Source organism: Rhinopithecus roxellana, chromosome 14 (genome assembly GCF_007565055.1).
Source record: "Rhinopithecus roxellana isolate Shanxi Qingling chromosome 14, ASM756505v1, whole genome shotgun sequence".
In the NCBI taxonomy this organism is placed as follows: Eukaryota; Metazoa; Chordata; class Mammalia; order Primates; family Cercopithecidae; genus Rhinopithecus; species Rhinopithecus roxellana.
In genome coordinates this window covers 111476746-111538604 of record NC_044562.1, presented here as the reverse complement: position 1 = coordinate 111538604, position 61859 = coordinate 111476746, and the positions used below count along the sequence as shown (strand labels likewise).

At 37.2% G+C, this 61859-nt stretch overlaps 1 protein-coding gene, 1 non-coding gene and 1 pseudogene across 2 annotated transcripts; all 3 read right to left on the bottom strand.

The window, feature by feature from the left end:
• Nucleotides 1-1262: 1262 nt before the first annotated feature.
• LOC104659925 lies at nucleotides 1263-50680 on the bottom strand (annotated as a pseudogene).
• Nucleotides 19283-19353, bottom strand: LOC115893361. Its single transcript, XR_004053373.1, has one exon. It is a non-coding gene; the product is annotated as a small nucleolar RNA SNORD56 (small nucleolar RNA).
• Nucleotides 49952-51421, bottom strand: RPRM (reprimo, TP53 dependent G2 arrest mediator homolog). The gene has a single exon (XM_010360096.2). It carries the CDS (start codon nucleotides 51182-51184, stop codon nucleotides 50855-50857), a length of 330 nt encoding a protein of 109 aa, XP_010358398.1. The 5' UTR covers nucleotides 51185-51421; the 3' UTR covers nucleotides 49952-50854.
• Nucleotides 51422-61859: the final 10438 nt, after the last annotated feature.

The following is a 61859-nucleotide window of genomic DNA, read 5'->3' as shown; positions in this document are numbered from 1 at the left end:
CATTTTTCAGAGAAGCCACACTAAGAATGTCAAATTTGAACAAAGACCCAGAGGAGGGACAGAAGCACACAAAGAGGATATCTGGGAAAGAACATGGTAGAAGAAGAAAAGAGACAGTGCTAAATCTCCACAGGGAGGGAATGCCTGTAATGTTCCAGGAAAGGAAAGGAGGTGGGTAGGGCTGAAACAAAGAAAGCCAGAGAAAAATAATAGAAGATGAGTCATAGAGGTACCAAATGAAATTATGGGAGACAGGGAGCAGATGGTGTAGGGCCTTGCAGGCCCAGTCAACTTTCTTGATTTTCTCTCTCCGAGAGTGAGAGGAAGTCACTAGAGGTGAAATGATTTAACTTATGCTTTCACTTTGATTGATAGCTTAAGAATAAATCATAGGGAGAAAGAATGCAAATACGGAGATGGATAAGGAGGCTATTGCCATAATCCAGGCAAGAGATCATGGTGGCTTGAATGAGTCTGCCTGGGGGATGTGAGAAAATATGATTTGTTTTTTAATATGTCTTGAAGATGGAACCATTAGGATTTTCTGGTAAAATGGATATAGGTTGTAAAAAAGGAGAGTCTACGGGTTTTCTTCTAAGTAAATATGAAACTTTAAGTTTATTGAAATGAGAAATTCTTTTAGAGAATAAGCTTTTGGATACAAGACAAATGAGAAGTTCCACTTGGAGTACATTGAATTTGAGATGTCCATTGGATATATGAAGTAAGATTGTCACACATGCAGTTGGAGCTCAGTAGAAAAGTCCAGGATGAATATATACCAGGAGGGACCTTGTACAGATTTCTAACGTATCAACCTTATAATTGCTCTTTTCATTGTGGTAAAAATACATATAACATAAAATTACCATCTTAACCATTTTTAAGCATAAGATCCAGTGGTATTAAAAACACTCATAGTGTCCTGTGTACCTGCTCTTTACAGTCCTTATATGTACTAAATGTTTATGTGGACTGGTGAATGGCTTCTTTTATTATTTTTCTGTAACCTTCTTTTTTCCTACTAATGCTTTGGCTTTAAAATAAAAAATAAAATTAATTAAAATTAAAATATATTTCTTAACATTATGAATGTTAGAATGTACGTTAGAAATCTGTACTCAAGAATTAAAGCATTTTCATTTTTTAAACAAGTATGAAACTATTAAGAAATAACATATTTTGGCATAAAATGAGTCATACAGATCATGCTTCTGCTGGTAGTTTAAATTGAAAAACCATAGCAAATATTATCTCCATATATATGGAATTTTTATTTTATTTAATTCAAGCCTTTAATTTGAGACATGATGGAAAAATCTTGTAGGCACACAGGGAAAGGCATGATTACTGCTGAGTGAAAACGATCTAACTGGAAAGTTTTAATGCCTGTCAGCTAATGTCAAAGCTGAAATTCTGGAAGTATGACATGCTGCAAGGCTGAAAGGAATGGAAAATTAGTGTTCCTCTTCTTTTTCTTCAACAGAATCCACACCAACCTCCTCACAATCCTTTTCAATGGCAGCCATGTCCTCACAGCCCTCAGCAAATGCTTCTTCTCCCATCCCCTCACCCACTTCCCAGTGAACAAAGGAACAGTTGGCATAACTCAAGTCAAACTTGCGGCCTAGGCAAACCCAGGCCTCAGCAATGGCTATGATGTTGCTCAGCATGCACGCAGCTCTCTTTATGTTGGCCAGATTTCCAGCAGGTACCACAGTGGGAAGCTGGCAATTAATGCCAACTTTGAGGCCAGTGAAACACCAATCCTCAAACTGGATGTTGCATTTGGTCTTGTTAGTGGAACGGCAGTAAGTATTGACGTATTTGGGAACCACATTACCACAGTGTAATAGGCAGTAAGCCATGTATTTACCATAGTGATTCACAATCTGGTTGCCTGGCTCATTCCACAATCTGGTTGCCTGGCTCAAAATAAGCACTGGTGACCTCTGCTATGCATGGTAGTCTTACCCAGCAGAGATGACAGGACATATGTGACCAAAGAGAAGAGGATGCAGGAAGAGGGTACCAGGTCAGTCTGGAATTCTGTCAGACTCCATGAAATCTGAGAGAAGCAGTGATGGAGGATAATCTGGCTAAGAAAGCAGTTAAGATTAGGGTAGTTTGGGTGCTCAATATTGGGGTTTCTACAACAGATGCCATAGATGGCCTCATTGTCTACCATGAAGGCACAATCAAAGTGCTGCAGGGTGGTGCTGGTGGTGGAATGGAGTGGTAGAGCTCAACCGCAGCTGTGGAAACCTGCAGGGCTGGGTAAATGGAGAATTTCAGTTTAGACTTTGTGGCATAATCAACAGAGCGAAGTGAACCCAGAACCAGTTTCTCCACCAAAGCTGTGGAAAACCAGGAAGCCCTGAAGACCTGTGCACTGGTGAACCAGCTTGCGACTTTGGTCCAAGACAAGACCAATGTCTTGCCAATGTCGTGATCTCCACAGGCATAGTTATTGGCAGCATCTTCCTTGTCTGTGATGAGCTGCTCAGGGTGGAAGAGCTGGTGGTAGGTGCCAGTGCAAAATTCATCGATGACTGTGGGCTCCAGGTTTATAAACACTGCTCTGGACACAAACTTGCCTGCCCACTGAAGAGGCGTAGAATCAATCATCTCCTTACCCAGTGGTCTTGTCATTTGGCATTGCGTTATTGAGCTGGATGCTGTGTTCCAGGTAGTAGAGCTCCCAGCAGGCATTGCCACTCTGGACACCAGCCTCACCAAGGTGGATGAAGATGCACTCACACTTAGTGGCTACAGGTTAGAAAAGCAAAAGTCAGAAGACACCGGGTCTCTGTTACCATCCCTGACATGTTAAGAGTCAAGTAGGTAACACATTGTATTTGGAAATTGTTTTAAAAAAAGGGCATAAATAACTCATGAAACACTTTAAGAAGAAATGATAATGGAAATTAGAAAATAGTTCTATATGAATGATAATGCAAATACTATAAATGAAAATGTGTAGGATTTGGCTAAAACCACAATTATAAGGCAAAAGCCTTAATTGTGTCTATTAGGAAAGAAGAAAAACCAAAAATCAGCACAACTTCCAGTTTACACAGGTAGAAAAAGAGTAATGAAGTCATCCAAAGAAAGTAGAAAGAAGGAAAAAAATAAAAATGAGAATAGAAGATTTTTAAATGGAAAGTAACCAATAGCTAACCCCATCAGGGGCTGGAGGGAAGCAAAAATGGAGACATTTTGTTCAAGGGGTACATCGTTTATTTACAAAAGATGAATAACTTCTAGAGAGCTGCTGTACAGTTGTACTTAAAAATACTGCATTGTACACTTAAAAATTTGTCATGAGAGTAAATCGTAGGCTAAGTGTTCTTATCACAATAAAAAAATATAGAAACAGAGTAAAAAGTGCTCAAAGTTAATTCTTTACAATAAACTAACACAATAGACAAATCACTAGCAGATTAATAAGAGAGAGAAACTTTAATGAAAACTGGACCACAAAATCACAAAATAACACTTTGCCAATTATTTTGAAAATATATTTTTTAGAAAATAATACACTTTATGGAATAGATTCAAGAATAAATAAAAGTCTGAGTAATCCTATTAAAATAAATGCAATTAAATTAGTAGTCAACAATTTAAGCGTTGGTGGAAAACACAACAAAAATGACAATAACAAAGCCAAACCAACAATGACTGAAACAGGCAAAAACATGTAATCTAAATATATTTACAAGATAATTTCAGTAAACAAGGGTTTGATAGTATCTATTTTATTCACACTGTTCTAAAGAAAAAGAAAAAGTAAGACAGTTCCTCAACAATTTTATATTTTGGTAAACTATACTTTGATAAAATCTGTCAGGGATGTTAATGAAAGAAAATTTCAGACCATTGTCTTTTATAAAAATGGATATAAAAATAATAGCTTAAACATTACCAAATATAACAAAGAAAAACATGCACATTGAAATCATGACAAAGAATGATGAATGTTTTCTTAAGAATGCAAGCATAACAATGTTAAAACATGTATTAGTGTAATTTATCACAATAACAAATTAACAGTTTTTAAAATACATGATTATTTCAATACATGCAGTAAAATCATTCAATAACTCAGGACTCCTTTATAATATAAACTCTTAATAAATAGGAGTAAGAGACCTTATTTAATGTGATAAAAAGTTAGCTACCAAATATTACCCATATTAACCGAGATACCTTATAGTAAAATATTAAAAGCATGCCTTTCAATCGAGAACAAGGCTCCAATGCCTTCTTCTATTCATCATTGTATTGGAGTGCCTGCTAAATGAAAAAGGTATGCAAAATAAATTTGCAAGGGTTAGAAAAATATAAAACTGTCATCATTTGTAAAGATTATGATTACATATATGAAAGTCCAAGAGAAGTTACAGAGAATGATTATTTAAAAATTAAAGAGATTCATATATACAAACAGCAAACAATTAAAAATATAATTTCAAAACATAGCAATCACAGAAGCAATGAGAGTACTAGAAATAGATGTAACTTCACAGAGGCAAGACTTTAATGAGAAAGTCGTAAACCTTTATTGAAAGTTATAAAAGACCTAATTAAATGTACAGATATATTACTTATAAATAAGACTTACTATAACAAATATATGAGTTCTTCCTCCTATTTATCTATAATTTCAAAAAACCCCAATATTTCATCATTTTTATGGAGCATGATAAACTCATCTTAAAATTTGTATTAGACTATAAAATGCCTAAAATTGTTGAGACTTTTCGAGAAACAAAAATGATAATGGTCTACTCATTCAAAATATATTATGAAACTATACTAAACAAAAGTTTAACTGAAAAAGTAATAGATAGAAAAATCCATTTACTGAACAGATCAAGGTTCTACCCACACACACATGGGTAGGACCACATATACATGGTTCGATCTGTTCAGTAAATGATTCTGGGGTAATTGGTTATACATACAGAAATAACTAAGATCAAATATATCCCTACTTTATATAAAACACACATTTTTCTAATTGCATTAGAGGTATGAAATGAAAAGCAAAACTAGAAGATGTTTAGGAGAAGAAAAGTATTTTAAAAATGTTGCTGTTCCTATATTTCTTAAGCAAATTACCCTGAAAAGGATGAAAAATCAATCTGGATATAGAGAAGATATTTTCAGTTCAGAAAACCAAAATTTATTAGTGTATGGAATATGCAAATAATTTCTTCCAATCAAGAAAAAGAGAAGCTAGTTATTGAAAATGTTTAGCAAGAGATAATTGATAGAAGAGACCATAAACTGCAAATTAACATTGAAAGAATGTTATATTCCATTAAGGATATGCAAACTAAAACTGCAATAAAATAACATTTTATATCCATCAGATTGGCAAAAATAATGTCTGATAAATTCAAGTGTTGGGAAACCAGGTCTCCTGTTGTCTGTGGTAGCATAAATTGGTAGAGATATTTGAATTGAATAGAAATTTGGTAGAGTGGTTTGGAAGAATTTGTCATGCATATTAAAACTTGTAGCTGCATTTCCAGAAGTCTTTCATAAACTCCTGCATATGTGCACAAGAAAACATAGAAAGGTGTGCTAATTTCAGCACTGTTTGTAAAAACAAACACACGGAAATAGCCTAATAATTGAAACAACGTAAGTAAGGGGATGGATAACAAACCATTGTTTATTCACTGGAAAAGATATCAGACAAAAGTGAAAAATATAAAAATGAATGAATTATATCTACCTACGTCAACAGGTATAATTCTCAAAAAAATACAATGCTGACTAAAGCAAAATGACACTAAAATACTTAACATTTGATACCATTTATGTAAAATTTTATACATGAAAATAATATTGTATATTGCAGTAGATACATTTACATATACTAAAAGTACAAAAACAACATAGGTGAATAGAAACAAAAACTAAAGAATTGTATTTATGAGGTGTGAGTGGGAAAGAAGAAGTGGGAGCAGGAAGGGCTTTTGTCTTAGTTGTAGATTTTTTTAAAAATAGAGGAAATTGAGCCAAATGTAGAAAAATATTAATATCTCCTAGGCATCAATAGGACCTATAGTTTTCAGTTATTCCTTGCAATATTTTGTTATTAAAAATTATAACAAGAATGCATGAAGTATTGTGACTGCTTTAACATTCAGGTTCTATAGGATCACTGAAAACTACATAAGAAAACCAAATTATTTGGTTTCAGTGAATGTGTGAAATGCATTTGGATTTGGTGTCACTGATATACTGCATTTAGGAAGAAATAAATTCAATACACAGGAAACTGATAAATGTATGATTTTTATAGAAATAAATATTAAAATTTTTACTTATGAAATCTTGTTGTCCCATTTCCTTCCCTCCTACTCAGATAGAGAAATATGTATCTGAAATCATATATTACGTCTATGAGAAAATGGTATGAAGCACAGATATCATCTCTGTGTAAGTTTTCAGTAATGCTCCACATGTAAAAAGTAAATAGTTGTTCTTGAAAATAAAGTCTATTATGCCTGATAAATACTGCCCTATGCCATGGTCTAAAATTTTTCATTATTTAAAATGTTACAAAGGCATAATTAACAATTATAATCAATATTTCTCATATTACATTCTATTTGAGTTTAATAATATGAAATTAACTTTTTCTTCTGGAGTCATTCTGCTTTACTATCTCATTTTCCTTCAGCAGTAATTATTCCAATTTGTCATGGTGTTACAGCAAAAATCCAAAAAACACACAAAAAAAACCCTCTAAGCTCTTCTTGATGCCCTAAATTTTCTTGGATTTCACCAGTTTTGTTTATTAGGTCATACAAGATCTAATTCTATATTAGCTGAGTTTATGATTTAATATTGATAGTGAGAGTGAAAATAATTTGGCCATTACATTACTCTCTTAAAATGGAAAGCTCTGTAAACACAGACACCTCTTATTAGCTCCATCTAGTCTTTGTTGCCATTAATCAGCATTGGAGATTGAGAGTTTTAGATCATTGTTTTTAAAATTGGTACTTGCTCAATTTCATAGCCTCCTTTACGTGTCTTGAAAACACATAAAACTGAGATATCTAAAGATCAAGACCATAGGGCACAGGATTTTCATCAAGCAGAGGGCACTAATTTGCACATATCTTTATTTTGCTAAATGATTACTACCAAGTGCAGATTAAGGCTTTGTACTAAGGTAATGTGGAGAGCTTTCAGGAAAGGCTATCCTGGGTCCAGAAGCTTAATGTGTAGGAAATCCAGTACTACAGATTAAACTAGTCTTGTAAGTCTTTCTTCTTCTTTACAGTCTCAAGAAGAGAGCTATCATCAAAAGAAACTGCAGTGGTAGTCATTTTATTTACATCACGTTCATGTGCATATACTCTGTGCTACAATCTTCAAAATTATGTTTATTGCTAAACTTTTTCCAGAAAACCCAAATCTAGTGTACGTTTTGTTTCCTTCTTAGATATTTTACCTGTTTTGTTGGCATGCACAACTTGAGGTAAGCCTGTTTCATCTTATGAGATTGAAACAAAACTCTTTTTGATCATAAGTATAGAATTGGACAATTCAGAGCAATTAGTGCTCTTATTGTCTCAGTGCGTGCCTTTGAAATGTTTATAGTAGGCTACGTTGTGAAGATATTGTGAAAGTATTTTTATGTTTCAAGATAGCAAACGCTTTGAATAAATCAGTAAAAATAAATTTTATTGGAAATTCTTGTTTTCATACAGATTTTTGACTTTTCTGTTGATAACCAAACATTGGAGTATTGCTCATTTTTGCAGAATTTAAAGGTGTCTCAAGCAGCAGACTACTAGGATAAATAAAAATTAAAATGTATTTTCCTAGAACACCAGGAAAACATTTTAAATTTGAATTCATTTGGAAATGTATTTGTCTTTTTGTTGAGTACCTATCCAATGAATGACTAATTAGGTCCCATTTATTAAATAATAAAGGACTCTTGCGTTGCTATCATGGAAGCTACAGTGTAATCAGGATGACCAGGAACATATATAGGAAAAGTTGAAAAATAAGGCTAAATTACAGCAAGAGTAATGAAGATTACCCTTCACTAAGAATACTAATTCCAGAAGATAAGAGGCCACATAATGGGTTGGAGTGTTGAGAAAATCTATCGGAGTTTGAGCTGTAGAAGTTTAGGATGTAAGAAAAATTTTAAGATGAAACTTTTAGAAAAGCACATTAAATAGGCTAGGGAAACTGAGAATAGAAAGAAGGGGAAAAATTAATAAAGATTTAGCTAAGAAGACAAGATCAAAGAAAGATGGGGGAGAAAAGAAAGATGGGGGAGGTTGAGTTAGACATTAGCCTTGGGAAAAAAGATAGGCGTGTATTCACTGATAAATATAGAAAGGAAAAGACAGGTAAAAGTTCGAGATGTTTGGAACTTAAAAATTGTTTTAAAGACTCTATTTGACATATTGTTTGCATCATATGAAGTTAAAGGTATTAGACTATTTTTTTAATTTATACACCAGCACATTCATATGGTTTAACATACTCAATCAGCTACTTCCTACTTTTAGTCTTCATATCTTGCTTTCTTTTTCTCTAATATGTGAGGTTTTTATCATAGTCTCACATATCAAATAGTTTTTTGTTTCCTTTCCCAGTTAGAAAATTATTTTAGGAAGACAGGAATTTTTCTGATGTTATTGTTATTGAAAAGCCATTGCAACGAGAACTTGTAGGAATGGTGTTTGATACTGTTAAGTGAATAAATAAGCTTGTTTATACTTTTTGTTTTTGCTCTTCATTATTTTTCCTTGCTTTCTAATTAAAGATGATTTTTGGAATTATCAAAAAGTAAGACATACATTCAATACAGAATCAAGGATGATCAAAAGCAATGCTGCTTCCAAAGAGGGCCCAACTGAAACCAGGTAGCATGAATGTGCAGTGGGCAAGATCGCTGTATTTCTAGGATGAATGCTATGTTAGTCCATTTGCATTTCTTTCTATAAAGGAATGGCTGAGGTTTATTTGGCTCACAGTTCTGCAGGCTGTACTAGCAAGGCACCAGCATCTGCTTGGCTTCTGGTGAGGCCTAGGAAGTTTTTACTCATCACAGAAGTCAAAGTGGGAGCAAGTGTGTCACATGGCAAGAGAGAGAAAGCAAGGAGTTGGTGGGGGGAGTGCCACATGCTTTCAACAACCAGGTATCTTGGGAACTGATTCTACTCATTACTGCAGGGAGGGCACCAAGCCATTCACGAGGGATCTGCTACCATGTCACAAATGCTTTCTTCCCATCAGGCCCCACCTTCAACACTGGGGATCACATTTTAACATGAGATTTGGAGGGAACCAACATCCAAACTATATTATATGCTGTTTTTAAAATACTGTATTATAAAGTGCTCCTTATAAAATTCCAGTGGTGGACAAAAAATTGAATTGGAGATAATTACTAGAGAAAGGAATTGATTCATGTAAGAAACAAGCAGGGTCCAGGTGAGGTTTTCCAGCATAGCCATGAGGCTAATAAAGATAGTAGCCATCAGTTGACAATTGATCCTAGCAAGGAAAAACACCTTAGCGGGTCTGGGGAAGTGGGAAATTATGTTTGTAAAGGGGAAATACGAAGTTTAATATAGAGGGGATGGTGATCAAACGGAATTTCTGGGTTGAATCTTCTTCATAAGTAGAGAAATAGTATGCATCTCCTTTACTCTGAAAGAACACTGCCTGGGTTTTAAGAAACTAGGCCCTATCGAAGTAGCCAACATTCTTGTCCAGTCACCAAATACCCTCTTCTTCCTATCCTGGTTTATGTGCATTTCTTTTTAAATTCTAGTAAGCCCTTTCTTACTCCATTAAGTGTCCATATATATTATGTCTTTCTTTTTTTTTCTCTCTCTCTCTTTCATGCAATACCTCCTGGCATCCATGTATCACCAATTAAAAGGGTAAAAGGGTAAAAAATACCTGCAAATGATAGGTATTAATAGATAGGTAGGTAAGTAGGTAGCAGGGGGAGGAGAGAGAGAGAGAGAGAGAGAGAGAGAGAGAGAGAGAGAGAGAGAGAGACTAAGTCTAGCTTATAATTTCAGGGGAATCTCAGATCTCTTGAGTCTTTAAGGATTTTTTTAATTATTATAAGGATTTCAATCTGACAAAAGGTTTAAATCATTACTATATAGTTTCCTTGTTGAAACATATTGAAGAAGACTCAGTCAAAATATTTGTTGGCATAACGTTCATTTTAGGAAATCAGAGCATATCTACTTCCTTTAAATGTCCTGAAGTTCCCACTTTATTTGTTGGTATGTCATACAAACAGTTTCTGTGATTTACTATGAACTTAGTGAATTGAATAGCTTTTAATATGATTTTTGTCTATTATTAAACATATGTGTAATTAACTTTAAAGAATTTTTATGTTTATGAGTTGGGAGTTCATTTGACAAAAAAATGACTGCCATGTGTGAAATTGTGCTAAATAATCAGAAAAGTAACTTTTAATAGAGCATGGTTAATTTTACCTTAACTTGGTAGAGATAGTTATATCATCTTGGCAGTGTTATTCTACAATCTCAAACATCTTCCAGAGATAAAGCAGCAGCATCAATTAAAAATTCCAGAGCAAAATTAATGTCAGACTTCAAAATGAAAATATTTAATTTTCAAAATTTACCCTCTGCTGGTATTTTGAAGTATAAAATGTATTTACCTTATATTGCTAAAATAATGAGATCTAGCATTTATAAAATATTATACATTTGCCTTCTTCATCCAAATGTTTTTACATATACTCCTTAATTTTGCCCTCACCATCATCTATTTTTGACAAAATGTTTGACCAGGATTTTAAATATAAAAAGGGCAGTAAGCACTTAATATTTATATCATTTTTAATTCATCAAAAATGTAAATTTTATCTTCACCAGGAGAGTGAGTCACTAATAGACATAAGAATATGTTGTATTTATAATACATTTTACAGGGATTGCTTTGTATGCATTTAGACTGCAAGTGGGAACTACAATCACAGGAACTGTGTGAATCATTATGTTTCACAGTATGAGATGCCTGGCCTCAACTGTAAGTGATGAGAGTTTTAGGTTGGACTTACTAAATGTGTAATTATATACAGAGATAGCAACATGGACTATCAAGGTTTGAGAAGATTTGTACATACTTTGAACCCTAGAGCACATGACTTCCAAGAAACAACTGGAGGCATAATTTTCAAAATAAATAGCCAATTTTAATTTGTGTTTTTCTGTGGGGGAAACACAAATTAGTGAAAGTTTGCTAAAATGTTATAGGTTGTGAGTTTTTATGATACCATCTGCTGTTGTAGCATAATTAGATATTTTTAAAATAACTTTTAATTTTGTGACAAGTGACCCTTTACATATGTGATTTATAAAGTGATTGTATTTACATGTGGTGTATTCTTTTGAGATTCTCATTAATACTAATGGCTTCCTGTCCCCTAAAATGCAAATGATAGGTATTAATAGGTAGGTAGATAGGTAGGTGGGGGCGGGGGGGAGAGAAAGAGACTAGGTCTAGCTTATAATTTCAGGGAGATCTCAGATCTCTTGAGTCTTTAAGTATCCATTGATCTCAGATGCTCTCCTATGACAGTTACTTCATATATTTGAATATGTCAATAAACTGCTTAGATTCTGGATATAGAGAACTCACCTGAGGATAGTTATGTTATTTTGATATAAGACCCCTGCTTGAGCTACTCATTTAAAATTTTACAAACGAAATAACCTACTTAAATTGAAATCCTCACCAGCTCTTACATTTCTATATAGGGTTTAAACTATTTAGGATTATAAGGAGGGATGAGATTTAAAAGTTGACATAGCCAGTCGTGGTGGCTCATGCCTGTAATCTCAGCACCTTGGGAGGCTGAAGTGGGCAGATCACAAGGTTAGGAGTTCAAGATCAGCCTGGCCAACATGGTGAAACCCCTTCTCTACTAATAATACAAAAATTAGCCAGACATGGTGGCACATGCCTGTAATTCCAGCTACTCTAGAGGCTGAGGCAGAAGAATCACTTGAACCTGGGAGGCAGAGGTTTCAGTGAGCTGAGATTTTGCCACTGTACTCCAGCCTGGGCAACAGAGTGAGACTCTGTCCAAAAAAAAAAAAAAAAAAAAAAAAAAAAGTTGACATATTTGGGTATACTCTATTTTACTAGGACAAGTTTTATGGTTGCCTAGTTTAAGTTAATAACCTAATTTTACCCTTTCTTTTTGTCTTAGGTCTTGAGCATCTTTCCAGATTTTTTCTGCTGGGCTCACCATTATTTTGGCTTTGAAGCTCAATGTGATAGAGATGATCATGAGGCATGCCATGTGTAGATGTCTTTCAGCTAATAAATGACCATCCTCAAACTGAGCTTGTCAATAGTGGCTTTTCAGATGAGAGCAGGGACAGAACCTTACCTAGGTGTGCACTTGGCTTGATTTAAATTACAATTGCACAAAAACAGCAAAGAAGTTAGCAGTAGTCTTGCCCCTTGATTCTTGAGACCGTGTTCAACTGATTACAAAAGACACAGCAAGTTCTGGCCATCCTCCTGCTCCCTTTCTAGGCTTCTAGCCCCTCATTTTGCCTTACAGCAGAGCTCCACTGGACAGGCAATTAGCATGGGATTGGAGGCCATTCTCCAGCTTTCTGCATCTGCCAAATGATGGAGAGGGTTTGCCTTTTTCAGATCTTTCTGAAAGGGATCACCCATTTCTTTTAAACATCTAATATATTTCAAACAGGATGGCTATAAAAAGTAACCAGTTACATGTATAACACTATTGCTTTCTCAACAATCAGTGAAGACAGTTGGATTTACAGCCAGAAGACAATCACATTATATTGAACCACATATTCATACTTCATTTATTTCTCCCTCAAGCACTGCAGCTATAATAGCTCCTAGGAAGCTTTAAAAATACGCAAGAACGTTTTAAACCTCCAGGAACACTCAGACTTCAAACTACTTTTTCTTCTTGTATAACATCTTTAAATAATTAATTATTTCTTTTGTTTCTTTTTTAGTGTTCTTGTTTGGGAAATATTAAGATAACTGGGAATGGAAAAAAAAAAAGGAGAAGGAATTTGTGATTTTTCAATTTCCATAAAATCAACAACCTTGCTTTCTAGAGTGGATTCTTACAGAGGTCAATGGTACACTTGTGTGTTGTTGAAAATTGTTAGCACTCCTATCTAAATGCCACAGGATAGTATTCCAAAGACTGTGAACAACAACTCCAGGGCTCCCCGGGATCCTCAGTTGCTATTACCACCAGTGGATTTTTTTGAAAATCATTTTTAAGAAATGGTCATAAGCAGGAATCAAATGGTTTGGAATGAATCTGTTTTGTTGGAAGAAGGGGTTTAATTAAATTTCGAGCTGCACAAATTAATCTGGACTTTAGTGAGGGCCTGAAAATTGATTAAAGTGTGAGCACCTATTCAGAAAGTACTTGACCAGGAAATAAATTCATTTCTTTGAGGTCAGTGACCCTACAAGTTGACAAGTGATTCAGACTAATACACACCTGGGTTTCAAGTTTCACATATTGCTTGGCAGGAGCTTCTGCCCTATCCCCTACCCCCAGTGCTGCTTATCATCCACCTCATCTAGTTGTCACCTTTTTCTCTGGACCATTTTTCTGACAGAAACCCTTTGCAGAGTTTTTTTTTGAGGGGGTCAGGGGGTTGGGGGGCATTGCAATCAGTGCAATGTTTCATTTTACTTGTTTTATTCAAGATTGAATCATAACATTATGATTTAAAAATAAGACAGAAAATGACTACCTAGATTAAACTTATCCTCTTAAAGATAATAAATGTCCATCAAACAGAATGATTTATAAAATAGTTTCATAAAATCCCACTTGATTTAATGATCTATCTAATGTTTTGCAATGTCTTTTTTTTTTTCTTCTTGGGAGCTAAACACACATAGCACGCACTCATGTGCGTACACACACACACAGGCACACACACAGACATGCCAAGCATTTGGAGACTCTCCTCTATATTATCTTTAGTAATACAAGGTTGGGGGTCAAGTCTAACTGTAAGTGAATATTGAAATAATTAGAGCAATTTTGTGTGAGAGTAAGGAAAAAGATTTACTGTTTATTCTAAGAAGATAGGAAATTGCAAAAATAAAAAGTATCGTTGATTTCAAAGGATAACTTGAAACAGGATTCAGTCTTGCTACCCTCATTTAAAAAATAAGAAATTGTGGCCTTAGAAGGTTCTGATCTACTACATTTTTTCATAGTTCACACGAAGTGGCAATGGGATGATTTAAGGTGTTTTTATTTCCCCTTGATTTAATGTCAAGTATAATTTAGTGGACAATTATATGCAATACCTTTGATAATTAATTTTCCACACGAAATTAAGCTTTGGCAATCCTTCTCTTAGTCTGGTGTCATTATTCTTGTAGAATAATGTACACGTTAACTTTGTTTTCTTTTCTCTTTCTCTATTAATGCTTGTTTTTTTCAAATAAATATTAACTATTCCACATAACTTCTAAGTTTCAGATTTTAATAATAATTTTTTTATTACAGGGTCAGCATATCCTTTGCAAAAAAAAAATCCTTAGCAAATACCTAGAGAAGTTAGAGTTTAGCAGAGCAGGACTTTTCTTCATTTTTTAAATTAAAAAATTGAATCAACTCTGTGTGTACTTCAACAACTTTCTACCCTCAGAAGAGAAGATTTTAATATGGTTAAATCCGAACATACATTTGAAAAAATTAGAAATAATGGCCTTATCAGATAGTTACTTATACTTTTTAAAAAATACTTTAAGTTCTGGGATACATGTGCAGAATGTGCAGGTTTGTTACATAGTATAAACATGCCATGGTGGTTTGCTGAACCCATCAATCCGTCATCTACATAGCTATTTCTCCTAATGCTCATCTACATAAGTATTTCTCCAAATGCTATCCCTCCCCTAGTCCCCTACCCGCAACAGGCCACAGTGGGTAATGTTTCCCTCCCTGTGTCCATGTGTTCTCATTGTTCAACTCCCACTTATGAGTGAGAACATGCAGTGTTTGGTTTTCGGTTCCTGTGTTAGTTTGCTAAGAATGATGATTTTCAGCTTCATCCATGTTCCTGCAAAGGACGTGAACTCCTTCTTTTTTATTGCTGCATAGTATTCCATTGTGTATATGTGCCACATTTTTTTATCCAGTCTATCATTGATGGGCATTTGGGTTGGTCCCAAGTCTTTGCTATTGTGAACAGTGCTGCAATAAACATGTGTGCATGTGTCTTTATAGTAGAAGGAATTATAATCCTTTGGATATATACCCAGTAATGGGATTGCTGGGTCAAATGATATTTCTGGTTCCAGATCCTTGAGAAATCGCCACACTGGTTTAACTTCCACAGTGGTTGAACTAATTTACACTCCCATCAACACTGTAAAAGCATTCCTATTTCTCCACAGCCTCATCAGCATCTGTGTTTCCTGACTGTGTAATGATTGCCATTCTAACTGGCGTGAGATGGTATCTCATTGTGGTTTTGATTAGCATTTCTCTAATGACCAGTGACAATGAGCTTTTATTCATGTTTGTTGGCCACATAAATGTCTTCTTTTGAGAAGTGACTGTTCATATCCTTTGCCCACTTTTTGAAGGGGTTGTTTTTTTCTTGTAAATTTGTTTAAGTTCTTTGTAGATTCAGGATATTAGCCCTTTGTCAGATGAATAGAATGCAAAACATTTTCCCATTCTGTGGGTTGCCTGTTCACTCTGATGATAGTTTCTTTTGCTGTGCAGAAGCACTTTAGTTTAATTAGATCCCTTTTGTCAATTTTGGCTTCTGTTGACATTGCTTTTGGTGTTTTAGTCATGAAGTCTTTGCCCATGGCCATGTCTGGAATGGTATTGCTTAGGTTTTCTTCTAGGGTTTTTATGGTTTTAGGTCTTACATTGAAGTCTTTAATCTATCTTGAATTAATTTTTGTATAAGGTGTAAGGAAGGGGTCCAGTTTCAGATTTCTGCATATGGCTAGCCAGTTTTTCCAGTGCAATTTATTAAATAGGGAATCCTCTCCCCATTGCTTGTTTGTGTCAGGTTTGTCAAAGAACAGATGATTGTATATGTGTGGCATTAATACTGAGGCCTCTATTCTGTTCCACTGGTCTATATATCTGTTTTGGTGCCAGTACCATGCTGTTTTGGTTACTGTTGCCTTGTAGTATAGTTTGAAGTCAGGTAGCATGATGCCTCCAGCTTTGTTCTTTTTACTTATGATTGTCTTGGCTATATGTGCTATTATTTGGCTCCATATGAAATTTAAAATAGTGTTTTATAATTCTGTGAGGAAAGTCAGTGGTAGCTTGATGGGGAAAACATTGAATCCATAAATTACTTTGGGCAGTATGGAATATTTTTCCATTTGTTTGTGTCCTCTCTTATTTCCTTGAGCAGTAGTTTGTAGTTCTCCTTGAAGAGGTACTTCACATCCCTTGTAAGTTGTATTCCTAGGTATTTTATTATCTTTGTAGCAATTGTAAATGGGATTTCACTCATGACTTGGCTCTCTGTTTGTCTGTCATTGGTATATAGGAATGCTTGTGATTTTTGCACGTTGATTTTGTATCCTGAGACTTTGCTGAAGTTGCTTATCAGCTTAAGGAGATTTGGGGCTGAGACGATGGGGTTTCCTAAATATACAATCATGTCATCTGCAAACAGAGACAGTTTGACTTCCTCTCTTCCTATTTGAATACGCTTTATTTCTTTCTCTTGCCTGATTGCCCTGGCCAGAACTTCCAATACTATGTTGTATAGGAGTGGTGAGAGAAGGCATCTTGTCTTGTGCCAGTTTTCAAAGGGAATGCTTCCAGCTTTTGCCCATTCAGTATGATATTGGCTGTGGGTTTGTCACAAATTGCTTTTATTATTTTGAGATACATTCCATTAATACCTAGTTTATTGAAAGTTTTTAGCATGATGGGGAGTTGAATTTTATTGAAGGCCTTTTCTGCATCTATTGAGATAATCATTTGGTTTTTGTCATTGGTTCTATTTAGGTGATGGATTACGTTTATTGATTTGTGTATATTGAGCCAGCCTTGCATCCCAGGGATGAAGCCAACTTGATCATAGTGGATAAGCTTTTTGATGTGCTGCCGGATTTGGTTTGCCAGTGTTTTATTGAGGATTTTTGCATTGATGTACATCAGGGATATTGGCCTGAAATTTTCTTTTTTTGTTGTGTCTCTGCCAGGTTTTAGGATTAGGGTGATGCTTGCCTCATAAAATGAGTTAGGGAGGATTCCCTCTTTTTCTATTGTTTGGAATAGTTTCAGAAGGAATGGTACCAGCTTCTCTTTGTACCTCTGGTAGAATTCGGCTGTGAATCCATCTGGTCCTGGACTTTTCTTGGTTGGTAAGTTACTGCCTCAATTTCAAACATTCATGTCTGCTGAAGCTGCGTCTACAGCTGGCCCTTCCCCCAGGTGCTCTGTCCCAAGGAGATGGGAGTTTTATCTATAAGCCCCTGACCAGGGCTGCTGCCTTTCTTTCGGAGATGCCCCACCCAAAGAGGAGGAATCTGGAGAGGCAGTCTGGCTGCAGCAGCTCTGCTGAGCTGCAGAGAGCTCAGCCCAGTTCGAACTTCCCGGATGGCTTTGTGAGGGGAAAACCGCCTACTCAAGCCTCAGTAATGGTGGACGGCCCTCCCCCTACCAAGCTCCAGGGTCCCTGGTTAACTTCAGACTGCTGTCCTAGCAGCAAGAATTTCAAGCCAGTGGATCTTAGCTTGCTGGGCTCCTTAGGGATGGGATCCACTGAGCTAGACTACTTGGCTCCCTGGCTTCAGCCCCCTTTCCAGGGGAGTGAATGGTTCTGTCTGGCTGGAGTTCCAGGCACCACTGGGGTATGAAAAAAAAAACTCCTGCAGCTACCCAGGCTGGGTAGCCTCTGGGGAGCTGGGACTAGAGATGCACGCCAGAATTCCTGACTAATTTTTTGTGTTTTTAGTAGAGACAGGGTTTTGCTATGTTGCTCAGGCTGGTCTCAAACTCCTGGGCTCAAACAATCTGCCTGCCTTGGCATCCCACAGTGCTGGGACTACAGGTGTGAGCCACCATGCCTGGCCTATAGTGATTTTTTAATGTATGAATTCATTTAAAAATAATCTCTATTTTCTCATATATATCAATCATGGAGATTCAGGGGTATTTCTCCTTATGTATTTCTCACTCCCAAATCAGCATTATACTTGAGAGTGAATAATGAGCGTGTACATTAAAGTCAGGAAAAAATGTCAGGATGCCCATTCTCATCAGTATCTTTTAACATTGTTTTGAAATTACTGTTAAGGAGTGGGATTGAAAAGATTAGGTGGTGGAGAGACAATGCTTTTTTTTTTTTTTTTTCTTTTTTGCTTTATTCCTTAATATGTTGTTTATATTTATTACTTTTAAAAAATAAAAACACTATCACTACAAACAGACATCTCTATGTATAAAGTTTACATTACATAGCATGGTCTATATTAAAAAAGAATTAGAGTCTGACTCACTTCTCAAACTTGCTAAATTCTGTTACTCTGGACTACTGAGAGTAGAAGATTGTAGATTTAGGGGTAGGAGTTAGGTGAAAGTAGAAATAAGCCAGGTTGGAGATTTTAGGATGAGAGGCAGGCATTAGTTTTGGTCAATATTGTTGTGGAATTTGGAACCAGGTGAAATAAATCATTAAGATTCAGGAGTCATCGTAGTCCACCAGGCTTTGAACAAAGGAAGGGTATAGAAAGTACTTCCTACGTATCAGGCACAACTTATTTTGGCTGACTTAATTCTATAAATTTTCTTAAAAGGTAGAACTAGTCATCTTTATTTTATACTGGGGAAATATAGAGAGAAATTAAGTAATCTAGGAAGGCTTGGACTTGAACCCATGTCAGTCTAACTCTAAAGACTACACTCTTAACTACTAAAGTATACTTCTACTTATTTGGATGTTTCTCAAGCAGCAGCTCTGAACTTCAGGCAAATCCATCAGATTAATTCTGTTGGTTTATCTTTCCCACATGGACACCATCACTATTTTGAATGCTGCTTTCAAACTCAGATTTTCCCAGTAATTTACAGGAAGTACATTGATTTTTTTAAAGCATTTTTCAGAATTTTTTGCCTATAAGTGCGTTTTTTTCAAACTCTGGATTCAAACCAGTAATGGGTCATGGAATCAATCTAGTGGTTGTGATTAGCATATTTTTTCTTCTTTTTTCTTCATTCAGACCCAAAGCATCAACACTCATTAGGTGAGCTGCTGCTGACAAAAAATATTGTCATCCTAATAGTGTATTTTAAATGTAATAATGCAGAATAGGAATATAGGGATAAATAGAAAATATCAGAGTTTACTAAACATAATGGTGACAAATATTCTGCGAGACATTATTTCCAGATATACATAGACACACACACACACACACACACACACCCCATTATGTATGGATTTCTATGTAAAATCTATTCTTTACATTGAAAGGTTTAAAAGGCACTGGTCTATAGAATATCTTGGCTTCAGATTAAGTGCTATTTTATTTCCTGATTTTTATTTCAAGTAAGTCCTGTCTCCCTAATAAATATAAACCTAATTGCAAGCGTAAAGGTAAAATAGCATACATCTCTAAGTTTATTATTGCACCTAACCTGATGCTTGGCACATAACAGGTTCTCAACAAATATTATAATAATTGTAAATGTAGGTGAAGAGGCCAGGATAGCACGGGGAAGCAGTGGGCAGCTGGCCAAATCCGTAGCTAAGCTCTTGTAGCTCTGGCCTTCAAAACTGCTAGACCAAGGCAGAACTGAGAGACACCAAACAGCAAGATGCAAGGTGTCAGATAGGAGCACTGATTATTTTATATGGCTTGTTTTTTTTTTCCTCATGATCAATTTGGAAAATACGCACTACAAAGAAAGGAAGAAAAGGGAAAAATACACCCATAATCCTAAAACTGAGATAACCACGATTATTTATAACATTTACAGCCCATTAACATTTGCTACATCTTTCTCCTGTCTTTCCTGTAGTATTACTCTGATAGTACCCTATGCATGTGCCTTACCATATAATAAATTCTCTTCATAATTATAGTTTCATTGGTTATATAATAGCTAATTCTAGCTCTGTTTCACAGCTTATTCAAGCATTCTCTTACTGTCAAACATGTTAGATTGTTTCCAATTTGTAATATTATAAATAATGACTTAACTAACAGCTTTATGTAAAAATTTCCTGACTTTTTTTATTTCCTTTAGATTCTCAAAAATGAAATAAATTGATAAAAAAATGGACTTTTAAAGGCTCTTGATATATATTATGAGGACTTGGATCACTCGTTGTGATCAAATTTTAAATGGCAAGGCACTGTGTCCTAGGACACCCCACTTAAAGGGCCATTGTATTTTTCATATGGATTGATTTTTGGTGATTTTAATTACCCATATGCGTTTCCTCTTTTGTTACCTGAAAGTATCTATTGAGTTTAATCTAAAAAAATCTCAATTGGCCTGCAGAGCAATTACCATTTCCCTTACGAATGTTTGCAAAGCCAGAATTTTAACTGTAAATGAGGTTTGTGCATCTATGTTTGGATTGTATATGATGTCTCAGATTTAGGGTACTGATGTGGATAAAAGACTTATCCTTTGTTCAAATGATAATAATATACTGTCTTTATTTTTTGGTTGTATGTAGTGAAGCATGTTGCTTTTCTGTATTTATCAACACTGCCCACAATGTGAGTGGGTGGAATGGAGGATTAATAAAGAAACCTTGAAGGCAACCTATTTTTATGTGTTTCCTAGTTTATTAGAATAGAATCCTATTTTCATTCTATTCCTCTAACAGTTTATTTTTTCTCCTCAAGCAGACAAATCTTTGTTGTCTAGGAACAAAATTTAAATAATGCTCCAGTTATGATAGATCTTCTGATATAGGAGGAGATATTTCTGGTAATAAATTAGACATTTTCTGTAGCCTAGCATTTGATCACAACTATCAAATATGCCAGCATGTATTGATTTGCCATGATGGTAATTAAGAACCACATATTTCACCAAGTTATATTAAGTTCACTCAATTCTTCTTTTTTTTTTTTTTCTCCTGGTTCCATTGAAAATCAGATTAAAAGAATGCCATGAGAGAATGTGCAAGTTAACCTATTCTACCTCTCTCCCTTTTCTGCATCTCAGGATACTTTTCAGGACCCCTTGCTATCTCAGGGACTCAGCCAAAGGCATCACAGTAGATTCAGTCAAAGACAGTGCCATGGACTGAATATCTGTATCCCCTTAAACTCATATGTTGAAGCTCTGACCCTAAATGTAACTGTATTAGGAGATGGGACCTCCTAAGAAGTAATTAAGGTTAAATGAGGTAATAAGGGTGGGACCCTGATCCAATAGGATTAATATCCTCGTAAGAGACACCGGAGAGCGCGTGTGTGCACTTTCTGTTTTTCTGTCTCCATCTCTGTCTCTCTCTCCCTGTCTCTCTTTATCTGTTTGTGTGTCTTTCTATCTCTCTGTCTCTCTCTCCCCTATGCATGTACCAAGGAAAGGCCATGTGAGGACATACGGAGAAGGTGGCTGTCTATAAGCCAGGAAGAGAGCCCTCGCCAAAAACTGAATTGGCCAGAAACTTGATCTTGGACTCTAACCCCTAGAACTGTAAGAAAATATTTCTGTGCTTTTTAAGTTACCCAGTCTATGGTATTTTTTTATGGAAGCCCAAGCCGAATACTGGAAGGTGGTGGCCAACAGTTTGAGGACAGGAGGAGGGGGAGGTCTGCTTTCTTCTCACCATTTCCTTCTGCATCCTGTGTTGTCTCTGCAAGTGCTTCTCTTTCATAACTCCAGTCCCTCAAAGAAGCCATGCACCCTGAGATCCCACTTCTGACCAAGATGTTTCCACCATGGCTCTGGCTCCCATACAGTGGAAAGCGCTCCCTTCCATTGTCCCTCCTGTCCTAGAGATAGTAATGGCTTCTTGCTGTTGCCAATCTATATTTGCACTACTCACCTCTGTTTGTTTCTCAACAATTGCATTATCTATTGTCTTAGTCTGTTTTGTGTTGCTATAACAAAAATACCTGAGACTGGGTAATTTATAAAGAAGAGAAATTTATTTTCTCACAGTTCTGGAGGCTGGAAGTCCAAGATCAAGGTGGCAGCTGATTCAGTTGTCTCGTAAGGGCTGCTCTATGCTTTCAAATGGTGCCTTGTTGCTACATCCTCCAGAGGGGAGAAACACTGTGTCCCCACATGACACAAGGTGGAAGAGTAAGTGGGATAAATGTTACTTGCATCCTCTTTTTTTTATAGGGGTCAGAATTCCATTCATGAAGGGAGAAGCCCTTATGACCTAATCACCTCTTAAAGGCCACACCTCTTAATAACATCACATTGACCGAGTTTCAATGCCAGAATTTTGGAGGGGACATATTCAAACCATATAACCTGGAAAACAGTTTTCTATAGTAAATCTGTCTGGTTGAAAAACTCAGAGCATGATTTCAGCTTTCTTGGATAGACTTGACTGCTACAGAGGCATTTTAATAAGGCTTAACAGTCTTTCAGGGTTTAGAATGAATCTTTCAGGTAATAATTGTTGGAGAGTTTGTGTAACCACTCTGACTTGTCAAATTAGTAATGTGAAACCTATTTTACCATCCTTTTCTACTAAAGTCTTCCTCTTTTATTCTCATAACTTATAATGCATTTAAACAGCAAAACTGCACATTAAAAGTTCCTTCCAGCATATTATATGTTGCTGCATTCACTTTTTATTTTCACTCATGTTTCTTTTTTCCTCCCCTATCTTACTCAACAACTTAGTTTTTGTTATAAAGATTTTTCAGTTTGAATGAAAAAAATGATTGAAGCAAAATGATCCATGATCAAATTTAACACTAGGAGACTCAGAGAAATCATGAACTCCGATGCCGATTTTGTCACTGATTGCTTCAGTAAAATCTTTAATGGTTCTTTAGATGATGTATTGGTTGATGAGTTCTGATTCCCACAGATAATTGAGTTCTATACCCCTAGGTTTGATTTTTTTTTTTTTTTTTTTTTTGGTTCACACTTTGAATTGTGCCCAGAAAATTCTCTGGATAGAATTTGATTGCAGATGTCTATTATATTCCAATGAACACATATCAGTTCAGTCTTCCAAAATATTTTATAATGGAGTGTAGCTGACCTTGTAATACAGTAGCACACTTATCAGGCCATTAAAATGTCCCTCTTATGTAATAGTAGCCAGTTGCAATTGACCAAAAGAAACTTTGATGGGCTTTCACTTGGAAACTTGTGCAAATATGTTCTTTATTTTTATTTCTTTCCATAGTACCTTCAGTTTTCCATAGCATGTTTCAAAAGAGGGATGAAAGTAAACATGATACAGCATTTTAGTTAGGACCTATCTAATGTCTCACAGAGAAGACTTTCTATAGCGTTCAACTGTAAATACAAATAAAGCATGTTATGTACATGATTCATTGTCATACTTTGATATTTATCAAACACCCCAGGGAGCCATGATGTGCTTTCCTCCCAATTGCTGTATATTTTCAGCCTCCATCAAAAAGTATTATAATTAAATAAGTATAATATACCAATAATTTAATTGAAACTATAAAAATAATCTAATTTATAACCTCAGAAAATATATTGTGACCTAAAATTATCACCATTCATTAGTAAATTGTGTATTCCTTTATACATTTTAATCTAGTAAATAAGATTCTTTTCTCACTCAATACAGGCATTAGTTTTAACCTGTTCCCAGTAACCTCTTCCAACCCATATGTAACACCATTTATTGTCACAAAGACCTTCTTAGCTTAACTCTATTATAATTTGTAAATGTACAGAATTTTTCTCTTCTCAAACTTGGTAAGAAATTCCCAAATTACGAGTGCCTTCATCGGCCCATCATTATCAAATAATACTGCTCTCCCCCAAGTGCATGAGGCTGCTGGAGACTAGTAAATTGCATTAAACTCTTTCTGCTCCATTTTAGCAAGAGAAATTTGCCCAAGTGTATGCAGTATAGAAAGAGAGAGTTAAATATCACATCCAGATAATGCGCTCTGATGTGCTCCACCAAAACTAGCGTTCTACAGTAATTCAAGTGTACTGTATGTTTTTGTTCTGAACTGAAACTGAACTTGGGAGGAAATTTCATTTTTGACACTGTAAATTTACTGTGAAAGAAATGGGAAATAGTGTCCCCAGGCAGTGTCAGAATGACTGCTGCTTTCCCTTCTCACTGCAATTAGAGTTCTAGCCCCAGGCGGCAGATAGGTGCAGACACAGGTGACTTGCTTTTGATTGGCAGGTTCATGAAGCAGCTAGATGGGGGATTCCTGGGACTCACTGGAGGATTCTTTACCTTCAAGGCTGGTTTTGGAAGCCCTGGATTCCTGACTAAACAAAAATGTGGATTCTCTTTCATATAGGTTAGAATCTGCAGGACAACCTCCTAAACAGCCAGCGTCGCTTGTACAGCTTCTATAACTGACGTTGGTTTGGTTTTGGTTAACAAGTTTTCATGAGAATTTTATAACTTAGTGTTTACACTTTCAGCACTTGATGCGCTTTTTGCCTGCTTAGAGAGCTTCCTTCCAACTGATGCTGTGGCCCAAACAACAAAACATATGGCATAAGAATATGCTCATTTTCCTGAAATATATATGTGATTTTCTGACCAAATCACAAATTGCAGGATTAAAAGTATGATCTTTTCTTAATTTAAAAATAAAAGAATATGAGTATCAAACTCCATCTCTACTAAAAAATACAAAAATTAGCCGGGCGTGGTGGCAGGCACCTGAAGTCCCAGCTACTCAGGAGGCTGAGATGGAAGAATCACTTGAACCCGCGAGGTGGGGGTTGCAATGAGCCAAGATTGTGCCACTGCACTCCAGCCTAGGTGACAGAGTGAGACTCCATCTCAAAAAAAAAAAAAAAAAAAAGAATATGAGTATCAAAGGATATGAATTTAGGGTTAAGTGAAAATATTATACAGCAGTGAAATAAATTATTATTATACAGCATTTCAATACAAAAGTATTTCCTTTTATCTAGTATTATCATTTAAATCATAATAGAATGATAGTCTTAGAAATCCTAGATGACACAAACAAATGGAAAAAACATTCCATGCCCATGGATTGCAAGAATCAATACTGTTAAGATGTTCATACTGCCCCCAAGAAATCTACAGATTCAAGCTATTCCTATTAAGCAACCAACATCGTTTTTCATAGAACCAGAAAAAAAATATTCTAAAATTTATATGAAACCAGAAAAGACCCAGAATAAGCCAAGCAATCCTAAGCAAAAAGAACAAAGCTGGAGGCATTACATACCTGACTTCAAACTATGTTATAAGGCTATAACCAAAATAGTATGGTACTGGCACAAAAACAGTCATATAGATAAATGGCACAGAATAGAGAACCCTGACACAAAGTCGCACAGCTACAGCCATCTGATCTATAGCCATCAAAATTAATAAGTGGGAAAATGACACCCTATTCAATAAATGGTGCTGGAATAGCTGGCTAGCCATATGCAGAACAATGAAACTGGACCACTACCTTTCACCATATTCAAAAATTAACTCAAGATGGATTAAAGATTTAAATGTAAGACATCAAACTATAAGAATCCCCCCCAAAAAAACCTAGGAAATACAATTCTGGATGTTGGCCTTGGGAAGGAATTTATGAGTAAGTCCTCCAAAGCAATTGCTACAAAAACAAAAATTACAAGTGGAATCTAATTAACCTAAAGAGCTTCTGCACACCAAAAGAAACTATCAACAGAGTAAGCAGACAACCCACAGAATGGAAGAAAATATTTGCAAACTGTGCATTCCGTAGAAGCCAAATACCTGGAATCCATAAGGAACTTAAACAATTGAACAATAAAAAATATATAACCCCGTTAAAAACTGGCAAAAGGTATGAACAGACATTTATCAAAAGAAGACATATGAGCAGCCAACAAACATTAAAAAATGCTCAACATCGCTAATCTTCAGAGTAATGCAGATCAAAACTACAGTGAGTTACCATCTCACACCAGTCAGAAATTGCTGTTATTAAAAAGTCAAACAACAGCAGATGCTGGCAAGGCTGCAGAGAAAAGAGAATAGTTTTACACTGTTGGAGGGAATGTAAATTAGTTCAGTCACTGTGGAAAGCAGTTTGGAGATTTCATAAAGAACTTACAACAGGACTGCTATTCAACCTAGCAATCCCATTACTGGGCATATAGCCAAAATAAAATAAATTATTCTACCAAAAAGATACATGCACTCGTATGTTCATCACAGCACTATTCATGATAACAAAGACATAGAATCAAAGTAGGTGCCCATCAACAGTGGATTGGATGAAGAAAATGTAGTACATATACAACATGGAATACTATGCATCCGTAAATAAGAATGAAATCACATCCTTTGCAGCAACATAAATGCAGCTGGAGACCATTATCCTAAGCAAGTTAATGCAGAAATAATAATAAAAAATACCGCATGTTCTCACTTATGAGCGGGAGCTAAACAATGGATACTCATGACCATAAAGCTGGCAACAGTACACACTATTGGAGGGGTCTAGTAGGGAAGGATGGAGAAGGGCAAGTCCTGAAACCCTAACTATTCAGTACTATTCTCAGTACTTGGGTGACAAGATCAGTTGTATCCCAAATCTCAGCATCACAAAATATACCCAGGTAACTTGAATCTAAAATGAAAGTTGAAATTATGTACATATATAAAGAACTATAGTCTTATAGTCTTAACTTTAGCTTCTTTACCAACTCATCCAGTTCCTACTTTATGTAATATCTAGACCTGCTAGTAAACTCTGAGGCTGTCCATTTTCACAGCCTGCTGCAGAATAAACTTGGCAGCTGAGACCTCTTCTTTGAATTTCAGGCAGTTGTATCTAATTACTTACTAGAAAGCTCTTTTTGAATGCTCCTTGGACAACTGAAACAACCTATAAAAAACTGAAGTCATTATTTCCCCTATGAAAACCAGTTTCTACTCCAGCATTCCTTAGTTCAGTGAATGTGATCCTACAATACATTCACATTACATTACATTACACATTGCATTTGTCCAAGAAAGAAAGAAACCTGGGAATTGTCCTAGACATTCTTGGTCCCCCATATGTTCAGTTTTATATACCTTCCATATCTCCTCTCCATTGCTACTTAGTTCAGGTTTTCAACATGTCTTGAATGAAAAGTATGTCAAGACCTATGAATGTATGTATGTGTGTGTATGTGCAGGCACACATTAGTGTACACACACCAACATTCTTTGTAATAGTGTAACAATAGAGGGTTAGTTATATAAATCATTCATGAATAATATTCCATACAACATAATACTTGCAGACATTAAAATATTGATATGTATATATTTTTACATGTAAAGTTCTGCAGAAAGAGGTGTGTAGTATGGTTTCATTTATAACTTATAATGTATATACATGTATATTTGAGTAAACCTGATTTTTTTTGAGTGGGGGAAGAATATAACCTGCAAGTGAGTAAGTGTTTACATTGGGGATAGGAAGGAAGGGTTGGGTGAGGAAGAAGGATTTTCTGTTTCTTTTCTTTGTTTTAGGTGACGCTTGCATTTTTTCTTATTCAGTTCTTTAAAAATCTATTTTTATAATTCCAGTGAACTTCTTTATATTATGATAACTTCTCAGACCTAAGAAATACGGGATAAAATTTAAACTCAAGGAACACAAGTATAGGAGTAAAATCCTTTAATAAGATGAATAAGATAAGAAGGTAGCTGGGAAATACTGAAGTAGGATATTTCCCTGACCGCTTTGTGGGACTTGCCCCAGGGGTGCCTCCTTTACTCAGCCCACCGATTTCAACTCCTCGCTGAAGCGCGCACAGGAGCGAAAGAGTGCGGGAACTGGAGTGAATGAGTGCTGGAACCGGCTGGCCGCTTGGGTGCCGGCAGGGTCAAACTCCATTCGCTCGGACCCACTGCCTTCCACCCCTTGTGGGAGGGAGCACATAGGTGAGCGGGTACAGGAACCAGAGGGATGCTTTCGTGCCGGCAGGAGTGAACTCCGTGCAGGCCCGCCGCAGTATCTAGGTAGGGGTACGCACGACTCCTGAAGGCCCAGAGGGCGTGTTATGGTGCTCGTTTAGCTCTGCTGTCCGCGGACGGCTTAAGTGTTAACAGTTCAGTGAACTCTTTGCCTTTTCACGTGAGGTAGCTGCCCTCCAGCAGCGAGGGCAAAGGGCCAGTGTGGCAGCCTTTTGTATCTGCATTTGTGGCTCCCGAGCTCTTGCCTGGTGTCCAGAAAAAATGAGATAGCACAAGTGAATTGAATGATGGTTAATGCGGAGCATTTTATTGCCAATTAAAATGGCTCTCAGCAGGAAGGGAAACTGAGAAGGGGACTGAAAGGGAAGGTACCCGCCCCCTGAAGTCCGGCGTCTCCAGCCGAATTCTTCTCCGGAATTACATCATCAAGCTGTCCCTCTGAGGCCAAGCCACTTCTCTGCGACGCCCAGCCATAGTTCCATCTACCAGCAGAGTCTGGAATTTTTATAGACACATGATGGGGGCAGGGCTGGGTCATGGGTGGTTTAGGAAAAGGCAACATTCAAGCGGGAAAACAGGCATTTAAGTTCTCACTTGGGCCACGATTTCAGGCTTTTTGGCTTGAGGGTGGATTTTCTCCAGGCACCCGCCTTTTTCTGTCTAGAATTTATCTGCCCCTGTTCCCATCAGTACTACCATCTCAGAGATACTGAAATTGCATTAAAATGCTGGTCTCTTTTCTAGAGTCTTCCAAAATGGGCCCTTTCTAGGCTTTTACAGAACCTAGATTTGATCTATTCTCCAAAGAAAAAACATGAATTGGAAATGCTGAAGTCTGGTTGTGCTAATATGTGGCTGAGCATTGATAAAGCCTGGTTAAGGAAAGCTCAAGGGAGGGAGTGATGTTTACTTGGAGTGGCTTCCTGAGAACAGTTGGATCCCTAAGATATCCATTTGTGTGTATTGAAACCTTCAGAAAAACACCTAGTACTTATTTACTCCTTAGTACCTAGCCATGAGCACTAATCTGTTGCTACGTTCTGTTCTATGGGCTTTATTTATATATGTTTTTAATCCTCATAACGTGTAAATTAAGTATTACTAATATTCCTATTGTGCAGATGAAAAACCTTAAGTTTAGAGAGGTTAGGTAACTTGTCATGGTTAGATAGTAAGTATCAGAACCAGGATTCTGGGCTATCTTGTCTCAGAGCCTGGGTTGTTAACTATGAGTGTTAGTGAAATAAATGTCTGGATTACACATGTGGATGCATGCAGGGTCCAGGCGGATAATATAAGTGAATGCAAAGGATCAGTTGTAAGGCATCAAACAGGAAGTGGAGGGAACTATGTGAACCAGAGAGCTTAGAGCAGATCTGGTGCTGTCACAGCACCTGATTTTCTGGAAGTCAAGACTCAAAATGGCTGTTTCTGTATGTTCAGGCCTTCCTCTCCTACTTTGGGCAAGTGCTGATTTTCTTGAGTCCTTTGACACAGAGAAGTATGGTGACTGGCTGTTTCCTTGGCACCCATTGGTCTCAGCCTGAAGATTTCATGCATTCTGAGCTCTATATATTTTGGTGTAACTGGATTGTCAGAATAAATAAGCATCTCACTTGTGTTTTATGTGGAGGTAATTTTGACAACTTTCATAAGGTAGGTAAATACTTTTTAAATCTGTCTCAAACTGTATACGTTACTGTTGCATGTAGGAAAATGTCTGCCTACCTGCCAGACTAGTACTTAGAGAATAGACATAGCTAATAAAAGTATTTAACTAGGGATATATCATCCATTCTTCTTCTTTATTTTCTCAAAGATCAGAAATGGAGACTATTATATGAGCAATATATAAGGTTGCAGCTCACATTGAAAATGGGACTTTGCTTCTCTCCCCCCTGACTTTTAAAAATAAAAATGTTATTAAGTACTTATTGAACTAGACACTTCATCCATATTATTTCATCTAACCCTCATAAAAACCCTATGAGTAGATACAATTTCACATCATTAAAATGAGAAAGGTAAAATGAGACTCTGAAAGGTAATTATGTACTTTGAAAAAAATCACTGAATAAATAGAATCATGGGGATTTCAACCTAGTTGTGTGTCATTCTAACATCGCCGCCTGAATTTCAATTCTCCTGGTTTTTTCTGTGTTCTAACCCTTTTAATTTTCACCTTTATTGCATAACTCTCCATTAGACATTTTCAGCTGTTTCTAAGTTGTTGTCTTTGCCATTACTGCATGTATACTCCATTGTCAATGATTCTGGTCATATTCAGAACAAACCTCATGATCACCTCATGTTCCATACCCTCCCCATCCTGTAGATGAGGCCAGAAACCCTGGAGTTCCTCATCCCCCATACAATCCATCTTAAAGCCCTACTGATTTTACCTCCTAAACATTGTTCAATTACAAAGGACTCTTTTTGTTTCAATGGTTACCATTCTAGACAGAACTACTATAAGCTGTAACTTGCACTTCTGCTGTAGTTCTTATCCTCTATGGCCTCTCTTGATCTGCTGACTTTATTCTCCGTGGAGGGTAAGCCAGGAAGATCATTTCTGTGCAAATATTGATCAAACCAAAAAGTCAATCACCCTATTCCACTCTCACATCCTTGCTTTAAAAAAAAAAAAAAAAAATGTAGTGTTTTTTTTTTTGTCATTTTAAATGCAGAGATCAAAATATTTAACCAGATCTAAAACGCCTAACTCAACTGACATCTGTGTACCTCTTATGACTTCTCATACCACAAAACCCATTTCTCTTTTCATTTGAGCTTCAAAGAGAGGTAGAACAAGCCAAGTTCCCCCTGCCATGGGTCTTTGCACACATCATTTTTTGTGTCTAATAAACTCCCTCCTACTTCTCTTGCATGGTCACTACCCACTCTTTCTTTTTCCCTCAGTTTAATATTTATACTTTGGGAAACCTCTCCCAGCCTTCCTAGCCGGATTTTCCCCACTATTGATGATGCAACACTTCACTTCTTAGACCCAGGACTTAGTTTTACATCTACTTGGGTGATAAAATCTGAGGACAGATTCTAAGCTTGGTATTTTGGAGTCATTTTTGTACATTGTTGTATTCCCTAAACCTATCTCAATTCTTGGAAAAAGTAGTTACTTAATGTTTCTTGAAATGAATGGATGAGAGAATGATTTTTTTGTTTATGTTATTCCCCCTGTGCAAATCAAAAATGGTCTTCCTTTCATTCAGTAACTATTTTAAAAAGATCTGTGAAGTTTGCTCCAACAATTTCAGTGAGTAATATCTTCCTTCTTTGAATATCACAAAAATTATAAATTCCACACTATTGGCCTTTACTTTGTTCTTTCTCTGTTTCTAGGAGATATGACTCTTAAAATGTAGGGTCAAACTGGGCACTTCTGCTAATTTACCTCCTTTACTGTCTCCCTCCTTCCTTCACTGTCTCCCTCCCTCCAATGCTTGTTTCTTAGTGCCACAAATAAAATGCTACTAGTTTAGATTTGGAACTAAAAAAATACTAATTGATGTGAGGTTTCATGAAACTCATTAGGAAATTCATGGATAAAATGTGAGAGGAATAACTTCTCTTGATGTTTAAAAAAATAGTATGACAAAACATAAAATATGTTGAAAAGAAAAACAGGTAACGTAACATAACAGACGAATGCCAAAAAAATTCAGGATAGAAACATGAGAGTCATATGGCATGAAACCTAAGAGAAAACTGTTTTAGAAAATAAAAGGAATCATTTATATTGATTACAAAACAATATGTCAGGCACAGTAGTGTATGCCTATAGTCCCAGCTACTTAAGAAGCTAGGAGGGAGGATCCACTGAGCCCAGGAGTTCAAACCTTGGGCAACATAGCAAAACCACCTCTCAAACAACAATAAAAAAAACAAAACAAACCAACCAAACAAACAAAAGATATACCCAGTACCTTTCACATTATAAACCTATATGCACTGAATTAGATGGGATCAATATTGACTGAGCAAAATCTGACAGAAATACAAAGTGAAACTGAAATAACAAAATCCTATGAAGCTTTAATCTAAAACTCTCAGAAATGGTCATGAACACAAACAAACATATAGGAACACACTTAAATACACATATGAACATACACAACACTAAAGACAACAAGTAGAGATCGCACATTGTTTACTAATGCCCTCATGGTATTTATGGAGGTTTTGCATATGTTTGGGTCAAATAAAATTTCATTGACTTGCTAAAACTAGATACCACTAAAGCCACATTGTGTGGAAACAAAGCAAAATAAGGAGAACATAATGAAAGGTTATCTAATCACTAGAAAACTGTATACATTAATTTTTCCAATGAATCTTAAGTTAAAAATGAAATCACAAAACAGCTGTATGAAAGGTATCAGCAAATTGTACTAAATGCAACCAAGTGGTACTCAAAAGAAAATTTATGGTATATGAGGATTTTTAAATTAAAATAAATGCATTTAGGTAAGATACATATAAGATAAAATATGCCTGTATTTGGACTAATGTTGCTATTTTGTGATATTTCTTTGGATCTTTTTGTGATAAATTATTTCAGTTGAAGTTGAATTTCTTCTCACTTCCCTCTAAGGCCCAGCACCCTGTATCACAAATTGAATGTGTTTGAAGTACTTATTTCAATACTCTTAATAGTTATTTATAGCATGAAAAACCATATAGTATTAATTTTATTTTTAGTAACCTGTATGTTATGTAACAAAATTCAGTTTGCTTTCTTCCTTCACATTATGTTTTCAGGATCAACTCATACTGACAAATGTATAGAGACCTCATTCACTCATTTTATCTGCTATATAATTCATTCAGTTTATTCAGTCTATTTACCTACAATTAGACCTTCAGATAGTTTTCAGTTGTTTGTGATTACAGATAATACCGAGGAAGACCATCATTATTCCGATCTTCTTATTTACCTGCGAATTTCTCTAAACCTAAAATTGGATTTATACCTAAGAAGTAATATTATTATGAGTTATATATACAAAGATGTTCAGTGCGGGGTTAACGAGCAACAAATTAGAAACTACCTGAGTATCCATATGGTGAATAAGACACACACCGGGGTGATGGTGAAAATAGTAAACAATAACAAAAATAAACAACAGTGCAGCCCTGGTGCTGACTAAATAGAATGCATGAATTGGAGTGGACATGGATTGTACACAATTGGCACAAGAATACTGCTGTCTAGTAGTTTGATTTCAGCCACAGATACATCATGTTAGGTAGCTGCTTTTAAATTTGGGACTGACTTGTATGAATTACACTTGAAGAATGTCCATAATATTCTGTTCAAAGGAAGTAAAGTAAGTTGCAGATTTCCATCTGTAAATTTAATATGACCTTTTTTGGTGAAAAATAGAAAGAAACAAAAAATTCACTGTTTACATGGCAGAGTTGTGGTGTATACACTTTTCTGTAATTTTTTGCCATATTTAGTAATATTTGACTCATAATTTGCATTAACGTTTTTGATTTATCAATTGTATATCCTTCACTGTATTTTATTATTTGCCTTAATCCTTCCTTTAATCAGCTTGTCTCTTTTCCTTCATGTCTCACCAAATATTTGGCAAAGTAAAGAGGGGAAAAATGTAGTCAGTTTTTAGAGTTTTGAATTTCAGAAGTTTAACATGTGGGGGAAAAAAAAAAGGAAAGAACTCAAGAAATGGAGAATATATTTGGGAGAACACATGAAAGTTAGAAGATGCTACTCTGACCATTTCCCTACCAGAGAGAAAAGAAGAGAAGAGTTAAAGAGTGAGCAGTAAGATTTTGATAGAATTGAGTAAGCCAGAAAGATACTTAGAATTCCTTCCTTCAGCCATCCTGGGTCAATGCCAGGTTAAGCCCAGGGTAGGGTAATGACAGACTAAAGATGGGTTTGAATATCTAAAAGATGTGAGGACTGGGGCCCCTCTCCGGAGAAGAAATGGTTGTATGTCATGTCTAGGCAGATGAGTCTGAGTTAATTTCAAAAGTCAGGACACCCAGGATCATGCTGGATCAGTGTAAGGATTCCTGTACTCCCAAGGGAAGATCACAATACATCTCATCCGTTCAAGAATGACATGAACTTAATACTGGGAGTCATCTGACCTGCCGAAGCTCCACAGGGAAGGGACCTCTACAAATCCACAACCCAGACCAATTAGACAATAATCACCTCAGTAGATGCCACAATGGAAAGATAACAAGAATAAGATGCCATGTGTGCTCCTCCCCAAGCCTTGGCGTTTTGTGAGCTCCCAACTATAGACTTAACTCTGAGGAAGAAGGTGAGTGAGATGGAGGGGAAGAACTGTTCTGACACTATGAGAGCTCCTTCTATAAATTGTAGAAAAATAAAATTACAGTATTTGTATATTTGAGTTCGTAGAGTAAAATTTGTATCTGCCGCTACCTGGCTACCTGGATCTTTTTCTCCTTTCACTTTCTTAAAATCCCAAATTTTACTGTTGCACATCCCATAGGGAGCTTTTATGGAACAGATAGAGATTTTCACTTTTTTTTTTTTTTCCTAGAAGCTTGTATGTTAAGGCGAACTTTATTTTTAACAGCAGCATGCACTTCTATAATTAAAAATAACAAACATTGGTATTTTCCTCCATACATGTAAATAGTAGTTAAAAAATATCAAATTACTTCTTGAAGGTTACATATTTCTAATATATCTCTTTTGTTATTAACTACAGTAATCATTCATATTTTCTGCATTTAAATTTAAAATTATTTGATCAAATGAAATAGATGAAGGCATTTTTTAAATAAAAAGAGAATACCGTCAAATGCTTTTGTTGGACCTCTTCTTTTCATACTGTTTCTCAGCAATTGAAGCAACTATTAGCTCTGCTTATGCCTGTTTATAGCTGGATGGAGTCTTTCAGAATTTTCTTTCTAGGACAGCAAGGCAAAATCAATGGCAGTTTCATCTCTCTTGAAGATTGATGCAGCCTTGCAATGCTTAGCAAAACCATGTGATCTTTTAATCAATCACTGAAATAAATCTATGCAACTGGTGTCAGGAACCAAAGTCATTTCACACTCACCTTCCCTATTGTTTAGAATCAAAGGAAATGAAATCTAAATTAGACTTGCCGAGCCATACTATTCAGCCTCTACTCCAAAAGGAATTGAAACTTTGTCACTGTTCAAAAGACTTGTCTTGCAATAAGAAAATATGAAGGTTTGTCTATAAATATGAAAGTGATGGAGAATCTCCTATGGTCCTGGCTCATAAATAGGCTAAGCCAGAATATTGTTGCATGAAACCATAACTTCTAATCACTGGCATATAAACATAGCTGTATCTTTTCATAGGTTCTGGAAAGATTTTGCAGATCTTATGATTCACTACCCTGTCTCACACAAGATTTAATGAAACATTTGAACACTGAAGATTATCTTTTTACTCTTATCCCGAGGAAAGACATTTCTCTAAAAATGTAATTTATAGCCTCACCCTCTTCACTTCTAGGAATCTCTTCCACATAAAATCAACTCTTTATTTAATCCAGGTAAAGGGAAAGATGAGTGAACCAGAGAGTACAGAATGATAAATAATTTAAAAAGTAATTCAACCTTGCCCTGCAGTGTTGTGGGAGAATTGCATAGTGAAGAAAAATATAATGATATCTTAGTAATGTTTTTAAGGACTTCTATTAGCTGACCCATCCCAAATCCAAGTGTGTATTAAGGGAGTGGCCATATTCAGTGTTTTTCTCAAATTCAGGACAAAAATAGCATCTTAAGTCACCTCTTCAGTCTCTAATCGAACATGTAGCCTCTCTCTCTGAACACTTTGTTCCTTGCCTAGGATCTAATTAGATTTGTAAGTACAGGAAGAAGCAGAAATATATAGCTGACTAAATAGATGTATCTCTCAGCCTTACACCTATAACCAAAGTCACTAAGTAAGCTTGCAGAACCCCTCAATCCCTCCTCCAACTCCATCTATCTTTTGCTTTCCATTCATAGCACTCAACATGTTGTAGCATATGAAACGTAGGCTCAAAAGCATACTAGGATCTTCTAGCAGATCAGAGGAATGGAAAAGGAATGGAGAACATGAACAGTGTTGAGAAGTTGACTCAACTGTAATCATGGCTACAGATGAGGGGAGTCAGTGGCCATCCTTATCCTTGGATCCATAGAGGTATGGTTAACTTGAACTTGATTCTGGCTGTTCTAAATACCCGAGAGCATGCACTGTAATAGTTGAGACAAAACAGTAGTAGTTCCAAAGCAGTAGTTTATGAAGGGAGGTGGTGGTATCACAATTCTAGACTCTCCCAAGCAACAATTAGGTGTATATCCAAATGAAATTCCAGTTTCCTGGAAGAGGAAAGTTTCAGCAGTATTGGTGTTAGCCCAATGTGCAGCAGAAGCCAGGACATATGAGTAGACTAGACAAATAAGTGGACTTCAGGTGGAAAAGCTGTGGTTCTCTGGACAAAAGATTGTCCAGGCATTACCTTAAGCACACCAGGTACCTGAAGATCAATCAGATCCCACTAGCTGGTCACCTGGAAGCTACTGTTATGTGCTCTACTTTAGTCAAAATTGACTCAGAAACTGGACAAAAATGAGCCATTAGGTTGAGGTCTCAGGGCTGAAGATCTCAGCAGAGCTGAGAAAGTCCTGAGCACCCATTTTGGATGTTAGCCACATGTTTGAGATCTTCTCCCACCCAACCACTGTGCCTCCAGGTGCCCAGGGGATGTATGACATGGATAAACTACCAGATTCCTTCTAGGAAGCATTCCTCTCTCTGATCAGAGTTTAAGACCACATCATCTGTTATTTTTAAGTCTAAGTTTGAAGATGATTTATTGTCATTGCAAAGCATATGCTACTTTGTGTTTTATAAATGGAAACTGGGTGAGATGTATCCTTTGAAAGACATTCTTCCGGGCTATGTTTAATCAAACTCTAGCACTCACAATGTTGTTCTTGGCAGAATTTCAAAATAAAGGCCACTCTGAGGACAGGACATAAAATTATATTATAGCGAGCGGTATTTAAGCAAGATATCAAGATGACAATGCTGATTGCAGTGACTTTGGAATACAGGACTATAAGGTCACACCATGTTGTAAAATTAGGTCAGAACATTTTTGATAATAAGTTATGTTTAAGGGTGATATCACCTAGAAACAGACAACTCGGGTCTTATGATTCCATGGTCTTGTTTTATTACAAAATATAAAATATATCATTAAGAAAATATTTAACAAATGCAAGTGTAACTTTTTTATTGAAATAAAAGATAATAAAAAGCAGGTGATGTATGGAGAATAATACAAACTATACAAGAAGTAGATAGTTACATACCGGAAGATGCATATCTGCAGTTCTTATGCCAGGGATTAGACATAGGCAACACAGTAGTATGAATTCTAACAGTACTGATTTTGATTCAAAATTAGTAAGTGGTCTCCTCCACAGTGGTGAAGGCTATTACCTCCTCTGTTTCCAATTTGATGAACAGGATCAATCAGCATTCAAAACGGTGGTCTTCATGTCTCCACATGTCTGTGTCTACTAAGAATGCCTCTACCATCTGGAAAGGAGTCTAGCCTGAAACATTACTCTTGTTGGAAATTTTTTTCTATTTTTCTTTGGAGGTATGACATAGTATGCAACTACAATATTGCTGAAAGATTTTGGAGTTTCAAGAGCACTCTAGCAAAAACCTCATATCCTTCAGAGCATGGTCTGTGTTCTTTGCAGTTCTGTGCAGATTCTGAAATAGAATGCTAAAATCACAGAGTTGGATTCTGTGTTTGTTCTCAAGTCTTGTGACATAAAGGTATTAAGTTTTCTTCCTGAGTAACAATAAAATGTTTCTTTCATTTGATTATTTAGTGTGGCTGAGACTACATCGTGTGCCGGATTAGAAAGAATGATTTATCCTTTAACACCTTTTACTCATATAGTAAGGAAACAAAATCCTGTTAAATCCATGAGTCTGTACCTCAGGGATCCTTTTGTTTTGGATAAATAGGTGCCTCTGAGCCAGTTTAATTTTCCTTTAGAGGTAAGGCGCTTAATGTAAGGACTAGTGTTTGAGCTTATAGAAAGCTGAGAGGCTATGTCTGCACCTGCTTCAGTTAAATAATCGCAAAGCCATTTTGAGTGTAACTTCTGGACAAACCAATTAGGAATGGCCTATTTCAAAGTGAGATCAGAAGGTTATGATATACATGGAGAAGGTGTGATAAAAGATGATTTTTGCACAATGAGGAAGATGCAAGAAAAAGTCACAAGTGAGTGAGAAAGTCTACAGGTCTTGCTACTTCAATAACAGCCAAAATCTCCTAACTCAGGGTGGGCTTTCTCCAGAGACCCTACGCTTGTTTGGGTCAGACAGCATAGCCACCTGCCAGGTGCCTGTTCTTTCTTGTTCAAAAGGAAAGAGCCTAGAATTAAAAAAAAAAAAAAAAAAAATCACAGGATTGAAACTCAAAGATCCAGTCTAACCGCCCATCTAATTTTTGTATCTCTGTTGCAATATCTCTTCTGCATGGTCATCCAGTATCAGAGAGTTTATTATCTCTCAAAGCAATTCATGTCATATTTGTAAAGCTCCAACTATTAGAAAGATCTTGCTTGTTAAGACTTGAATCCTCTGTTTATAGCTGCTTCTACTCACTCTTGCCAGTTTTACTACTTGGGGTAGTACTAAATAAATGTAATCCCCCTTGGTTGTGTCAGTTCCTCAGATATTGGTGGACAGCTATCCTATTATCCCTGAGGCTTTATTTATTGTTTTCCTTGGTGGTAAATACTGCCAACTCTTTTGATCATTTTTTGTCTAACATAGTGTTGAAACCCTTGCTTTCTAGTTGCTTTGTTTTGAATATATCTGAGTTTGTTTACAAGTTTTTAAAAATGCAGTATTAGGCCCAGAACCCATTCTAAGATTGTAATAATCCAAAAACAGAGGGGAGCTGGATTCTTGCTCTCCTCTAACGAGGTTCAGTGCCTCCCTCAGTGTTAGGTTCACTATTTTTGGCATCCTCAAAATTTCATTGACTTTTCTAGAGCTTCTTCTTCAGCAAAAGTTCTGCATCTTTTATATTTATAGTCTGTTGATAAGACACATTTTTCTCATTATGTACTTGGGCAGCTGTTTTAGACTCAAATACAGGACCTTGTATTTTTCTGGGTGAAGTTTTAGCATATTAAAATCAGACCAATACTCAGGTCTCCCAGAGTCTTTTTGTATCTAAAACTAGTCAATAAACATATTATCCCTCTGCACTCCAATTTCCTCAGCAATGGGAATAGAGACTACCTCATTCCCACGTGTGTGATCCAGCACATGGAAAGTGCTCAGAATGGGGTAAATATATAATAAGTGCTCAATAAAAAATTATTATAACTTTGCAAGCACAGATAGTCCACAAAAAAAGTCTTTTAACTATGAGGCATATTCATTTATATCATGAAATAAGCTCCAACATATTAGAATAAAATATTTTAGTCAAAATCATACTATTGGTGAAGTTTAATGAAAATGATTTAAGCAACATGATATATGTGAACATTAGAAACCTTTATAATTAGAGTCCAAAAAGAAAATATATATGTTTTAACCTGTATACATTTCCAAGTAAGGGGCTATATAATTGGACAAGTTGAAGCTCATTTTGAATTGCCTCCTAAAATCGACATCCCCACCTCCTAGAACCATTTGCTACTAGCAAACTCTAGATCTATCAAAATGATTAATTGCTCTGCATCTCCTCTATGTGAAATCATTACCCAAAGCTGTACTGGTGGATCCAAGTTGTTAATGACAAAGCACCATGTGTGTGAGAAAGTTGAAACTGTCTTTACTGTCCATCCTCCACCAAAAGAATTAGCAGAATGGCAGAGAGGAAAATGCTTTTATTTGTAATATTCTCAGATCTAGATTTATATCTTTAATCTAGATTAGCATAAGAACATTTTACCTGTATGACCTTGGAAAAATTACTAGCCCCTCATTCCCTCCATTTTCTCTTTCATGGGAGTGGGATGATGTAACTTCTATAGTTATGTCACTCTGAAAACTTTGAACTAACATCCATACAATACCAAATATGATTTATACTAGCAGCAACTACAATTAATCGCTTATCTAAATGGATGATGATACGTATCAACAAGAATTTATTTGATGCTGACCAAGTTTCCATCTACAGGATTTGAAAATTATCCATGTCAACAGTACAATCCAATTAGAAGAAAACAGTGAAAGGAGAATCAGAAAATAAGACCACATCATATGGTGATTATGTGCTTTGGAATCAGTGTGGAAGTAAGATCTTAAAAACTTTTCATTTATTAATTGAAAACATAGGATAGAAGAAAGTCAGAAGAGTTTATAGAATAGTCTAATATTCCAGCATATAATTTCAATGAAACGCAGGAGTATTAAAACTCTGTAACTTTACTCAATCTTTATTAAATGACTGCCACATGCCAGGTAACCCAGACTCTAAGAAGACAGTGCCCTTGGTGGTCATGAAATGTGTCTCACTGCACTCTTTCAGTATCTAAGCACTCTTTCTGAACCATGGAATCATAAATTGAAAATATTCTTATCTCAAAAATCACTGAATCATGGAACACTGTTAACATTTTTTTTTTTCTTTCTCTACACAGAACATTAAGCATGAAGTGGAACGCAACATTAAATTGCCAAGGTTCATTCTTTGAATGGCTTTTTATCTCAATAGTCAGTGAAGTCTTTGTTTGCTTTGTAGAATGGAAGTATGAATTTGGAGAATTAAAGTACATTGACCAAATGCAAAGAATTCAGTCAAATTTAGTTTCTGTACAACATTATTGAGGTATACAATCTCATATAAAATACAGATATGAATTTAATTTGGAAGCAAATGTTTACAGAAAATCTAAGGAAATCTTCCATCACATTCTCCTTTGAAATGGTGAATACTTTTCAATGATCAATTTTCAAGTTTTAAGTATTATACTTTGGTTCTTTATGTATTGTTATTGTTTAAATGATGCATCTGATATTTACCAGAGTTTTTGCTTTGGCATCTCTAAATTTTTCTATTTATAAACATTCTAAATATTAGAGAATTTTAAAGAACATTTTGAAATAAATCATTATTCATTGAGAAAATATCAAAAATCTTAAATACTTAATTTTTAAAAAGAAAATCCAAGCAGGCTTGGAGACTTCTCGTCAAATAGACTAGTGTATCACACAGTTTACTGTGTCATAGTAAGAACACAATGTTATAAATCACTGTGAAATGAATTTTGCCACAGTGGTCCAATCTTGAGACTACCAAACACTGACTGAGGAAGTTAGTAGTATAGAAAAACTATCACTGAGTAATAACTGGATAATTAGCTATTGGGTATAAAGCAATCAAGAATTACTCACAAAGTAAATCATGTCTAGAGGAGAATGGCTTATGTTATTAACAATTGAAAGTTATTTGTTTTTGTAAAGTTATTCCTGAAAAAGAAATTATCCAAATATAGGAGGACCATCATGCCAAGAAAAGAGGATATATTGTCTAAAAATGAGAGTGCTCTTTTATATGTGTACAAGTGTGCCTTAGAGGCCATTAAGTATGTTGCAAACACAGAGATGCTTTACTGAGAACACTGTGTTTCCAGCCTCAGATTCAGGTCTCACAGCTGGAAATTTGTAGAGGAGATGAGTTTACCTGTGGTGATGAGCTGTATGAAAAACAACCTCTAAACACCAGTCTTTATGGTTGAGAAATTTTGTCTTCCAGCCACACCATCAGCAACCCCGTCCCCTCACCTGTTAATAAGAATCAAGAAGCCCACTAATGCAAGTCTCAGAGGGGGAGATGATACTTGCAAAGCAGACAGTCACAGTTAGGAAGGTAATTTTCCTCATCAGAAGTGTGGAACAGGCAAAGCAGCTGGAAACCCAAAGAAATGAACAATGATGGTTCAATTTCCATGTGCATGAGAAAGCTAAGCCAACTCTCTAGGTTAGGATGAGTTCATATGAGGAGCAATTTAGAAACAGAATTAAATATGTTTCCAAGAAAAGTAATAAAAGTATTTCATGTGCTTACAGGGCAGCATTTCCAAGCAAGATGGGTCATGAGAGAGGCTCCATCAAAATAAGTTTGTTAAATCAGTTTGGGTAATGCTTAGTATTTTATCCATCTCATGGAGTGTCACAGAGCTTAACTTTTTAACATAAAATTTACCATTTCATATAAAATCGATTTTTATACTTAACTAGGTCGAGGGAGGGCAGATGAGTTATTCTCATGAGCAAAGAGAGATGTCAAATGACTGATCCAAATGACCAGGTGCAAGGTGGTGGCAATACCTGCCCCAGAAATTCAGAGCTATTGTCCAGAGCACTTAGAGCCACATCAACTCAACAAAGAGAACCTTGAAAGAAATTATAAAAGTCTTTTTTTCTTTTTTCATCCTTGCTGAAATACAGTTGATAGAATAAATAGCTTTAAAAGAAATATTAAGAGTCAGAAGACATAGATCCCATCACCAGCTCCACCCTTGACTAGCTGTGTGGAACCGTGGGAAATGACATTCCCTCTCTAGGCTTTGGATCCACTGAGCTAGGTGACCGTTGTTATAGGTCCTCCAGCAGGCCTCTTGCTTCTTTTGATACTAGAATTCCTTCTTCTATGAGCTTGCATGGCCTTGTATCCTCACAGGAGCTACAGGAGGTTGGTTTTAATAGAACCAACTCTCCTCCCCCATGTTCTCTCTCCTTTCACCAGAAGGGTGTCACTGGCCATTGACTGAGTACACCCTTCTTCCTGCAGCCGCCCAGTCACAGTGGTTTGTTCAGCAATTGATACAAGATGCCAACTGGGCCAGAGTTCTCCCAAGAAAAAAGTAGCTTTCTCCTGGGGTTATTAAACTGATGAGATATGAGTGTGGGCCCAGGGTCATCCATGTTTTTTCTTTTCTTACCATGTGGAGAGAGATTTTCTGAGAGATGGAGAAAGAGTCTGAGTGACATCAGACATCAGCTTCTTTCATGCGTGATGCACCTGTATCCTGGAACTTACAAGTCACATGAATCAATAAATTGTTCTTAATTTAAAATTAGCTTAAGTTAGATTTTTGTTGACTGTAACCCAAAGATTTTTAATTAATAAAGTCCATTCTAGCTTGAACTTTGATGATATTAGGAGACATTAATGTTACTTAAAAGAAGAATGTATCATTTTCTTAGAAAGCTCATCTATGGAATGTAGGGGAGGAAGTTTTACACTTGATCTTCTTAATTATTCAGTCCTTGAAAATTCACAGTGGGGAAAATGAATAAAACCCTTGTTCCTGAGCTGAATTTGTAGAAAATTATAAGTAGCCTCGAGATATTTATTTGGAGCACTTTCTTCAGGCCTTCCATATTCATGTTCATCTTGAGTTTGAATATGTAAAGATGAGCCAGCTTTGTGTATGCTGCCTGAAGACATGGGGAAAAGTCAAATTAAATTGTTTGAGTATTTCAGGCCCCGTGCTAATTATAGAGAAGGGTAGAGAGTACTTCATTTTCAAGGGGAGAAGCCAGGATAGTGTGTGGCTCACACAGATAGATCCTGAAGGACATGTGCAAACAGATTAAGCAGAAGATAGGATATTAGCACAGAAGGCCCCTTTAAATTCCATTATTCTTTGCACCAAACTTCCAAGGTCTAAGTTAGTACCTAGTGCAGAGTCATGACTATAATAGATACTAAATAATAAATATTTATTGATGATAAAGATAAGAAGGCCTGGCAAGGCCTCTTTCTCCTTTGGATATAAGAAAATTGAGCCAGCGGACAGGATGTTTGCAATATTCCAAGACTCCACAGAGAAGAAAAGAGAAATAGAGAAGGAATTTACAACTTTCCACATTCTCACAATGTTTAGTCCTTCCTCTCAGCAGTCTTCGATCCTTTTATTAAGCCCTCTAACTGTACAAGTTTCTAACCATCGTTTTGAGAATTTAGAATCTGCCTGTAAATTTCTAGAGACTTTACTTGATAGGTTCTTTTTGTTTTCATTGACCTTCTTCAAATTTAGGGTCCCAGCTCATTTCTCTTAACTTAGCTTTTAAAGATTTTCAAGCCTATGCAATATATAATCTTTGACTTTTCTGTCTCTTAGGGTTTCAGCTTCTTTCCTTTACAATTCTTAGATGAAGATTAAAGCATATATCTTGAGATACAGATGTATTGTAAGACTCCAGACACTTCAAATAAATCTTCTTTACTGAACATTTTGAGACAATTTACTTGCAATGTTTCCTATGCATTGTTTTACTGTAAGCAAATAAATAATGTAAAACAAAGAATTGGGGAATGTGGAATGTGTGATGCTCATTTCTAGTCTGTAGTACAATAAACATGTTTCATGGGTATACAGTAAAGGAAACACTGAGTATGAGAATATGTGCGCATGCACCTGCCTTAATCAATACTACTTAGTATATGAACTACATGATCCTGCTCAATTTATAGGAAAATAAATAAAGCAAAAGAGACACTCTGGATCCCAGAGGGATTCTTTTTCCAAAGCAATCAGACATCTGGAGTCTTGGTCTGATAAAAATCAATGACTCTTTCAGGGCAGTATATCTTTAGATGTGGGTGTGGGAAGGAGTGCATAATGAAAGAGGAATTGGTGAGGGTAGAAAGCAAATATTTAAAAAATAAGAAAAACTATAACCTTCTCTCCCTGTAATAAAATATGCCAACATGTAGGCTATGGCATAATTATATGTGTATATTTATATTACTATGAATTCTAGAAATAATAGGAACAATTTCTTACTCTTGTGGGTAGATTATATACCTTCCCTTACATATGTTTGTCTGTGCCAGTGTTTTATGGTTCAAATGGAAAGGAATAATCTCATACTTTTCAGTAATAAGTAGTAATGTACCATCTATACATGAGTGCTTGAGAAACACTATGTAACTCTTTGAATTATGAGGTTATAAAATATTACTATCTAATGGAAACCAGTTTTAAAATGGGGTTAGGCAGGGCAGCATTTGTTCCAGCATTATTGCAGATCACTTGACCTTTTTAGTATTGATCATTCTATACCTGCATTTACCTACTCAAGAATACTTCAGCAAGCATGCCCTTAAATATATTTGGAAAATAAAACTATCTATTATCCCTTCAAAATATACATAGTTAAATAAATGAAAATAAGCTTTGTTTATTCTCATTTAGTGTATATTGTTATCTAGGTCAGATGCAAGCCACTGTTTGCAATGTGACTGAGGAATATTTAAAAATACATGCAAGGACATGGATGAAGCTGGAAACCATCATTCTCAGCAAACTAACACAGGAACAGAAAACCAAACAGCACATGTTCTCACTCATAAGTGGGAGTTGAACAATGAGAACATATGGACACAGGGAGGGGAACATCACATACCAGGGCTTGTCGGGGGGTGGGGGGCTAGGGGAGGGATAGCATTAGGAGAAATACCTAATGTCGATGACGGATTGATGGTTGCAGCAAACCACCATGGCACGTGTATACCTATGTAACAAACCTGCACATTCTGCACATGTACCCCAAAACTTAAAATATAAAATAATTTTAAAAAGAAAAAATATATGTAGTTATCCTTACAACAGTCCTTATAGGAGCTCTTTCTGGAATATTTTAAGCTTCTCAAATATAATAATAAAATATAAGATGTATACATATAAATTCAAAGTATGTTACTATGATCACCATAAATGATATATGACTGATAATAATATTATATAATTAATTTTTCTGAAAGTTAATACTGGACTTTCAAGTCTTTTCAACATTTGAAACAACACAAAAATATCAGGAAAAGAGAACAAAGTGAGATTGGCCATGGAAACAACTTACTATTGAGCATTTAAATTCAGACATTAGGAAACAATTACTACTGAGGCAGCTGCTTTTAAAACATATCCCATTTAAGCTATTGTGCACAGGTCTACATGGGATTTGACAGGTAGAAAAAATATTTATTGATTCCTGTTTGGAGGATTACTGCAGACTTGCTGCTTCAACAGGCTTTTGTCAAACTAGGTTTCAGTCTTACAGAACAAACTGAACCCTGGAATCCTTTCCTGTCATTGTAACCCCCCAAAGTGACAAGTAAGATAAGCCAGGGTTAAGGAAGGCTCTAAACTGCAGGTGGAACAGGTGCTGTGTGCTGTTACAGAAACTCAAAAGCAAAAATGCTTTAGGGAGAAAAACTAGATGTTAATGAGTCTTCAAACACCCTAGTAGTTTCTATAAACAACAGTGCTTATTAGTCTGAATGTGTACTTAGAAGAATTGCTTACTCCCCAGTACAACGGGCTTTACTTTCATGGCTTCATCCTTTGAGAGGGCAGAGATCTAGAAATTTAAGGCACTGATGAGATCATGCATAATCTATCAGGTTAAATACTATCATCTACTCTGGCCTGGCTAGGTGTCTGAAATTTTGCTTTGATTATTGTAAATAACTTATCTCCAGTAGAGGAGCACTTGACTTTTGTGAGAAAAACATCTACACAAAAGATCAAGACTGGAAAGATAAAATATATTTTTAAGACACATAATTAAGAGATCTATGAAACATCTTAAGTGAGAGAAAATGTTAAACCAATTAATTCAATGGAATCATAGAATTGGAAGTTTCTTTAGAACCCGTCTGCCTTATTTCAGGGATCAGGCCATTCAGCTGCTTTTAGTGACCAGAACCAAAATTTCTAAAATCTCAGCCCAGTGTGTCTTTCCTTTCCTAATTCAGAGTTAGTATAGGAAGACACAGTAGCAGGATTGACTTGGATCCAGTGAGAAGCCAGCATGACTCAGAAATCAGAAATCATGGACCATCTACCAGGAACTAGTGTGATGTCAGACTTGACAGAGTAGTGTGACCTCTGCTTTCTCTTCCCTCAAGCTGTCCAGCACTCACGCTCTTGCTACATTTTCAGAGAGAGTGGGGAGATTCGTATCAACAATATTAAGAAAAAGAACACTTATCAACAATGGGTTAAGGTAGTTATACAGAGGCCACCCAATTAAGCTAAGAGGTATCACTAGCTGTCTGCCTAGCCTGAGATCCCACTAATCCACCAGCTGTGTCTCATGAAAACTTCTCCCTGCATTTGCTGTATTTCCAGAAGGGCTTCAGGAAATATCAGATAAGTCCCCCTGGGTCATGCCAGATCAAGCAAGCTTTTACAGGAATCTGTCTCTCTCTCTCAGGGCCTCCCAGTAATTACTGACCAAATGGTGGACTTCAGTGTGGCATGGTAGAACCTGCCTGTTTGATTATTTATTTATCTAAACTTCTGGTCTCTTAAGGCTGACATTGTTTTCTTAGGTGAAACACAGAGAGTGGCTTTCAAAACCTTTTTTTTTTTTTTTTTTTAGAGAATGTCTCTGGGAAAGGACCGACACTCCATAAATTCTGAGCAGGATTGAAATGTTTCATTTAAAGCAGTTGTTAGAATGAGGGACAAAGAGAGTCAAAGGCAGAGTGAAAGAGGGAGTGGTGTGGCCCCAGAAAGTGGTTGCTCTGTGGCCGTCGGGGAATAGAGAGTGTAAAAAGCTTCTTGCACACATTGCCTCATCTATAAAACCCAGAACTACTTGGCATCTCTCTAAGTAACAAATGGATCTAAGGGCTGGAGAGAAGTGTTGTTGGCAGGAAATAGTCTCCAGGGCTATATGCATTGCAGACTGTGCATTTCCCTATAGTGCATAGATCACAGATTACAAAGCTGTGTTCACATGCCTTTTGTACCTAAGGACTACATTTTGCAGGTTTTAGTTTGTTTCATGATCACAGTTTCTGGGGGTGAGAGAATAAATATGGATAGTTGAGATAAAGAAAAACTGCAGATTTTGCTTTTGAGATGCAGGGAGGAGGAAAGAGGTGTGAAGAAATATTAAGAGGAACAAGATAGAGAAGATAAAGGTCTTCAGCCTTGGGAAGGCTCTCTCTCAACTTTCAGGACTTTGGTTTAAAATGAAAACCTGTGTTCGATACAATTTAAAATTGACCTGTAGGTTTGATCCCTCCTTCAGCCTCCGCGTGTTTGAAACTCAAAGCATGCGCCCGTACGCAGCAGAGTACAATGCAAGATTCCTACACTCTAGCTGATTTGTTTTTTTATCCCAAATCGAGTTCTATCAGACTACTGAATTCACAGGTAAGCTAACAAATCTTCCAGAGGAAGGGACCTGAGAAGAGCCTGAGTTACATTTTAAGTGTCTGGTTTGTCCCAGAGAATCCATTGCTCTGCTTTGTCTCTCCCTTTGAAACATGTAGGCAGCAGATTAACTCAGTGCCACAGAAACCGTCTACAAAACAGAACATTGCCATTTCTTGTCCTGTGGGTTAGTAAAAGTAAATTGACTTCCGAGACTCCTGCTGACTACCTATTGACTATCTCTTGACCCCGGCCCCACCCAGATACCAAAACAACAAACAAGCAAACAAACCCTTACCTGTTTAAAAGACAGGAACAACAAGCAAAACTTCAAAATCCTCTTTTCTCAATCCTGATATCCACTAGAATTCAAAAAACCATCCTAGGTTGTAATTTCTGACAAGGTTTACTTGAGAGTGAAAAGGACACTTAATAGTGGATATGACATTAAAGGCACTCAAAACTTTTGATCCCAATCTTTGAGTCATTAACATTGTTTACACCAGTTGTGCTTTCTGAGTAAATGGAACACTTTATTGTTATTTGATTTTAGTTACTCTTATAGCTGCCATTGTGAAGTTTTTGAAATTTTAATTGCTCTATAGCATCTTAGTGGATTCTTTATAGTCTTGAAAATATTTAGGATCCCGTCCCAGGCATAAAAATAAACTGCTCAAAACCTTTTGTCAAGTTTATGCTCGAAGCTATTGTATCCTTTGGGTTATTTTCAGAGGCACGGTTTTTAGGCATTTCTTTCTAACACTGTTGAATTTCTGAGCCTTAAATATGTCAATGACCATCTGTAGCCCTACTCCAAATATCCTTCCCAGTTGGGGTTGTAATACTCATCTCCCACATTCAGGACCTCGGCTAACTCCTCTCAACAATTTGCCTGGTCTGCGGCAGACTAAATTACAAAGAACAGGCTGAACCTTTATTTTAACCTGGTCTTTTTTGCCAGAAAAAGTAATATAGCAACGACAGTAATGCATCTCATGTTTTAGTAACAATGGTTTACCCCAGGGAGCATTAACATCACTGTGTACCTTAGCTGCTACTTTTCCTTGCATTTTATAATTCCCCTTCCCCACGCCCCGGCCCCGCCCATGGGCAGCATCCCAAAGCCGCCTCGCTGACGTTGGTTAGGGTAGAGACGCTCTCCCTAAAGAGTGTCCAAGCCTTCTCTACTTTCATTAGCGGTGTAATCCTGTGTTCCCGCCGGAGCCTGGCACGGAAGTGTAATCTTCCCGCGGGGGCCTTCCTGTAGTCTCGCCTACCTGAGAGCTGAGACTAAATGAAATATAAAATATTCACGATAAGAGGAAACAAAGGATGCTGCCTCCAGGACGGCTACTGTGCCTGAGGCTGGGCTCTGTCTCAATCATCCCAGGGCCTCTACGTCTGGCCCCACCCTCGCCCCTCCATGGGATCCACAAGTTGAATCGCAGCTCTCCAGGGTGAATTGCCCTGGCCGGGTGCCAGACTCCGCACCGCCGCCCCGTTCCCCCCCTGCTGGGGAGCGCAGAATGACCACCAGGAGGCCAGGAACAAAACGCTTAAATGTTGCATTTATTAAGGAAATGTTAAATAAGAAAAAAAAAACAAAAAGTCAAAACGGTGTCACGGATGTCAAGAGCACTTTTGTGGCGTAAACCGTGCAGTCACGAGCTACGAGTTCTATTCTGGGTCTTTGTCTCAGGGCCAGCAGGAACGCTAGACACCTCCCAAAAGACCCAGTGGGAAATGCACTAAAAGAAACAACTCACCCCCCTCAAATTCGCAGGCTCCCCCTCCCCCCACCCCTTCTCCCAAAATGACAAAACTTTAACCCCTCAGGCAGGCAAACAGGCCACTGGGGCAGAAAAAGACTTATCAAATATTTGTATTCAAGCAAACAAACACAAAACCTCTTAAAACGGCACGTTACAATCAAAGGTATTTATCGCCTCTCCCCTCCAGGGCTGGTGGGGAGCAGGAGAAGAGTGGGAGCGCACCCGGACACGGATTTGTGAGACCCCATGATGTCTGCTGCGTGGCTTTTAACAGGTCACTTTTCCGGTCACAAGGCGATCAGTGCCGCTGGGTCTCTCCCCTGCCCTCCCTCTCCACTTGCCCCCAGAGCTTGGCCCACCTGCGGGTGGAGAAGGGCCTTCGCCCTGTCGTTCTCCCCGCATTCCAAGTAAGTAGCAGCTTCCAAAGTTCTGCGCCCTAATCGCCGCCTTCTTGCCACTTTCTGCTGAGTCCAGAAGTCTGGGCGCTCTCCTACGACTGCCAGGCATGAGGACTTTCAGAGGGCGAGGGAGAAACCGGTCGCTCCTTTCCGAAAGGCCGAAGTCGATAGAAATAATTGACTCCGACAGGTTTGCTTCGCCCAGTCTCTGACAGTGAGGGGCACAGCCGGGCTGGCAAAGTGGGCAGGCGTGGGAGCGGTTGCCGCGGGGGCGGAGGGCGGGTCAGTAGGGCCCCACGACCACCGCCTCCACCTCCTTAGACGGTCTCCGGTCCTTCACGAGGAAGTTGATCATGCCCTCGGACTTGATGAGCAGATTGCAGCCGAGGAAGAAGATGCCGAAGACCACGGTGAGTGAGAGCACGCACATAACCGCGATCTGCACCACGCGCATTATGTACAGGCTGCGCTCGTCCGGGCCTCCCTCCGCGAAGCCGTCGTCGGTCACCACGGACGCCTGGGTGCAGCAGCGCACGGCTCGCTCCAGCGCCTCGCTGCTGTTAGCCAGGAACAGGCCCGCCACGTCGGTCTGGTTGCCCAGGGCCGGATTCATCGCAGGAGCGGGCGGGCGCCGCGAGCGGCGCGGGTCAGAGGGGTAGGAAGGCGGCGGCGCTGGAGGAACAGGTGCCGAGCTGAGCGCTCACTCGCAGACTAGCGCTTGCGAGGGCTCCTCGTTCTGCTTTCGAAAGTCCCTGGGCCGTGGGAGTTTCCCAGGAGCCTCTCCGACGCGCGCAGCAGCTAGGCTCTTCTAAAGCCGTCCGCTCCAGCCCGGGCGGTGCTCGTTCCCGGCGCTCGCTCGACTGGGGGCTGTTGGAACTTGGCGGGGCTGGACCAGCCCGGCCGTGGGAGGTGCGGGCAGCCGCGGCTGCAGCGGCGGGGCGCCTGCACTGAGCAAACAGCGGCCCCTTCCGGCCGCACCGCCGCTCTGCGCGCTACTCTTGGGCGGTGGAGGAAGCAAAGGGGCGAACCTGGTCTTGCTTTTTATTGCTTTCTTCTTTTGCAAACTCCGAAGGCCAGGCAGAGGTCACCGTACTCTTCTGGTTTGATGGATGATTAAAGAGTTTGTCGGGGGACGGCGTGGTCAGCTGAAAGTTTCAGAGGAACTGGGACACACCAGCTCTGCGTGTCCTTTCCCGGCTGCCCCCCTGACCTCTGGGCTGATGGAAAGTGGCGATGAATCCCAGGTGCCAGATGGTGCCGGCTGAGGCCACCCGCCCACCCCCTGTGCTTCACTCCGTCTCGCCTGCGTTGGATTCTGGTGGAGTGGAAGTGATCTGAGAATGTTTCTTACAAAGTAATTAATTTGGAAAGATAGAAAGGCATGGAAGAAGGAAGGAAGGAAGGAAAGAAAGAAAAAAGGAAGGGAGGGAGAAAAAAGAGCTCTACACCCAACTTCCTTTACAAAAGCGATTGGGAGACAGAGCAAGGCAGGTTTTATCATGAGGTCTGAGGCCAAGGAAAGGGGATTAGAGGAAGGAGGAGTTCTTCTGTGGCCCTTGGTTGGAGGTGGTTGCCGGGAGCAGGGTCACCTCTCTGGTAAAGGAGGTGAACAGAGTGACCACTTGCTTGTAATTTTAATTGCAGATGAATTTTTGGATGTGCTTCCAGCATTTTGTCCATTGGCAGTAAATCAGTTGTTTAAGGGAATTGCTCATCAACATCCAACACCTAGAACGCTGGCCAAATGCTGGGAGCCCTCCCCATTTACCATAAGCTGATGCATTTCACCCTTAGTCATTTAAACTAAACACAGATGTTTGTATGGGCCTGATTGACGCTTCAGCCATTGTGATTTTGCTGTAGGTTCCAAAGAAATTTTATAAAACTGTAGATTAAGTTTCTTAACTCTGAAAGAATACTGCATGTTCCCGCGCCCCCTATTTTATTTTCTTTTCCCTCCCTCCTTTTCCCCATTACTCCCTGCCTTCCTCCCTCTTTCTTTCAGCTGTAACAGCTGGAAACCAGTAACTTGAGCTTTCAATAGAATACATTTACTTCCTATTAAATGTTCTCACCACAAATAACTGATAAAAATTTGAGATAATGGGTACGCTAATTACTCTGATTTGATCATTCCACAATCTTTGTACCTCATAAATATGTACAATTGTTTGTCAATTAAAAATAAAATAAAACTGAAAAGTAGCTGTCTTACCATTTTCAACTCTAAATTTCATTCTGTTTGCTTGGTAAATCCTCTTATTCCTGTTTCTTAAAACGTTATTTATTCCATCTTCAGTGTTCCTTAAATGTTTTTGCACTGCTTCATGACCATAATAAAATAGAATGAAATGCCTTCTGGTTGAGTTCTCAATTTTTTGATGTTTATTGTATATCAGCTGCAATAAGTTTGATTTTTTAGAATAGCTATTATTATTTTGAGGGGGGTGTTTAACAGCTGAAAACTCAGGCTTGGGCTTCTACCACAATTCACTGGCTTATTGTTCTAGTTTCCCATAATTTAATTAGAACTGAAGACTGCCTCACTCTCAACAATTTCTTCTTTGAACAAATTTATTAATAATTGATCAGTAAGAATTTACTTAAATCTCATCATACAATCAGTCTATCTTAGTTAATGTGGGAAGTCCTTAAGAATAATAAAACATAATGTATACATGGAAAATATTACAACAAACGTAAGGCAATATAACGTAATCCTGAAATAAATGGTAGAGAAAAGTAATAGAAATTTAGAAAAGTAAAAGGTCAGAGAATAGAGGCCCACCTCCAGGGATCAAGTTGTACAGAATTGTGTGTGCAACTGAAGTTAGGCGTAAGCAAATGGAGAGGGATTAGCCCCTTCTTTATGTGACAAAAACCAAGAGTTAGTTTATAGTACATTTGTAAGGTCCAATATGGCAGGATGCTAAAAATGTTAGTTGAATCATTATCAGAATTTGAGTATATTTATTGCTATTAAGAGTAATGCTGTTTTAGTCAGGTCAGTGTTAAAATGATCAAACCTTGGAGTCCAGGAGAGGTTTTATATTTAATCAAATCTTTGGGTGGGAAAGCACACTATTAAAAGACATAAAGTAACGCTATGACTTCATTTCTTTTCTTTCAGGTTTAAGGACTAATCAGTCACAAAATTGTTGACAAGGTAATAGATATTTCCCCCATCAGCTAGTTCAGCTCTCTGGTTTTGTTCAAGACAATCTTGGGATTGTTTCACTTATTTTCCCTCCACTCTGATTTGGTTTAATACAATTACTTAGCACATTTAGATGGAAATTAATTATAAACTTAGTCATACAAAAATCATATTTATTATTCATTCGTTAATTGACTTAATCTGTGTTGCTGGAGAAACCTTTATTTATCTTTTACAGAATCCCTTTTATTTATCTTTTCCTTTTGTATTTTCAGTGAACAGTTTCCTCTCAGTTTTTCTCCTTTTATTCACGTGTTTCTTAGGAGAATCTTCCAAGTGTGAAAAAAGAAATCTTTAAGAAATGTTGACAATGAAAAACTTAATTTCCAGAAAAATGGATGGACATATGGTATGCAGGGAGCATACTGGTAATTCACTTTAAAGCAGAAGTTTTTGATACTAAGAAAGACTAACTGCTGTATTTATTTAACTAGGGTCCTCTTCTACTTCATCGGAAATAGGTAGGTGTGATTTTATGAAAGTTAAAAGACTCAGTATTTTATAACATACATGTTACACAAGGAGAGAAACACTGCCTACTCTTTCTGGAAAATATATCTTTGGCCTATAATGCATTCTGTAAGGGTATTCCAGGCTGATATGGATGGTTGCTGTAATTTATAGTTTGAATAGCCTTGAAGTAGGACCAGACACTCAATGCCAAAATATTTTTTATTTTCTCTTTTTGTACATTATGAAAATATTAAGCAGATATTTTAAAAAAGGAAATATCAAATGTTGAAAGGTTATTTATTGCTTTGGGGTAAGCTTTTTAAAAAATAAATTACATTATATTACACAATGTAAGTAGGAGTAAGAGTAAGAACTCATATTCAGAAGCCATTCATAATAGTAGATTCCATAGCCAAAACATAAGAAAAAAGCCAGAAATAAGCAAAATAGGTAATTGAACCACCAAAATAAATGTCATAAAAGCTAAATACCTAAGCTCATATATTTCACCCTTAGATTACCCCTCCCCATATTCTTTCTCAGAACCTGCGCACTTTCATTTATCGCAGTTTTAACTCCTTTGTTTTTTGTAATGACAGGGTATCAGTATCAACATGTGGGCTGAAAAGGAGGAAATGGCTAGGGGTAGGTGCTTTTACAACCACAAAGAGTAACAACAGAAGGAAAAAACAGAATGTTGAACAGCATACACAGATTTTCTAAGAGCATTAAGTAACAGTTTGGAGACATTTAATATAGAGACAAGCAGTCTAAATGGCAAGTAGACTACATAAAGGCATGGCTTTCAATCCTGTTGTCTTTACTTACAACCATGTAATCTTGGGCAAGATTTTTGATTTTGTTTTTGTTTTTTTGAGATGGAGTCTTGCTCTGTTGCCCAGGCTGGTGTGTAGTGGTGCGATCACGGCTTATTGCAACCTCCGCCTCCCAGGTTCAAGCGATTCTCCTGCCTCAGCCTCCTGAGGAGCCAGGCTTACAGGCTGACACCACCACACCTAAGGAATTTTTTGTATTTTTAGTAGAGAAGGGTTTCACCATGTTGGCCAGGCTTGTCTCAAAACCCTAACTTCAGGTGATCAGCCTGCCTTGGCCTCCCAAAGTGCTAGGATTAGAGGCGTAGCCACTGCACCCAACTTTTTGTTTTGTTTTGTTTTTTAAACCTCTATGTACCTCATTTACTTATCTGTTAAATGGGGATAATACTTTACAGAATTTTGAAAGGATTGATCTAGTCTATGGAAACAACTGGAAAACAGTACCTAACACATAGCAAGATCTCAAATAAAGATATATTGCAATAGTTCCTGAGGTGGACATCGATATACATAAGTCATTAAATGAAAAAAGACATTAAATCTTCTAAGAAGGCTGGAAAGTGAGTGAAACATTTTGGAAAGATTTCCATATAAAATGGTTGACCTTGGTGAGTAAAAAATGCTAAGGATAGGGAGAAACTGGAACCCTTGTGCATTGCTGGTGGGCATGTAAAATGGTACGGCCATGATGAAAAACATTATGGTGGTTCCTCAAAAAATTAAACAAAATTACCACATAATCCAGCAATTCCACTTCTAGGTATATACCCCTCAACATTGAAATCATGTACTTAAAGAGGTATATGTATACTAATGTTCATAACAGCATTGTTCACAATGGCCAAAATGTGGCGGCAACCCAAATGTCCATCAACAAATGAAATGATAAACAAAATGTGGTATTTACGTAAATGGAATATTTTTCAGCCTTAAAGAGGAATAAAATTCTTTTTTCTTTTTTCTTTTTTTTCTTTTTTTTTGATACGGAGTTTTACTCTTGTTGCCTAGCCTGGAGTGCAATGGTACAATCTTGGCTCACCGCAACCTCCGCCTCCAGGGTTCAAGCAATTCTCCTGCCTCTGCTTCCTGAGTAGCTGGGATTACAGGCATGAGCCACCATGCCCAGCTAATTTTGTATTTTTAGTAGAGACGGGGTTTCTCCATATTGGTCAGTCTGGTCTCGAACTCCCAACCTCAGGTGATCCACCTGCCTTGGCCTTGCAAAGAGCTGGGATTATAGGTGTGAGCCACCACGCCCAGCCTTGAAATTCTTATAGATGTTACAACATGTGTGAATCTTGAAGACATTATGCTAAATGAAATATGCCAGATAAAAAAGAATCATATGGTATGATTTCACTTTTAAATGAGGTACCTAGACTAGCCAAATTCAGAAAGCAGCATGATAGTTACTAGAGGTTGGGTAGTAATAGCAGTTATGGGTACTGAGTTTCAGTCTGGAATGATGAAGAATTTCTGGAGATGGATAGGGTGATGGTTGCCCAAAAATATGAATCTACTTAATGCTGCTGAATTGTACATACAAAAATTGTTCAAATAGTAAGTTTTATGTTTTATGTACTTTACCACAGTAAAATATTCTAAATATTTTAAACTCGATTTGACGTAAATATTTATATTTTTGAAAATACAGAACACTTAGAAAATAATCCCCCCAAATTTATTACTCTCATAGCTCAAAGATACTCACCCTAGTAATGTAGACTATTTTTTTCCTTTTTACTATACTTATTTGAACATAGCCATGACTATGTAGTAAATACAATTTTATACTTTGCTTTTCCTTCTTAATACTACATATGCCCATGGCATTAAAAACTTATATACACATTTTAATGAGTATAGTATTCCATTATGTGAACATACTATAATTTATTTATTAAACCATAACTGAGCAGTTATATTGATCTCAAATATTGTTATTGAATTAATTATGCACAAAGAACATTTTTACTTATAATGTTTCCTATATTTAAATTACACTTTTAGGATGAATTTACAAAATTGAAATTTTTAGTAAAAACTATTGTTTTTACAAAAAGCAAAAAGCAACCAAATTGTTTGCCAAAAAAGGTGTTACCAATTTTTACTCCTATTTGTAAAGCATGTAAATACCCATTTTATCATAATCTTTAGAGCATTAGTTCTTAACTTTGGCTACCTGTTAAAATCACCTAAAGATACTTTAAAATTTTTAATACCCAAACCAAACCCACAATGATTAAATCAGAATTTCTGGAGGTAGGGCCCAAATGTCAGCATTTCTTAAAATTTTCCAAATGCTTCAACAGTCTCGCCTGATTGAAAACCATTGTTTAATGTTTTCCAAGCTTGCCTTAAGATCAACTAGGTTGGGAATAGGGGTAACTGGTTTCTGTCTCCTATTGCCAGTCAATTGAATTCGAGTTCTGCACACTTGCTTCCTGGGTCCATCTACTGAGATTTTGCTTTGGTGGTTTTGAGGGGATTCCTATAAATTTGTGTTTTTATGCATAACCCCAGAAAGACTGATCTTGAACACCAAGAATTATGATTTTTAATATTATGGTTGCAAGTTTGACAGGGAAAAGGTGCTACCTTGTTTGAAATTACGTATTATTATTGTAGTGGACAAATTTTCTATAAATTTCTCATAGGATTGTATATCCTGCTTTGTAAACTTTATGTTCAGGTTCTTTGTCTTTCTCAACTGATATTTTATCTTTCATATTGATTTATAATGTCTTCTGTTATCACATATATTAACCCTTTTGTATGACATATTTGTAAATTGATTTCCAGCTCATTTGCCTTTTAAATTATGCTGTATTCTTCTTGGACATAAGGAATTTTCTTACATATGTAGATAATTTTCATCCGTGATTTCTTTCATTGCTTTTAAACTTAGAAAGTTCACTCTCATCCAGAATTTAATTATTATTTACACATTTTCTTTTTATTAAAAATATTTTTTGGTATTTGCATTCTCTTTACATTTAACACAAGGGAATATCTGAAAGGTATTTATGTGTAAGATAGGTTTGCCGCCACCCAAACAGTCCATCAACAGGTAAATAATAATGCTGACACAATTTTTGAATTCAGAACTTAAATGAAGGATTTCAGGTATCTTTTTCTTTACAATAGAAAATATATTGCTGGGCCAGGCACAGTGACTGACTCCTCTAATCTCAGCACTTTGGGAGGCAAAGGCAGGAGGATTACTTGAGCTCAGGAGTCCCAGACCAGCAACATAGCAAGACCCCATCTCTACAAAAAAATAAGAAAGCTTTAACTGGGTATGGTGGTGCATGCCTGTAGTCCCAGCTACTTGGGAGGCTGAGGTATGAGGATTGCTTGAGCCCAGGAGGTTGAGACTGCAGTGAGCTGTGATCATGCCACTGCACTCCAGCCTGCACGACAGAGCAAGACCCTGTCTTAAAAAAACAAACAAAAAAGAAAATATATCACCTTCCTTTTGTTTTTTTGTTTGTTTTTTTTCTCCAAGAGTATTGTTCTGTCGCCCCGAGCTGGAGTGCAACGTTACAATCTCAGCTCACTGCAACCTCTACCTCCTGGGTTCCAGCAATTCTCCTGCCTCAGCCTCCCGAGTAGCTGGGATTACAGGCATGTGCCACCATGCCCAGCTAATTTTTGCATTTTTAGTAAAGATGGGGTTTCATCATGTTGGCCAAGCTGGTCTCAAACTCCTGACCTTGTGATCCACCTGCCTCGGCCTCCCAAAGTGCTGGATTGCAGGCATCAGCCACCGTGCCCAGCCTCACCTTCCTTTAAATGAAATTTGTAAACTTTAAGCTTCTAAAATGTAGAGACTGTGTCTGTCCATTTTATCTTTTGATTTTAGTATTTATATTCTTATGGCACTCAAAATTATTATGTCATAAGGGTAGATCAGAGGAAAAATAACTGAGGTAGCGGGAACAGCAGTAAAAATTAAACCAAGCGCATGCCTTTTCATCTTTTATTTAAATACATTCCCTCTATCTCTTACCTGTGACATCTGATGACAGTGGACTTCTTTCTATGGGAGGAGAGTGAAGACTGTCCTTTTGTTACCCAGTTGACCGCACTGAGTCAGGGCTTTCTTTACATGCCAGGCACGTGAAGTAATGTTGTCAGTAGTAGCCACAGTGCTCTCTCATCTGTTAATACCTCTTTAATGTCGTTGAAATAATGGGCCAAGGAAAGCATGTAATAACTCACCCTAAGCTTGATTTAAAAATTCTGACCACTGAGCATGCAGAGTTTTCCGAATGATACATCATAGACCTACAGCATCCTATTTTTAGATGTGCAGCATACAATTTTTGCCTCCACAGAATTTTTGTCATTATTTCACTCTGATTTTCTGCGTACTCTTTAAAGTCTGCATGATTTAGACTTCAGAGTGGAAAAGTCACTGAACTGCTTATAATCTTCCATGTCACTGACGTATCCCTTCACATCCTAAGAAACAAGAGTTGCACCAGCTTCAATATGGGGAAAAACAGGTGGCTGCAAGGAGGCACAAAAGTTGCAATTGCTCCAGTTTATCTGATTCAGCTCGATTAATCAGAGGCGGGATTATATCTATTTCCACAGGTCAAGTTTGTGTTATTTTACACCAATATTTATTTTAAAAACGTGAAGGAGAAATCATCCCAGAAGCCAAGGAGGAAAACGAAATCTCTTCAATAACATGTTCAATTTAGACTTGTAGATTTGTACTCATGAAGATTTACAACTTCTGCAAATGTATAGACACAAAGGAGAGAAACAATGAAGGTCACCTATTTTCAGATAACAAGCAGGGGTAGCAGCGTTTCTGTGCGTATACACTGACCATAGTGGCAACAATAGTCCAACATTTACTGTATGCACACCTGTGATTCTGCAGTTGACAAATATTAAAAGTCAATGTGATGGATGTCATTGGGCAAGTTGCCTACCAACATCACTCTGCTCAATTTCCTTATCTGCCAGCCATTTCTCTTTTCCCTACAATATTTTTATGGCAATTAATTAGTGTATTTATCCAGGAAATATTTACAGAGCATCTTATGTGTATAACATTCTCTAGGGGTATAGATCTAAGGGACACAGTCTCTGCCTGCCAGAAATTAGGGAAGCAGACCAGCAAAAAAGCAATTATTGTAGCCTGTGATAAATTCTATGGGAAATATATGAAGAGCATCTAATCCAGACTGGGGCACTGGGAGACTGGTAGTGAGGACATGATATATGTGCTGAGTCATGAAGGATAAATAGGAGAGCAGCTAACCAGGCGAAGCATGCCAAATGCACCAAAGCATGAGAGAACATGCATTTTACTTTTGTGTGTGCAAGTAGTTCTGTATTTTTGGAGTATTGATCTATTACAAGTTTGGGAACAATCAAGGAATTTGATGGGTCCAGATCACGAGGGCTTTTTTTTTTTTTTTTTTTTTTTTTTTTTGGCATCTTAAAGAATTTGGATTTCCACTTGCAAGCCATGGGGAGACATTGAAGGGTTTTAAGCAGCAGACTAAAAAAGTCAGATTTGCATTTTAAAAAGAACCTCTGCAGGAAGTCCAAAGGAATATTAAGGTAAATGAAACTTCTGGGAACAGTATAAAGTCTTATACATTACATGTTAAATAAATCATACCACAAGTGCCTGGTAGCCAAAGGAAGGAGGTGGGTTCTCATTTCTAGAAACTCATTTTGTAATTCACTGACAACAGCATCCAGAACATGAATATCCTTGTTTTAGTTTCGGTTTATTCAGTTGTGCTGGACACCTTCAAAGAGGACATTGTCACCATAGCAAACCTGATTGAAATGCGCAAGAGAAGGCACTTCCACCTGGTGAGCCTCAGTTCTTTCTCTGTGAAGAAGGCTCTTCTTGTAGTGTGTCTCCGCATTCAGCATGTCACATTCATACACACTGAGCAGTGACACTCAGTCCTTGCTAGGGTGTTCTTTTAGTCACTATTTTTTTTCCTCAGCCACCTAGAGCTATAGTATACAGCTCCACATGAAGGTTTTGTGATGCTTAACAAACAATTATTTTTCAGGCTGCTGAGTGACCCACTTCAACCTTAATAGTCACCAACCACCTCTATGTCCTACCCAAATAATGATGTTTTTGGTGGGTCTTGAATCCAGCTGCTAGTCTGACTGCATTCCACAACATCATTGCTGGAGAGCCTGCCTTGAATTTAATCCCTATGGAGCTGGTGTGGTGACACTGCTGAGTCCAAATTCTGTAAGATGCATCTGTGATACACCCAGAGCTATTTCCAGTATTAGAAGACTCAGACAATTGAAAACGCTAAGAAAAAAATAATGGAGCCTGCTATGGTTTGACTGCGTCCCCTCCAAAATTCATGTGTTGCTAATGTGATAAAATTAAGAGGTGAGGCCTTTGATTAGGCCATAAGCGCTCCTCCCTTATTGGTGGGATTAGGTGCCTCTGTAAAGGCACCAGATGAAGGGAGTTTGTCCTCTCTTGCCATTCTGCCTTCTGCTATGTGAGGACAGAGCAGGCATATTGATCTTGGACTTCCTGGCCTTCAGAACTGTGATAAATAAATTTCATTACTTTAAGTGAAACAACTGAGAGACAGAAAGTCAAATACTTCATGTTCTCACTTATAAGTGGGAAGTAAATAATGTGTACACATGGGCATAGGGAGTGGAATAATAGACATTGGAGACCAGAAGGATGGGAGAGTTGCAGGGGTTGAGGGGTGAGAAATTACCTATTAAATAAAGTGTACACTATTTGGGTGATGGCTACA

Coding starts and splice junctions, on each gene's coding strand:
- RPRM (XM_010360096.2), bottom strand. CDS start 51,184: ATGAATCCGGCCCTGGGCAACCAGACCGACGTGGCGGGCCTGTTCCTG.